Genomic DNA, 72,089 nt, shown 5'->3' with positions numbered 1-72,089 from the left:
GTGGCACCAATGTTTTTGCTGTGTTCTATATGTTTTTCAAGTTGCATTCCATCAATTATATTAATACTGGCTAGTGGTCCTCTGACTTATTTCATTGGACCATTTTGTAAGAGACTTTCACACACTACTTCCTTCCCCAAGCCCACAAACAGCCAGTGGTTACATCTTGAAATGTTTTATCCTACAGCTTGCCAGCAAGGCTCTCCAAATCCTTTGTGATCCACAGATCACAATTTGTGTAGATGAATACCAGTAAATGCATATTCTGGACATATGTTTGCCTTATTCTCTCAGACAGAGGCAGAAAAGATCTATAGGGAGATTTTAAAAAACACCTAAGGAATTAAGGAACACAAGTCCCACTGATTTTCAATAGGAATGTGCTCCTAAATCCTTGAGATACTTTTGAAAATCTCCATTTTAGGTTGTAAATTATAGAGTATAGTGACCCTGATTAATAAATATCAAACTAATATAATTATTTATATTGTCACAGGGTGCACCTTGCACTGCTGGTCTGGTGACTCCTCCTGGTCACTCTGGGGATTAGTTCTGGAGGTCAATGCCCTCTTCCATGGTTTGCAGGCCATCACTCTATCTCTTTCTTGGTCTGCAGCCCCTCTCTCAGGCCCAGGAATCACAGCATCCTTTTCATGACTCAGACATCTGGCTAGGTCACTCAATGTTTCCCCCTTCTGGGGTAGCAAAGTCCCTTCTCCCTAGCAGTGCTTCCCTTCCACTGCCTCAGTGCCATTCCCTCAGCAGCTGGTAGGGGAATCCAGGCCCACTCTCCAGGGACCCTCAGTTCAGTCGTTTTGGGCTTTCCTTTCTCAGCACTCACTGCTCCTTCCTTGGACTGCTTCCTACCACACTTGGTTCCCCTTCTCTCTTTGAGTGTACCTGTTCTGAACCCCTCTTCCCAGGGAGTGACTGCTGCCTGCCTTCCTGCAGCCTTTCCCAGCAGCCCCTCTGTTACCAGCTACCTGGCTTTATGCAAGCCCCCCCTCCCCCCCCCCGTTCCTGCACAGGTGCGTCAGTTAGTTCCCTGACTCCTCCTCCAGGTGCAGCCTGTGGAGTTAATAGACCTACCTGGCCACCTTAACCCCTTTCAGTCCGATGTGGGGTGGTCACCCCATCACACTTACCAATTATATGAGTGAATTAAAGTAAAGCATTTTCATTTAAGATTACAATTTAGGGATTATATATGAAGTTAAAAAGAAATTAAACAATCTGCTTTAATTAAATACCCCAGTCTCATCTATTATCCAAATATGTCTGACTGTTATGACTTAACCTAAGTTCACAGTAATAGGCATCCGAGAAAATCCCCATATTAAACTAAACAATCATAATCACTCTATACTCTTCAAATACAACCAGATTAAAAGCCATCCTTCACTCAGTCTTCGAAATGTTAATATCTTGATGATAACTGCTATTAACAAATTGCTTGAAGTCTACAAAAGCTCACTACGTTCAACTCCATATTCTCTTCCAAGATATCCTCCTCTGTCTTGTTAATTGACAGGCACTTTGATCTGGAGGGTTGGCTCAGGAATAGGAGTTGGAGATCTGGTGGCCCAATTCCATTCTTTCCCTTTACACTGGTGTCAGCCAGGACTAACTCCACTGAAGTCAATACACACCTGTGACATTGTAACATCCCTTGTTGTATCCATTAACCTCTCTCAGCTAAAATCATCCCTTGATGGAACTTGGCCCTTGGTATCCTCATCTCTCACAATGTTGTGACCATTAATTAGTGTTTGTAAAGTACCTTGAATATGCAAATGCTTAATAGTTTTCTATTATTCAAATGAAGAGAGAAAAGTGACAGAGGGTAGGGAGCAGAATTATGAGTTTGTGTATTTTTCCAATTCCCTACTTCTTTCTGGACTTTCTCATTTGCCAATTCCTAATAGCCTGGCATGTCTCACAAGACTAAAATTCCACATGACTGCATCTCAATTTTGCATCTGTTAAATTTGGAGTGTCATATTCAGTCTCTCTCTTTTTCACACAAGATTTAGTTATTGAAAACTAGATTCATTGTTGGTAGTGGAATATTTGGCACAGAACCCAATATCTATAGAGGGTTTCTTCTTGATTAGAACAAAGGGCTTTTGTTCATAACACTTCAAAGGATTAAAGATAGATCCCTTTTGGATCATTGGGAACTCTTTGTATATCCTAAGGGGCATTTGTAAGAAGATACCCAGCTCCTATTTAGACAAAGAAATGGGAATAAGAACATAAGAACATATAAACAATCATACTGGGTCAGACTAATGGTCCATCTAGCCCAATATCCGTCTTCTTATAGTGGCCAATGCCAGGTGCTTGAGAAGGTATGAACAGAACGGATAATCAGGTGATCCATACCCTGTTGCCCATTCCCAGCCTCTGGCAAACAGCTATCCCTACCTATGCTGGCTAATAGCCATTGATGGACCTATCCTACATGAACTCATCCAGTTCTTTTTTGAACCCTGTTCTAGTCTTGGCCTTCACAACATCCTCTGGCAAGGAGTTCCACAGGCTGACTGTGTGATTTCTGAAGAAATATTTCCTTTTGATCATTTTAAACCTGCCGCCAATTAATTTCATTTGGTGATCCCTAGTTTATGTGTTATGAGACAATAAATAACATTTCCTTATTTACTTTCTCCACACCGGTCATGATTTTATAGACCTCTATCATATCCCCCCTTAGTCATCTCTTTTCCAGGCTGAAAAGTCCCAGTCTTATTAATCTCTCCTCATATGAAACTGTTCCATACCCTTAATAATTTTTGTAGCACTTTTCTGTACCTTTTCCAATTCCAAGAGATCTTTGAGATGGGGTGACCAGATCTGCATGCAGTATTCAAGATGTGGGAGTACAATGGATTTATAAAGAGGCAATAAGATATTTTCTGTATTATTATCTATCTTTCCTAATGATTCTCAACATTGTTAGCTTTTTTGACTGCTGCTACATATTGAGTGGACGTTTTCAGAGAACTATCCACAATGACTCCAAGATCTCTTTCTTGAGTGGTAACAGCTAATTTAGACCCCATCATTTTATATGTATAGTTGGAATTATGTTTTCCAATGTGCATTACTTTGCATTTATCAACATTGAATCTCATCTGCTATTTTGTTGCCCAGTCACTTTGTATCATCTGCAAATTTTGCCATCTCACTGTTTACCCTTATTTCCAGATCATTTATGAATATGAATATGCCCCAGTACAGACCCCTTAAAGGACACCACTATTCACCTCCCTTCATTCTGAAAATTGACCATTTATTCCTACTGTTTGTTTCCTATCTTTTAACCAGTTACTGATCCAGGAGAGGACCTTCCATCTTCCCATGACAGCTTCCCATGACAGCTTACTTTACTTAAGAGTCTTTGGTGAGGGACCTTGTCAAAAGCTTTCTGAAAAATCTAAGTACACTATACTACTCTTCTCCACATGCTTGTTGGCCCCACTCAAAGAATTTTAGTAGATTAGTGAGGCATGATTTCCCTTTACAAAAACCATGTAGACTCTTCTCCAACAAATCATATTAATCTATGTGTCTGATAATTCTGTTCTTTACTATAGTTTCAACCAATTTGCCTGATACTGAAGTTAGGCTTACTGGCCTGTAATTGCCAGAATCTCCTCTGGAGCCTTTTTAAAAAATTGGCATCACATTAGCTATCCTCCAGTCATCTGGTACAGAAGCTGATTTAAATGATAGGTTACATACCACAGTTAGTAGTTCTGCAATTTCACATTTGAATTCCTTCAGAACTCTTGGGTGACTACCATCTGGTCCTGGTGATTTATTATTGTTCAATTTATTCCAAAAGCACCCCTAATGACACCTCAGTCTGGGACAGTTCTCATATGTGTCACCAAAAAGAATGACTCAGGTTTGGGAATCTCCCTCCCATCCTCTGCCATGAAGACTGATGCAAAGAATTCATTTAGTTTCTCCGCAATGGTCTTATCTTCCTTGAGTGTTCATTTAGCATCTTGATTGTCCAGTGGCCCCACTGGTTGTTTAGCCGGCTTCCTGATTCTGATGTACTTTAAAAAATTTTGCTGTTATTTTTTGAGTCTTTGGCTAGATCTTCACGACATTTTTGGCCTTTCTAATTGTATTTTTACACTTCACTTGCCAGAGTTTATGCTCCTTTCTATTTTCCTCAATAGGATTTAAATTCCGTTTTTTAAAGGATGCCTTTTGCCTCTAACTGCTTCTTTTACTTTGTTGTTTAGCCATGGTGGCAATTTTTTTTTTTTTTTTTTTTGGGGGGGGGGGGGTGTCCTCTTACTATGTTTTAAAAAATAACATCGGGTTTGATGGTTGAGTTTTAAAATAATAGCTACCACTACTGAATTGTAAAATGTCTTAAGGTAGTGTAAATGGAATGCAGGGACATACATACTAATTCATTCACAGTGTAGGATACACAGGGTAGTTTTTAGCATCTATAGATGAATGTCTTAGATATTAAATGGCAGGTGCCAGTCAAGGAGTGACATATCTGCATAATTCATTCCAGGTAAATAATTTTGCCAGACTGCTCAGAAATGAATGTAGGAAGTATCTGCTCTGTCTCTGAATTCTATCAGCTGAGATAGTGAGACAGCTGAACAAGAACAAGCTCCTCAAGGCCTGCAGAGCAGCTAAAATTAATTAATATTTCAAGTTGTTTTTGATGCATGATAAGGCACCTGAAGTGAAGAGTGAATTAGAGGAGAAAAATGTGTAGAACTAATCATATTTGTGACACTACACTGAAGATCATCTAGGGAAGAGATTATTTTAGGATTCAAAACAGTCAAGAGAGCTAAATTTTACAAGTAAAGTTTGGTTTTCTATTAATAAAAGAGGAATACAAATAAAGTGATTTGTCAAGGATTACAAGTCAGTTGTACAGTTCCTCTCAGCTGCCTTTGTACCATAAAAAATGGGGAGGCAAAGCTTCTGAAAGTTACCGTTCTTTGGACAGTGTATAAAACAGGAGTCAATAATAATGCTTTTGTACTTGTATAGGGCATTTCATCAATAGATCTTCATGTGCGCCACAAAGTTATGTAGATATTATTATTCCCATTTTATTGATCAGAAAGCTAAGGCACAGAAAAGTTAAGTGATTTGCCCAAGGTCACCACCAAATCAGTTGGCAGCATTGGGAATGGAAACTAAGTCTGCCACTCTCACCAGAGAACAAGGTCCATATCCTCACCTCATGTCAATTGCCATAGGTCCATTCAATCATAAGGAGATACATTGATTTACACCAGCTGAGGATCTGGCCCCAAAGTTACAGGTCAGAGGGCTTGATCTGCTACTCTGTGGCACTAGTTTTACATCATTGCAATGTGATCGATTGCAACCGAATTACATCAGCATAAAACTGGGGCAACAGTTCTCTGAATCAGACCCAAAAAGTTCCACCAAAAAGAATAATATGAGAAAGCTTTAAAAAAGAAACCCAACTAAATCCAAAATATCCACTAATTTAAAAAGAATCACTCTCTCTCCCTTAAACAACCGATCATCATTAGCAACAAAGCCGTACAAATACATGGGTCAAACAATTCTGTGTCCATGATCCAAATAGTTCTACTATGGTACATTTTACACTAAATAATTTTAAAATTACTATCATTTTCTCGTCTTTTTAAATGATCTATTGGGTCTAATCTCAAATCAGTCATCACAAGAAGTCATTAAATACTTGATCATTCTTATTTTTGCTCAGTAAAAATCCAACCAACTAGTCAGAAGTGAAACAGCATGTCAGACGTTTTTCATGAGAAAAGCAATTAAAATCTGCATTGATTACAGTCACCTCTGGCACTAGAGATAAAAATAATTTTCTTCTACTCATAGTGCATTTGGTTACATCTGAAAAAACTGAGTAAGACATTCAAGAGCTGTCATGCCAGTTTCAAAACCCAGTTCCTATTTCTAGGGGAAACAACATTAACTATTAAAGTCCTCTTAAATATAGAGGGCTTCTTTTTGTGTTGCAGGAAGAATTGATGAGACTAAGATAGCAATATGAAAAGGGCGATGTTGAGTAACGGAATTGTTTTCAACTGTAAGGAGGACAGGCCCATAAGACCCATCAAGACTTTTACACAAATGTTCAACTTTGCGAGATTCCCTCAAAAGGTATGCAGTTTGAGATTTTAAGAACAATCAGCATGTAATGGGGTTTCCACTTACCGCTCTTGCACCTCCTGCTGGTTCGTCTGGGGAATAGCTCTGCAGGTCCCAGTACCCCACACGGTTGTGTCTTATCAGCCGTTACCTCCATCTTAGGACCCGCATCTCTCCCACGCCCGTGGCGTCCATTTCATGACACAGCCCTCTGGCCATGCTACAATCTGTGCTCTCCCCCCTTTCAGGGGATTCTGCAATCCCAGTAGCCACTTCCTCCAGTGGTAGCTGCAGCCCACTGTCCAGCCCTTATGTCAAGACTCTCAGTTGCTCCTTCTCTGGAGCCAGCCACTGCTCTGTCTGAGGTACTGACTCCCTCGGCCTGCAGTGCAGACAGCCTTCCCTCCCAGAGCTCCTGGGAGCAACTGCCCCTTCTGCTGTCTGCTGGCTGCCTATATAAGGTCTTCTCGGCCCTGTTTGGCTGCTCCCAGTGCAGCCTCCCTAGGGCTTTATTAACCCTTTCCAGGCTAGTGTGGGGCAGCCACCCCACCACACAGCATTACATGCTGTGGCCACTGGACCAGAAGGAGAGGGTAAAATCTGCCCTTTCACCAGAATCTGGGACTAGCCAGGGACTGGACCATTCTCCAGCATAAATCAGAGCACCCTTAAGGTCTCCTCTGTGTGACATTAAAAATCTCTTCTTGTAGATGTAGGAGGTCCGCTCTGATGTACTTGTCTAAAATTCCTCTTCCCTCCACTGCCAAGTGGAGTTCTGTGAACTAGCTGCCACCCTCCACCCCAGACAAGGTGGCACTTCACGGTTGCTGAATGCACATCGGGATAAATTTTCCTCTCAGTTGCGACAATGCAACCCTGAATTTAGCCCATTGGTTGTGAAGTGCATTGTAATTTTTCAAGTTCAGCTTTACCTCTCCTAGGTACTGCTTTGAGGTGGATGATACTCCCTGAACTATGAAAGGAAAAGATGGAGGCTCAACTCAGCTGCTACCTCAAAAAAAGTCACACACTTTTTGCAAGAAATGCATGTGTTGCAAAATTTGTGTGATTTCTTATTTTCATGAAGCAACTATATCTTACCACTTGCTTTGTATTGGTCTGCTAAAGCAACTGAAAACTGTAATGAGGGACAAATGCGTGAACACTGAGGGTTCTAGTGTATGTTACAGAACATACAAGCAGAGACACTACTACTGCTATCCCAAAAGCGCATTGCAGAATAACATGTTACAAAACTATTTACGAAGCTGCAAGCACTTTATTTTGCACCTTCCTTCAGTAAAGCTGGCAATGCAATGTATTGAATATGCACCATCTGCAATTTTGTTTGTTAGACTTTGAAACACTCTTTGCAACAGCTTTTACTGGCATCTTATGTTAAACAAAACTACTGATTCAGGGGAAAAAATTATGAATTCCTTACTCAGGCACTATGCCATGTGAGTAAAGACATGGGGATTTGACTTCAAATTTGCAATGTGCTTTATATAGAAAAGGTAGAAAATGACATCTGCCAATTTGCTTTTCCCAGTCACAAAGAGCAATTGCACGCACAGTTCTGGTGGGTTGGGGTTATGCTCCTTGTTGACTGTTTGGGGAAGTTTGTAACCTATCGTAAAATCAACTGGACTCGCTCCTTTGTAGGTTATCCCATGGTGCTATTGTCTGCCATGGGATTTTCTGCTCACAGATAGCTGGTGAAAAAGATTCTCCAATTACATAGTATATGATCCCCCTGCAGGTCATAATGGTTTTCCCAGACACCAGTGCTTGCCATCTGCAAAACTACCTCTCTTGCTGGCAGCCAGGAGTGTTCATGCTTCAGCCTGGCCCCTGGGCTTCAGGGCAACAGAATGACATTTGTGAGTAGGCACCATGACATCCAAACAAGATAGGAAAAATAAATAATGTAGGCTCTGAAAATCCAGATAATTAAATGTGGTTTGGGATGACAATATGCTTTCTAAAATGGGAATCTATCTTGAGGCTTCCATGGCAATGGTGGTTAAATGGTCCCCACTGATCCAGTACTGAGATGGGCTGGAAGACAAAATGAAAACATCATATGGGCCCCACTGACCAGACACGGCTGCAGAGAGCAGGGAGGGTTGAATATAAACGGGTCTGGACTTCAGCTCTTGTTCAGATGAGCATGCTTATCCAAGCCTTCTAAAACCAAGAACAGGATATCCCATCAGGTCAGCACCAGAAGCTGAATGTGAAACACATGCACAAACTCTTCAGAAACTTTTAAAAAATCGGGTGAAATTTCAGTGTTAGAAACGTAGGATTGTTTTTTTTTTTCTGAATCAATTTGTTGCCTGCCCTGAGAGGGGCTCTGCATAAATCAGTCCCCTCATTCATGTCTCAAGTTAGGCACCCTAAAATTAAGGCATCCCAAAAATCACTCGTCGATTTTGAAAATGTTGGCCTAACAGCCAAACGGATTTCTTTTTTAAAATAATCATTCCCCTTCCTTGAATGGAAATTTCCAGCCCAAAATGAAATTTATGGCTGAGTTCCCCTGAACAGAGGTGATAATAATGGAAACAGTGACACAAACCAAACTACAGCACGAGTAGCAATAAAGCTTAGTGCACGCTTAGTCATTTCATTTTTCTTATCTTGGACCTGCTCCCACAAGACACTGTGACACTTGGTTTGTATGTCTGACAACAGTTAAAATACCTTAGATATTTGTGGTTTTACAAACAGCCAGGGTGATTGCCATTCAAAATATTAGGATAAAGATAAAAATAAAACTTTAGAAACACCTCCCCCACACACATACAGGTAAAGCCAATGTATGGGCCCGTTTCCCTCCAAAATGCATTGTCCCTGCTTTCATTGCTGTCAGTTTAATACAGTGATCTGTCACTATCCCAAAAGAGCTGTCATTTAATTAGCCCTGCAGCATGGAAGGGAAGGCAAAATCCCCTTGCTATGATAATCTGGTGTCCTACCTGGTGTCACCTGCTGTTGACTCATTTATTAGCATATCTGATAGGGGAATTTGTAGAACCACTGCCAGTGGAAGGCTCCTTATATTGCCACGCTGATGTGCCATGCCTCTACAGATGGGGAAGGACAGTCAAGCAAAAAAGGGCACAAACTGATAAACTTGCTTGAATCTGTATTGGTGCTAGCAGCTGAAGTTGTGCTACTCACTTTGTGGCAAATACAGAGCTATGCTGTCCCCAAAGTTTATTATCTACATGGTATCTATTAGGCATGAAAAAATGAGTGAGGGTGAGAAACTGCCAGGAGGGGATGGGAAGGGCAAGGATTATAACAACACAAACCATGCAAGTTACTTGGCACAAAGCAGGTATGTATCCCAAAATGTAATATTGGCCCCATTGAAGTCAATAGGCATTTTGCTATTGATTTCAATCAGGCCAGGATTTCATACTAGGTGTTTTGTTATTGTTATGAGGTTTTTTAATAAAGAAAAATAAAACAGATAGAGATGGTCAGAAAATTAGGGGAGAAGGGTCCCACAGAAGATTTCAATTTTTGGGTGAAAAATCAAAATAGTTCATCCAAAACCCAAAAAATTACACCAAATAGCATTTGACAGCTATTAAATGCTGTGACAGTGCCTCATGGGAGTTGTAGCTTGAGTGCCTCAAGTTCCCTTTTCCATCTATCGGCTGGGCTCTGTGGTTGGCCTACATCTCTTATGATGCGCCATGGTCTCCTCTCTTGGTGAAATGAGATGGCATACTAAGGGAGTCCTATTCACCCTTTTGTCAGCATTTAGAAAGATATGCCTTCAGGAGATACACAAATGAAACAAAGATCCCCCTGAAGATTTGACTAGCACTCCATGGACACAGAGCCTGGACTGGCAACAAAAATCTGGACTGCTCAGCACTGGATCAAGCTTTGAACCCATGTGAGGTCAGCCAGAGGAAGTTCTGGAGGGTTGGTATCCCATCTAAAGGAAACTTTTTTCCCATTAAACTATCATAAAAAACAACATATTTGCTTTTATGGTGAGGCAGCTTAGCCATTTCTCTAAGCACATTTTATTTCCTTTATGATAAACCTCCTCTCTTGACATAAAGTATTCTACAATTTAAAGCCTAAAAATAAACACTCACCCAATTTGATATATAGACCATTTGTGAAACCCTTGGCCTGGGGAAAAAAATCCAGTGTTTACAATGACAGTGACATTTGACATCGGCAATCTTTGCAAAATCCAAAAGTAATAATAAAATAATAATAATAATAATTCTTTAAGACAGATTGCTCAGGCTGCAGACAAAATGATTCCTCCACATCAGCGGAAGGGGGTGTGATGCTGTCTGGATTAGAGGTGGCCATTTATAATGTTATTGCAAAATTACAATAATTTGTACAAGATATGCCATGACAGATACCATTGGAAAGGTTATCATTTGCTAAATACAATAACGTTGTTTATGTGCATATAACATCTGTGTATCTGAAGTTATAGATATGACTGTCCACCTGGATTTCAAATATGTTTGCTCCTGGAGTAATTGTATTCAGTCTAGCTAGTTTGTGAATGAACAATGCCAGTTGACGGCCCACCAAAGGATACTTCACTTTCACAATGGGCCTTAAAAGGAGTTCATTCCCACCTGGTGAGCTTTCCTCTGGACACTTTAGCCAGGTAACATTTGGAAGCCATTCAGAAAAGAATTAAAAATAACATTTTAACGTCATAACGTTGGCCTTTTATTACGCCATTTAAATTATATTAGAACAGCACACAAAACTAAATAAATAAATAAAGATTAAAAAGAGCAGCCATGCAGGCGTTATCTTGATAGAGTGCCATGATGTTTTATTCATCCAATGAGAGGTGATAGCTGCATGCAGCCGTAGAGGGAGAGCTGTCATACATATGCGTGGGAGGACAACGTACAGCCTTGATGATGTCGTTAAGCAATGAGGAAGAAAAATAGGGGGTAGGAGGATTAAGCAATTTCAGATGAGATTCTTCCATGCTGAGAAGCTCAGCTGGCTGCTAATCAGGGTGAGGCATTTATCCCAGTTGAAAGGAAAGCCATGTGTTTCTGCTGATCTGTTAGAGGCAAGATGAAAGAAATCCTCGGGACAGAGCACCATGCTGGTCTCACTGTGTGATGGCTGATGAGTGCCTTGTGTGAAATGAGTTGTTACTGCGTATCAGGCCCATTCTTGAGAGATAGCAGAGATGAACTCAAGCCATAGAACTGGGATCTTGTGTTTTTGCAGTTTATAGGATTTGGGGATTCAGGTTGGCTCAGCCATTATAAATGTAGGGGGTACTGGTGAACTGCGGCTCAGGGTGCAGATTTGGAACATTCCCAAATCTTGGGAATGTTCTATGGATTCAAGATTTTAGTGTGGGCCCGTTTTTAATGGATAGGTGTCTGCATCACAAAAACCACCATCACCACTGACACCATTTGTGACAGCCTCAGTGGAAACCAAAGGCCAATGACTGAATAGGCATGGAAACGGGTGATCTGTCTACCTCTTATATCTCGTTCATCACCATGGTATCTGAGCACGTTCAGGCATAGCAGCTGGCTGCTTGAGGGAAGTTAAACTGCCACTGTCTTTGCTGTGTCCGTTGTGTAGCTGTGGACTAAGAGGCACACTATCTGCATGCACCCTGCTTTGTTAAAATAAAACAATTCCTTTCCACAACTGAATCTGGCTGATTTTTTTAAGCAGTCCTATGTGAGGCTGTGCAGCATCTACTGTGTTCACAAGAAAGCATTTGTACATGGAAGGGTGATCTAACCTTCTCCACATGGAGTTTTCTTCTCACAGAGCCCTTTGAGATACAGGATGCAAAAGTCATCAGCATATACCTTGATACACAGGTGGATTGCATCCTGGCTAAGCAACTAGCAATACATAATGTCTGCCTGGAACAAGTGGCAGAGAACTGTACATGAGATTTGTTTTTCTCTCCCTGGAGCTGATCAGCAGCAGAGTTGATTTTCATTGCACCTCTAGGACAGACGTGAAGGTCAGAGGAATACACAAACCAAAGGCAAAAGAAAGTCAAAGGGAGCTGTGAGTGCTCAGCATCCCCAGGATCATGCCATTCACTTCAATGGAGGCAGAGGCAAGCCCTCAGGGTATGTCTGCACTGCAGCTGGGAGCATGCCTCCTAGCCCAGATAGACAGACACCTACTAGCTCTGCTCATGCTAGCACACTAAAAATAGCCGCGTGGAGGTTGTGGCATGAGTAGTGACACAGACTAGCCACCAGAGCTTGGCCGCAGAGGCTTAGGTGGGTTTGTACTCGGATGGCTACCCCAGGCAGTAATAGCCATGCTGCTATTTTTAGCACACTTGCTCGAGCAATGAGAGCTTGTGTCCATCTCTCTGGGCTGATGGAACACTCGGTGTTTGTTATAGAACGTGGCATGGTTTGTGGGCAACCTCTCTGCACATCCCTTTCAAGGAAAATGTTCTCTAATAACTAGAGCAGAGCAAAGGAGGTGGAAGTCATGACTCCTGAGGTGAAATCCTGGCCCCACGGAAATCAATAGAAAAACTCCCTTTGACTTCAACAGGATCAAGGGCTCTATTTCTAGCTCTGCCCGTGAGTTGTTGTGTATCTTCATGCAAGATCAGTGCAGCATTATGGAATTTTCCCATGACTGGTACAATATGAACGCAAAGTATTCACAACATGATTCCCAAAGGTGCTGAGCACCAGAATCACCCACTGAAGTCGAGGGCAGCTGAGTGCTCAGCCTCTCTGATAAATAGGCCATATTACCTTCACAATAGTGAACCCTGTAAGGCTCAAACATTTTAAATAGTAAGCAGAAAAAATGAAAATGTTAAATAATAATAAAGAAGTAAATAAGCAAGAAACTCATCTCAATGAAGGAGGAGCAGCGGCATGGAACACTGCACTGCTTCTGATTGTAGTAACTAATCCCTTACACATCAGGGGCAATAATATCCATAAGATGCAGAAGACAATTCTGTCTTCATCGACTTTGTGTCCCAGCTCAGTGAATCTCAGTTTCATTTACATTAGCCACAAGGACGTGTGATTGCATGTGGGGGATTCATTAGTAGAGTTTAATAGAAGAGACAGCTTGCAGGAAAATAAAGTGCACAGCTATGCTTCAACCAGACAGTTCTGGTATTCATTTTATGCCGTGTGTGTGTGTGTGTTAGCTGTAGATATATAGACACAGAATGCATGATGGATGTGGTGCAGCATAACAGTCTTGGGATAGATTCACAAAGGCACAAAGAGCAATTAGGAGCTTAACTCTCATTCACATCTTTGAAATCTGTCCCTGTATCAGCATGACTCTAGAAAGGATACTTTACTCACCTAGTTATAGATGGCAGCCCCAAATAAGTGCTGTTGAAATCTTTATACTCATCAGGTATTACCATAGGTCAAGCCTATGCCATCAATATTGCAGAGAAAAATATTTTAGGAATGTTATAGAGCAGAAATATTTAAACTTTTCCCTGGATTTGACCAAATCATGAGTGTCTTATGAACCACCTGGCTTCCCAGTGGCAACTCAGCAAACCACAATGTTGGACCAGCTTCACTTAAACACGGTCATCTGCCTGGGGAATTCAGTGGATCTAATTCCACCCTCAGTTATACCAGTGGAAATCTGGGATGACTCCATCAAAGCAACCCCTGTAAAACTAGTACAAGGAAGAGAAAAATCAAGCTCAGAAGGATGAGTTGACCCTACCACAATCTGAGCCAGCAAGCCTGATTTTTCACAGCTGTGCACCTTGAATGGTCATTTAATCCTATGCAAAATGAGTGAAAAGTGCATATAAAGCAAATTAGAATGAATGGGCTCAATTCAGAGCGCAGGTGCAGGGGAAAGTGGGGGCTGGCAGGAAGCCATTCATAGCTCCCCAATCTTCAGATGCCCAGCCCTACTTTAAGTTAAAACTTCAAGGGGCACAGCTTGAATTTACATTGATGGTGGAAGTCTTTCCATCAGCAGATAATGAGGTGTAATGGAGCCTTATCCACCACATGCCCTCACCTCACCAGACATGCCCACTCCCTGCCCCCACCACAAATCTTCCCTCCTCACACCAGGCAGAGGAGGCAACAGCAGAGCAAGTGTAGGAAGGAGTGTAGCCACCACCATCTGCTCTTCTCCATCTGAAGGTTCCCCCTATATAGTGAGAAGTCTCCAAGGAGAATCCCCAGCTGGTGTGAGCTCACTTTGTGTTTCTGACCCTCCATGTTCCAAACATGATGTTCAGCTCACCAAATCAAGAAGTATTTGGATTAAGGCTCCCAGCCACCTTGACTGTGCCTTCCTGCCTCAGGCAATGCATCTCACACAATTATCTATCAAAAGCAGCAATCCTTCCAAACAGTATCACTGGCAAAGTCCCCATTCCACCAATCAGCTCTAGGTGCATGAAGTACATGGCTGACTACAAATATTTTTTGCACCACTTGTTTGACAGTATTACTATCTATGCCCCAGGAGTCACCTGGGTACGTGACAACATCCAGTCAAGTCAAGACACTATTACTTTAATACACTTATTTTTATAACCTTCCTATCTCAGTTTAGTGAGGATTTAGTTCCCTCAAGCTGAGACATGATAGAGCATGATGAGCAATGAGTGTTGGAATTTGGCAATTCAGAGACAGCCTAATAAAATAGATCAAAGTAGCAACCAACAGAAAAATAGTTATTCACCTGAAGTATTTTTCTGCAGATCATGTACAAACCAAAAGAAAAAGACACCAACAAAGAAAGTTCATAACGCCACTATATAAATCCCTGGTATGCCCACACCTTGAATACTGAATGCAGTTCTGGTCACCCCATCTCGAAAAAGATATATTAGGAAAAAGTACAGAGAAGGGCAACAAAAATGATTAGGGGTATAGAACAGCTTTCATACAAGAAGAGACTTTAAAAACTGGGACTGCTTAGCTTAGAAAAGAGACGACTAAGGGGGGATATCATAGAGATCTATAACATCATGAATAGGGTGGAGAAAGTAAGTGTTATTTCACTTAACACAAGAACCAGAGGTCACCCAATGAAATTAATAGGAAGCAGGTTTAAAACAGACATAAGGAAGTACTTCTTCATACAACGCACAGTCAATCTGTGGAACTCATTGCCAGGGGATGTTGTGAAGGCCAAAAGTATAACTGGGTTAAAAAAAAATTAAACAAGTTCATGGAGGATAGGTCCATCAATGGCTATTATCCAAGATGGTTAGGGCTACAACCCCATGTTCTGAGTGTCCCTAAGCCTCTGGTTGCCAGAAGCTGGGACTGGACAACAGTTGATGGGATCACTTGATGATTGCCCTGTTCTGTACATTCCTTCTGAAGCATCTGGCACTGGCCATTATCAGAAGACAGGATAGTGGGCTAGATGGGCCATTGGTCTGACCCAGCATGGCCATTTTTATGTTCTTATGAAAGGCAGTAGCATGAGAGAATTGAGCATCAGGAGTAGAGCTGGTTGGAAAAATTCCAATATAACATTGGTTCATCAGAATATGCCGATTTGACAAAATTGGAACATTTTCCAGAAGCAGTCCATTTCACCAGAGTACCAGTGAAACCCAGGTCGGGTTCTGATAGAAACCTGGTTTCCTGCCAGCTCACTCCTCTGACTCCTCAGCTGCTCACCTGGTAGGTTGATGGGGAGCCTTGGCTTCCAGCGTCTGCGACACCAAAGTAGCTATGCACATTGGCCTGGGGCCGAGGACTGCAGAGGTTCCAAGATTCACACCTCTGGGGCATCCCCCCTAGATGGACTGCTTCAGGGCTTCATTCCCTTTTGCAGAAAATTTCAAAGTTTTGGGGTTTTGTTTCTAATCAGAACAGAACAAAACATCAAAATCCATCATGAAACAGAATTACATTTGTCTGCACAACCCTAGTCAGGAGATCTAGGTTCTATCCCAGGTTCTGCCATAGACCTTGGTGTCAAATCAATTCCTCTCCCTATGCCTCCACTTCTCCATCTACAAAATGGGGATGATAATAACTGCATCAAAGAGGGATTGTGAACCTTAATGTTGATAGAGTGCTTTAAAATCCTTCACTAGAAGGCTCTAGAGAACAGTACTGATATTTCTGAGAGAACCCACATCCTTCTAGTAGCTGAACAGAATCGAATCTTATCATGACCAGATTCTCATTTACACAAAGGCCCCTCTACACTGCACTGGTAAAGAGGCCAGAAAGTGAAAGTTAATTACATTTATACCCACGTTAAAAAGCCCCTTTACACTACCAGAGTGGTGTAACGGGGACCTAAAGCAAATGAGAGTCTGGCCCATCAAGTCTTTTTAATGCATGTAAGCAGGTGTTGAGTTATGGGGATACTTTGCAGATGTTTGGCAGCATATGCTACCCAGTAAAATCCTGTAAGTAGATCCATTACAGATTCCATTACGTACCATAAATTGTCAGATTTTGCAGTGAATTTGTGTGTACATTCTGATTTGCTTGTTCATAGTGGGATGCATTTATTTACCAAGACGGGTGTAATTAATTGTATCGGCGCTTTTCAGCTGTGCTGTGTTCCTTTCTTGCATACTGCTGCTGTTCTTCCCTATAGGAAGGGACTAATGAACACAGGACTGACTGTCATATCGCCTTAATTGCACAAACAGATCAGAAGGCAAATGCATTGCTAAGGCAAATGTATTCTTTATACAGTTTTAAAACAATATTTAATAAGAAACTCATTATCATTGAATTATTAATTTTATTTCACATTCTGAAAATACATTTTAGCCATAATTTGATCACCAGAGCAGAGGCAACAGAAGCACCATGTGAATGCACATTTGCAGAGTGCTTAGCCACTTTACACTCTACCTCTGCTCCTTCTACCTCCTGCCTCCTGTCTGAATGTGTATCCTGGGACCTGATCAAAGTGGGGTCAGAAGGTTTAAAAATGTCTTCAAGTGGGTGTTCTGGCTCGGAGACTTTTCATAGGGTAGTGCTCTTCTAAACTCCCAAACTAAACAGGGAGAGTCCAGCTCTATACCACACACTTACTTCGATATAACTACGTCACTGAGGGGTGTGAAAAGCTTCTCCTGCCAGTATAGCTACTGCCTCTCGCAGAGGTAGAGTAACTAAGCTGATGGGTAAGGTCTCACCCATCAGCCTAGAGCATCTTCATCAAAGCACCTATGCAGCATTTATAGTGTAGACCTGCACTTAGTCCGCATCTGAACAGGAGATGTCTACAGAAGCCTCCGAGTGCTGCAGGAGGTGCTGTTGATGCTTCAGTTGATGGCTCTCTTCTTTATGAGGCCCTGCTGAACCATGTCTCAGCCTGGTGCTAGAGGATACTATGCTGCCAGGGATTATCTTCCTTAGTCTGGATCAAAAGTATGGGGAGTGTTTACAACAGCCTTAACAAATGTGTTATATATACTTCAGTCAAGCAGCAAGCACACCATAAACACAAAAACACACACTGCAGACAACAAACTCACCCCAAGGGTCACATAGGCCCTCCTCCTTCACCTGGAGAACTCCCTCACAAAACTCCCCTGCTAGCTGCCTCTGTTCGCTATTTCCTCTGGGAGTGGGCTTTTTAAACCCTGGCTCTCCCTGAGTAACCCCGTCCCCTAGTTAAGGGTGGGTGCTGAACCACTTGGTGACTGTGACCATAACATAATAAAATTTAACATCCCTGTAGCGGGGGAACACCAATGCAGCCCACCACAGCTGCATTTAATTTAATTTAATTTTCAGAAAGGGGAACTACACAAAAATGAGGAAATTAGGGTATGTCTAGACTTAATCTGCTGCATCAATCGATCCAAGAAGTGCTCTCCATTCGACACAGTAACTCCACCCCCTGGAAAATAGTAACGCTGCGTCGACTGGAGGGCATTTCCCATCGGTGCAGCGAAGTAAAGATGCCACAGTAAGGGAGCATAAGTTAGTCGACGGGAGATATGCATTCTACAGTATGTAGCTTGCATATCTCCCATCGACCCGGCGCGGCACTGTAGACCGGGCCTCAGTTAAACAGAAATAAAAAGGTACAGTGCCAAAAGTGAAACCCTGCAAGCTGCATGAAAACACACCATAATAGAGACTCAATTTAAACCTATACCCCAAATAAAAAACCACAGTAAGAGGACCAAAAAAATTGCCACCATAGCTAAACAAAATAAAAGAAGCAGTTAAAGGCAAAAGGGCATCCCTGAAAAAGTGGATGTTAAACCTGCTAAACAACCACTTGGGCCACTGGAGGATCAAAATGCTAAAGGAGCACTCAAGGAAGATAAGGATAGTGCAGAGAAACCAAATGAATTCTTTGCATCGGTCCTCAAGGCTGAGGATGTGAGGAGATTCCCAAACCTGAGCCATTAGGTGACAAATCTGAGGAACTGTCCCAGATTGAAGTGCCATTAGAGGAAGTTTTGGAACAAATTGATAAATTAAACAGTAATAAATCACCAAGACCCAAGCTATCCACCCAAGAGTTCTGAAGGAACTCAAATGTGAAATTACAGAACTACTAACTGTGGTATGTAACGTATCATTTAAATCAGCTTCTCTACCAGATGACTGGAGGATAGCGAATGTGACACCAAGTTTTAAAAAAGGCTCCAGAAGAAATCCAGACAACTACAGGCTGGTAAGCCTAACTTCAATACCAGGCAAATTGGTTGAAAGTAAAGAACAGAATTATCCAACACATAAATGAATACAATTTGTTGGGGAAGAGTCACCATGGTTTTTGTAAAGGGAAATCATGCCTCACCAATCTAGGAGAATTCTTTGAGGGGGCCAACAAGCATGTGGACAAGGGTATCCAGTGGATATAGTGTACTTAGATTTTCAGAAAGCCTTTGACAAGGTCCCTCACCAAAGGCTATTATGCAAAGTAAGCTGTCATCGGATAAGAAGGTAGGTCCTCTCCTAGATCAGTAACTAGTTAAAATATAGAAAACAAATGGTAGGAGTAAATGGTCAGCTTTAAGAATGGAGAGAGGAAAATAATGGTGTCCCCCAGGGGTCTGTACTGGACCAGTACTGTTCAACATATTTATAAATGATCTGGAAAAAGAGGTAAACAGTGAGGTGGCAAAATTTGCAGATGATACAAAACTACTCAAGAGAGTTAAGTCCAAAGCATGTTGCGAAGAGTTACAAAGGGATCTCACAAAACTGGGTGACTGGGAAACAAAATGGTAGATGATATTCAATGCTGATAAATGCAAAGTAATGCACATTGGAAAACATAATCCCAACTATACATATAAAATGATGGGGTCTAAATTAGCTGTTAGCACTCAAGAAAGAGAGCTTGAAGTAATGTGGATAGTTCTCTGAAAACATCCACTCAATGTGCAGTGGCAGGTAAAACAGCTGATAGAATGTTGGGAATCATTAGGAAAGAAATAGATAAGAAGACAGAAAATAGCATATTACCTCTTTATAAATCCATGGTACTCCCATATCTTGAATACTGTGTGCAGATCTGGTCATCCCATCTCAAAAAAGATATATTGAAATTGAAAAAGGTACGGAAAAGGGCAATTAAAATGATTAGGGGCATGGAAAAGCTTCCATGTGAGGAGAGAGAAATAAGATTAGGACTTTTCAGCTTGGAAAAGAGATGACTAAGGGGATATGATAGAAGTCTATAAAATCATGACTGCTGTGGAGAAAGTAAACAAAGAAGTGTTATTTATTCCTTCTCATAATACAAAAACTAGGAGTCACCAAGTGAAATTAATAGGCAGCAGGTTTAAAACAAAAAAAAAGGAAGTATTTCGTCACACAACACACAATTAACGTATGGAGCTGCTTGCCAGAGGATGTTTTGAAGGCCGAGACTATAACGGGGTTAAAAAAAACGAGATACGTTCATGGGGCATAGATCCATCAATGGCTATTAGAAAGCATAGGCAGGGATTGCTGGTTGCCAGAGGCTGAGAATGGCCGATGGGATGGATCACTTGATGAGTATTTGTTCTATTCATTCCCTTTGAAGCACTTGGCATTGGCCACTGTTGGAAGACAGGATACTGGGCTAGATGGACCATTGGTCTGATCCAGTGTGGCCGTTCTTATGTTCTTATGTTAACTACCTTAATTTAACTGGGAATCCATTACATTGAACTACAGTAGTCAAGTATAGACATTCCCCTAGGAAGTACCATCATTCCAATGAGATATAAAAAGGAGGTCCTCCTGATCCTTTTTATTTCTTAAAGAGGGGTTAGCCCTGGTGCTCGCACCAAATTTCAGTGCAGGTATATTTTGCCTCTGTTTATTCTCCACATAATTTTGCTGTGGACAGATCGTTTCCTTTACTAACGGCCACAGGCATTGCACATATTGTAACCCTGCAGCTATTGTAAAGAGAAGTGGGTGATTAGTGGCAGAATCCTACCCTTCGAATCAGCCATGGTAAATTTTTGAAATGGCAGGAAATTCATTTCCTGAGCTTAAATTCCCAGTCATGCTTTATGAGAACAAAAGAGCAAAACCCAATAGGCGCTGAGCACCTGGTGAGACTTCAAAACTCCTGTTGATTTCAGTGGCTCCAGAGGATTTGGCTCAAAGTTAATGGTAAAGGGCCAGATAGATTCTGATATCCTTACTTTGTGTATCATTTGACTCCATAATTAATTATTAATTAGTGCCTTGAATAGCACTATATTCCCGGTATGGTTCTCAATCTAAAACATAGTACTAATACCAACAACACTTTATTAACAGCTCTTTCCTTATGTGCTGCTACTGAATCACTACGTCAGTGGGTTCAATATCGTTCATCAAGAAAAAAAATCTCTATATGTTAGCACAGAAAAAAAAAATCTTATTTTGTGATTAATTTGTTTCATTTTATAGTCTGTGGTGCCAAGGAAATAACAATGGATCATCTCTAACAACTGGCCACATAATCCCAGCCGAAACCATTTAGACTAGAATTGTGAGGAATTAGAATCATCCTTTTGGCCAAAAATCTCCTTAATGTTTGCCAAACTGGCTCATATGTGAGGTGTATGTAGCTTGTGTCTGTTATATTTGTATACTGCATCTTTATATAAAGAGAGAAATCCCCCCCTCTCCCTTTACAGAGACAGCAGCAATTTTGTTCACAGCTGCTGCAACATGTATAGAGGACATACATATACACTGTGCTTCCTCACAGACACTTTACTATGGTTGTTTCTTATCAGTTGTTCTTGGGGGGTGGGGAAGGGGAGGTCCCTCAATCTAAAATCAAAGTAATTAGACTGAATATATGTTTTGGTCTTGTTCATGAAACAACTTCTAGGGGAGCAGTGCTGCTCCACCCTAGGTGACCGGCCAGCCGGAGATCTTCCTCCCCGCAGCGGGGATCTCCTGAGCCATTCAGGGGGTCTCAGCGCGGGCTTCCCCTGCGACACACTGGCCCCTTCTCCCTAGGTGGAGGCCGGGGTGGAGGCAAAGCTAACAAGGCTCTTGCCGCCTGAAAGGCCTCCAGTGTGAATGACACCGGCAGGTCCAGAGGGGCTCCTCCACTTCCAGAAGTCAGGGGTGGCTCCAGCGAGTGGGTCTCCATGGTCTGGCCCTGGTGCGATTCAGTGCTCGACCCCACCTACTTGGATCGTGCAGGAGAGTGACCGCGTTCCGGGTGCTGCTTCCGCTTCTTCTTCAATACCAGAGATGATGCGCAGTGCCGAGTCGTGGCTGGTGCTGACGGTGCTCTCTGTACCGACCCCACACTCGGTACTGAAATGGAGCGGGTTGGGTAGGAGGCCGGACGAAGCGCTGCCTCCATGAGCAAGGCTTTCAAATGGATTTCTGTCCTTCTGGGTCCTGGATTTGACAGCCTTGCAGATCTTGCACTTCACCTTGCAATGGGCTTCCCCCAAGCACTTCAGGCAGCTGTCATGAGGGGTCGCTGAGCGGGAAAGCCTTCCCACAGGAGGCACACATTTTGAAGACCGGTGACCGGGGCATATCCCAATCTCGGCTAAGTTCCAGCAGGGACTATCCTAGGTAACTAACTACCACTACTAACAGTTACTTAATCTAACTATCTAATTAACATAAAAAGCAATGCTAACTGTTCAAAAACAATGGGGAATGAAGCACTTGCGATGCAAGCAAAGGCAGTTCCAGCAACCGTCACAGGCAGAAAGAAGGAACTGAGGGGGCATAGGGCTGGCAGCGCCTCATATACCCAGCATGTGCGCGGGGCTCCAGGGGGTGCTGGAGCCGACCCTACAGGATCTGCTAAGGGGAAAAAAGTTCCGGTAACCCTGCACAGAGGCATGCACACACCTATAGTGGAATGGACATGAACAAGCACTCGAAGAAGAACTTAACATTATGTGATGACTGAAATGACTAGACTCTCCAAGGAGAAAGGAAAACAAACTCTGATCATTTCTTCTTACAGTGAAAGGAGAGTGGAGTATGTGGTACAATTTCCTCAATATTATGCAAACAAAATGTATGGTAACAAGGTGTAATATTTTCAAAAGAGCCTTGTAACGGGGTTCCACCCACCTCTCTTGCACCTCCTGCTGGTTAGTCTGGAGAATCAGCTCTCCAGGTCACAGTGCCCCCATGCGGTTGTGTCTCATCCATTGTTACATCCCCACCTTAGGACCCACATCTCTCCAAAGCTCACGACATCCACTTCATGACAAAGCGCTCTGGCTGTGCCACAATCTGTGTTCTCCCCACCTTCCAGGGGATTCTGCAGTCCCATTCTAGCCACTTCCTTCATGGGTAACTGCAGCCCGCTCTCCAGCCCTTACCTCAGAGCTCTCAGCTGCTCGTTCTCTGGAGTTAGCCACTGTTCTGTCCACGGTGCCAACCTTCCTCAGCCTGCAGAGCTGCCAGCCTTCCCTTCCTGAGCTCCTGGGAGTGACTGACTCTTCTGCTCCTTGCTGTCTGTCTATATAAGGCTTCCTCAGCCCTGATTGGCTGCTCCTAGCACAGCCTCCCTAGGGCTTTATTAACCCTTTTCAGGCTAGTATGGGGCAGTCACCCCACCATAGGCCTAAGTCCCATTTTTTAAAGTTACTTTGGCGCACAGGACTCTAAGGGCTTATGTACACTTACCTCCAAGATTCGGCAGCAGTCGACCAGAGTTACGCAAGCTACGCAAAAAAATCGCATAACTCCCGTCGACTTCTCTGCTTGTTTTCTGCACGCCGTCTTCACTGCACTTACACCACTTGAGAAGGTGGTCTTAATACATCGATTTCTGGATCGACTGAGAGGGTCTTCACTGACCACTCAGTCGATCCAGAGAAATTGATCTGACGGTGGCGACTTTGCCGCCATCAGTGTAGCCGTAGCCTCAGTCTCATTGACTTTGGGTGAATTTTGACTTAGGGTCAAATTTTCAAAAGTGTCCACTTTCAGAAATAGACTTTGGAGCCTAAGTGTCACTGAAAAGCAATGGAACTTAGGCTTGTAAGTGCCTAAGACACTTTTGAAAATGGGACTTCAGGTTTCTGTTTCACTTAGGCGCTTTAAAAATTTTTACCCAAGGCCTCCTGTCATGGTAATTAGACTGACCAATTGAAATATTTTGCTCTCTTATTTGACCTATATGATTTTACCAAAGCAGACATATCTTCACCGAGTAATTATCTGTACAGCCTCTCATTATTACATTCTAATTTCTTAAAAACTCATCACTGTCTCTTCTGGCTTAGCCTTGACATTCTGATCTACTAGCGCCATGCGTCACCGCAGCACCATTCCTGAGATGACATATTCCAAACTCGGCAGCAGCAGGAAGGATCCACAAGGAATCAGTTTTCATTTGATTTTGTTATTCTTCTATACTGAAAATGAGTGTTTTTCAAAAACAAAATTAGATTTGTGTGTAGGTGAGGTAGGAGTCCAAGGGGAAAGAGATGGTGTTAAAACTTGGCTCAGATTCTGTCGGTGGTTCATGAACTTGAGCAAGTTCATGATGAAATATAACACCAGTGAAGTTTTAGGTTACATTATGAAATATTTGCCCAGCCCTAACTATGGGCTGTGCACCTGCAACTCCCATTGAGTCCTAATGGTAGCTCAGCATTTCACAGGTTCAGATCTTACATACTTGCTTTAAACCTGCTCTCTTAATAAAAGCATTTTCTTGTTCACCAGCCTGTTGTCAGAGTAAGTTTTTACCAACAACAGAATATTTTGCACTGTCTACAACTGAAAATTCCACTTGTGGTAACATTGCTTTTCATTGCTCTGCATCTGAACCTGTCTTGAACTTTTCTCACAGACTAGAACACATAATTGATGACTGGTTTGATTTAATTTTCTGGGGATCAGCGGACAAAATGAAAAATATCTGGAGTTTTACTTTCAGATTAAACTGTACCATGTATGGCATTATGACTTTAACTGCTCAGCTAAAGTAATGCAGCAGACAGGGCCCTGGTCTACATTACCTGGATATTCGGCGGCAGTCAACGGGAGTTACGCAAACTACACAGAGTAGCTTGCGTAACTCCCGCCGACTGCTGTGCTTCCCTTCTGCGTGCTGTCTTCACTGCACTGCGCCGATGGAAACTGTGTTCCCGTTGACACACCACTACGCTACTTGAGGAGGTGGTTTTACTCAGTCAACTTCCTGATCGATTGAGCGGGTCTACACTGACCGCTCAATCGATCCAGAAAGATCGATCTGGTGGCGGCGACTTTGCCGCTGTCAGTATAGACATACCCTGGGCTATAACAACAACTGTATTAAAATTCACTTCAAAATAAAGTGTGCAATAATGACACATGGGTTATTGATAACAAGATAAAGAAAGCCTTACTTTCCCAAATCCTGAACTGCATGAAATTGATAGTTCCAGTACACATGTTGCGAGAATTTAATTTACTTAATTGGTTGAGATTAAAGGGACCTTTGTCTCACAGGCTTAAATTCTGTGTCTCACAGCTTTTCTATTTAAAATAATGAACTGCACAACTTCACAGGTCTTTGATTTTACTGCAGCTCTGCTTTATATCTCTGAACTGGAAAAAACCTGGTACAGAACAACATGATTTCATCATGAAATCATCTGTAACAGGCTACTTCTCAAGGCTATGCTGCAAGGATGCCCTTGTTGGGGAATAATATATTTCAATGCTTATTAACAAGAAACACCACACACACATAAATAGTTCTTAGTGGGGAGAAATGTGCCTTGGATCAATTTACCACACAGCTGTAAAAATAAAATAGAATCTCAACTGATTGAGCATTTCATACATCACCAGAGTCAAATGAATGACTGTGTTTAATACAGAGACAAGGTGGGTGAGGTAATATCTTTTATTGGACCAACTTCTGTTGGTGAGAGAAACAAGCTTTCAAAGAGCTCTGTGCACCCACCTTGTCTCTCTAATGCTCTGGGACCAATATGTCTACAGCAACACTGCATACAACAATGTTTAATACAGAAGCAGTCACAACTTTGCTATTTATCACCGAACAGCTGGAAATGTGTTGAAACCTACTTAACCAACAGTGAATCACAACTCAGTTTTGAGCGGTGGACCCTCTTCCATTCAAACATCTTACGGTTCTTTAAAAGCACTAATGAAACTAAGACCTTTCAGAAGTAAGGAAGTGTCATCATCCCTATGATACAGATGAGGGCAAAAAGCCACAAGGAGATTAAGTGACTTGTCCCTGGGCACACAGGAAGTTTGTGGTAGAGAACATAAGAACATAAGCTTGGTTTTGCATCCCTGCCCATCCTGGCTAATAGCCACTGATGGAACTATCCTCCATGAACTTATCTAGTACTTTACTGAATCTTGTTATAGAGTTGGCTTTCACAACATCCTCTGGCAAGGAGTTCCACAGGTTGACTGTGTGTTTCGTGAATAAATACCTCCTTTTGTTCATTTTAAACATGCTTCCTATTAATTTCATTTGGTGACCCTTATTACTGAAGTTTTTTTATAACCCTTTCTAATCTCCCTGAGTATTTCACAATCACTATCACCATCCTGGTCAGATGGTCAATAGCATATCCCTACTTCTATATTCTTATTACTCAAGCATGGACTTACTATCCATAGAGACTCTATGGTACAGTTTGGTTCATTTAAGATTTTTACTTCCTTTGACTCTATGCTTTCTTTCACATATAGTGCCACTCCCTCACCAGTACAACTTATTCTGTCCTTCTGATATATTTTGTACCTTGGTATTACTGTGTCCCATTGATTATCCTCATTCCACCAAGTTTCTGTGATGCCTATTATATCAATATCCTCATTTAATATGAGGGATTCAAGTTCACCCAACTCAGTATTTAGACTTCCAGCATTTGTATACAACTTCTTTAAAAAATTGTCACTTTTTAGCTGTCTGCTATTATGTGATGTAATTGAATGAGACTCTTTCATTTGATTGTTTCTCATCAGAGCCTACCCATATTTTATCATCTTCCATCCTTTCTCCCTTACTAGAATATAGAGAATCTCAATTAATAGATCATCCCCAATGGAAGTCTCTGTCTAAACCACATGCTCCTCCACACCTGTTGGCTTTCCCCCAGCCCTTAATTTAAAAAACTGCTCTACAACCTTTTTAATTTTACAAGCTAGATATACAATCCAGGTCTCCGGATTACTACTTCTATATTTTAATTACAAGACCATTCTTTTGTCTCAAAAGCCAGCAGTTTGGTTAGCTGAGCATTGAAGATTTCAGAAGCTTATCTGATCTTCTTTGGCCTGGCAATATCACACAAACAGACCTTCTTGCAAGCTCACCAGTACTTTCTGGTTTCAGTAGGATCAAACATACCAAAAAAGGTAGCCTCTCCCATGGTTTCTTGTCCTTCCTCTTTGCTGATTCATTTTAATGTAGCTATTGTGGGATACACCGGTCGCAAACATGGTGATTATGCTTCAAAACCAGCAGACTAGATTCAGCCCCGTTAACTCATAGAAGTGTAAATCACACCTTCCTGCACCACGAAGGACCACTGCTTCCAGAGGAGAGTCCCAAAGGAGAGCAGGCAGTGTTTCCACGCACTGACCTCTCTTGGGAGCTATGCCAGGGAAAGGCATCTTGAGTTTCCAACAGGGTTGCAAAAGAGATGTTAGTGGAGGCTGGTGGACAGGACGCATTGAATTAAAATATCCCAGACTGTCCTAACAGCATCACTAACCAAACTATGCCACCCACTTTTGGGCTGTACTAGTCTTCTGCCAGCCCCACCCTCACTCCTGGTAGATTGAAGGTTGTTGACAACATTACGACTACACAAGCTCCCCTGGCAGATTTACCACTGATGGGTCCTGCATCCTTCTGTCTGGATGAACAAGAAGTGAATCTAATCTAATCAATTCCAGAGTATTTATGGTTAACTACAGGGCTTGTCAAAATTTTTCCATCAATATTGTTTTCCAGGAAATTGATTTTCAACTAAATTAAATTTTTTGCAAAAAATGTCTACTTTTCAGGGAAAATTTTGACTTTTCATTGAAAAACCAAAACGAAAAACCAGTTTGAAAATGTTGAAACAAAACATTTCAATGTTTTCAATCAAAATGTCTTGTTTTGGCTCAGTTTATCACTAAAGTGTGTCCTCGTGAGTTACTGTAGTGCCTCATTGGAGTTGTGGTTTAGGTGCCTCATAATTTTTTCCTGTATGGCCCAGGTTTTGCAGCTGGACTATAGTTATCATGATGCACCACAACCGCTTAGTTAGAGAGGAAGCAGACACAATTCACTGTTAAAGTGCCCCTAAACAAAATGTTTCACTCCAATAAACCAAAGTAATTCCTGACCAAAACAAAATATTTATTTCAATTTTCCCAACAGAAATTTTTACTTTCACTGAAGGCTTTCAGTTTTTTATTGAAGTCAAAATTTTCTGTGAAAAAATTTTGAAAAAACAAAATCGTTTTACTTTTCATTGAAATATTGCACACACAAACACTCCTCATTTTCTGACCAGCCACAGTTAACCATCATCTTTGATAGCTTACAACATACAGCCCCATCAATTAAGGAGGAGACATTAATTGCACAAGGCCCAGTTATTCACTTTCAGGGTCATCTGTATGGCTACAGGACAATCTTTATTCATGGAAACGTCCAAGAAAGGCCAACAGGCTATCAGCAAAGGATCATTCATGGTGTCACCCTTTTTCAACTCAAGTAGCTAGTCAAAGTTCGGTGCTCTGGAGATGTTCACATTGCTACCAGAAATTAATGGAGTCTGCTATTTCCTTTGATGCAATCTTGTTTATTTACAAGGAATGTACAGAGTTCTGCTTCTCTGAATGCAGAAGAAACCAAAGGCAAAAGGAATAATTTCTTAGTTTACAGGCCCATTTCTTTTTCAGCCAATACTCTCAACCCAGAACTTTCTCTCTAGCTTTCTCTCAGGATCACACCATACTTACAGGCTTCTGCTTGGACTTCTTCAGGCTGTCTCTGTCCCTCCCTGCTTCTGTATTCTACCTTCCCACAGTATTGAGTGAATTTCCACAGTATTCAGCAAATTCATCCATTCCCACAGTCCAAATCTCCTGAACGGGTTCACATAATCCTCTTGTTTTAGGTGGGGTACTGAGATTAATTTATCCGTACAGTATGTTAATTAAAGGGTATGTTCACACCCATCAGTCTGAATGAGATTTGAACTCACCCCATAACAAGGCTTCACCCAGCTCATAACAATAAACAGGTAAAACAGGATTTTGTGATTAAACATCAAGAGCCCTATTCACACACACACAAAAGGAATTATATTTAAGCATTTTTTTCAATTATCTATTTAAATTTTCAATTAAGCAAAATTATGGGTTTTAAACATTTTTTCCCAATTTTTATCGATTTAAATTTTCACAGTTGGGGGGTATTTAAAGGACAGTAGACTCATTCAAAAAGTTAAAAGCTTTATAACCATTAAAACACAAACTGTCAGCACCATATGTCAAAATGTACAAAGTAAATGTCCTTAAGTCAAACTCTAACAAGTTCTCAAGCAGCATTTTTCTTACTTAGCCTATCTGTCAATTTTAACTGTTATTAATGGAAATATTTTTTCGTCAGTTTGTGAGTGGTGAAATTGAAGTTAATTAACATTTACTGACAAAAATCTAATCCTTCCAAGTCTACTTATATTTGAAAAACTAACTGAATGAAAAAAATGCACAGCCAGAAATGGAACCACTAACTCCAGGCCACAAGTTGCAACAGAGAAAAATTAAGATGGTTTTATTTTTACCCACAGCCTTCAGGAACATATTGTTGGATGCTGGGTTGAGCTGCCAGCCCTGGAGATTAAAATCTTCCGATTACCTCACAAGAGACTCAGCTCACGCAGCAGCAGTAGAAGCATCCCTTACACTGCCACCTGCCATCTTTGATCCAGAGGGGTCTCCTATAGGGGAGAGAGCAGGTCAGTCTCTATAACTGATGTCTGATCTTGGCTTTTCTTTTGAAAATGCCAACACAAAGTGCTCAGATAATGCCATCTATGGTGGTTTTTGTGAGATGGACACTTCTGCAGTCCAAGAGGAATTAGAATGAGGCCACCAACTGTTTTCAAAGACTTTGACAGGAATAATTTTGGCTCATGATTATTAACCTTTATTAATGTTGGCCAGTTCTTTTCCTCATTACCCAGAATGCACAGGTTCACAGACACACTCTTCAGCTAAAGAAATATGTCGTTTATTAGCTGCTTCAGGGTACGTCTTCACTGACGGTGGCAAATTCGCCGCTGTCAGATCAATCTATCTGGATCGATTCAGCGGTCAGTGAAGACCCGCTCAATTGATCCGGAAGTCGACTCGTTAAAACCACCCCCTCAAATGGCACAGCACAGTGAAGACACAACGTAGAAGAGGAGTTATGAAGTTGACGGGAGTTATGCAAGCTACTGTGCGTAGCTTGCATAACTCCCATCGACTTCCGCTGAATTTGAAGATAAGTGTAGACCAGACCTCAGTGAGTGATCAGTCCCCTGAAACAGGGCACAGCATAGGGTTAAATGTAAACCCACACTCACATTCAGGTGCTGGTCTTAAATACATCATTACAAAGTTATATATTATATAAACACTTTTCTGCCTAACACTAAGATTAGTTTGCTAACTCAGCTGTTTACTTGATTGTACTGCTCAGCCAGTTGTTCATGTGATTGAACTGCTGACCAAGTTGTTCAATTGATCAGGTTGCTGGCTCAGCTTTTCACCTGGCTGTTCTCTTTCCTTGTCATAGGTCTAAGATGTCCCAACACCTAAAATATACATTTTACATATCACATCCTATAATTATTTATCTAATGTCCAAAAGTGTGCCAGATAACAATCTTGTAGACTAGATAATTTACAGACAAAGGATATAAATAAAGACTCTTATTTTGTTCAGTTTACTAAACTCCAAGCATAGCTGACAGTTTTCTCAACCTTTTGCCTATTGTCTTCCATTTTTTTATTCCAAGCCCTGCCACTGGCTTTCTTAACCCTTTTCTATTTTATCTTTTTTCATTTACTGATTTTCAAAAATGGGCTTCTAAATCTTTACTTAGATGACTACGTCAACAGTCTGATTTTGAAAAGGAGTAGGCATCCTGCAGTGCCCATTGACTTAGAAGCCTAACTTTAGGTACCCAGTTTCGAAAATATTGGCCTTTGGATAGATTTAACTGAAGGGTTAATATGGCATCCACTACTCCTTTAAACCATCAAGCCTTAACTGGGCATCTTCTTGCTGCTTTTAAAACTAATTTATCTGTAATTTGTGCAAATCCATCTAATTATGGAACCAATATAATAAATATAATTACATATCAACTGTGAAATTTTAAATAGCTATATCTCTAATCCTAAAACTATAGAATTCTTATTAACCATCATGAAAGACATGTGCACCTGCTACATTGCTCAGCATTTTTGAGGAGTACAATCTGCTGCCCTTTCTCAGCAGCAGATGAAAGTGGTTAAGGTCACAGAATCCTTTTCCAGTATTTAGAACCAGGAGAACACTAGAAATTGTTGAGAAATAGGACACCTAACTTCTTTCCTGACAATCCATGGGTTCTCTACAGATCATCAGCCTATCATTGGGTATATTAGTTAGAGCACCCAGGAACTCCACTTAAACATCTCTACTGAGTACCAGTTCTCTATGCCTGAAGGAAATTATTCCAAGAACTTTTCTTTATTTGTTATCCTTGTTATCCAAGGACCTTTTTATAGTAATTTTAGGACCCAGTCCAGCTCCTCACTGTATGATGCAATATATGCAATGGAGATTGTGAATACATGTGGCCACGTATTTTGTGTTGAGCCCTGTCTCTTTAAATGGAAGAATTGTGAGCACTGCTTAAGATCCTCCTGGCTCTAATTCAGGACAGCACTTAACTACATATATTGACTTCAATGGGACTTAAGTGTGTGGTTAAATTTAATTATGCCCCTATGTGCTCTCTTAAATAAGACATGCTTTCCTGAACTGAGGCCTCTGTGAAGGAAGAGGAAATGAGACCAGGCAGGTAAATGTTGGGCTTGGGAGAGAACAAGTGACTGATTCACTTACCCATTGGGTCCTGTAAGGGTACATCTTCACTGACAGCAGCAAATTTGCCGCTGTCAGATCGATTTATTCAGATCGATTGAGCGGTCAGTGAAGACCCGCTCAATCGATCTGGAAATCGATCTGGAAGCCTCAAGTGGCATAGTGCTGCGTCCCATTGGCACAGCACAATGAAGATGCTGCATAGAAAAGAAGTTACAAAGTCAACGGGAGCAAGGAGTAGCTTGAGTAACTCCCGTCGGCTGCCGCCAAATTTGAAGGTAAGTGTAGACCAGGCCATAGTTAGGATGTTTGCATCTAGTAACTACAGCAGTAGGTGCATTAGGAACTATTAGACAGAGAGTTTAGGTCCCCTGATTATATTCCTGTTTTGAAGCAACGCGTGTCAAGGAAGAGCAGTGTGTATCTAAATAAAACAATTTTCATTAGTTAAAACTATGCATCTGTGCAAACAATCTGACTTGCATCAAATAAGATGAATCCAAGGAATCAGTTGCATCATGCATTCAGTTTTGAAAAGTTCATCACAGTCTGAGAATATGATTGGAATGTAGGAATTGTCATCCTGAATCAGACCATTGGCCCATCTGTCTAGTGTCCTACAGTGTCCAGCACCAGATGCTTCAGAAAAAGGTGCAAAAAACCCCACACAAGGCAGAGGTGGGCTAATCTGCTTCTCATGAAAGCCTCATACTGACCTCTAGTAGTTAAAGATTAGTTTAAACCCTGAAGCATGATGTTTAATATCCCTTCCAATACTATTATTTCTAGCATTAACTATTATAAACTATTGATCCATGACTGATTATTATGATTTCAGTGGATTATATAAATTAAATGAAGCCTTACACTAAAAGCTCTTCTCAGTAGATTTCGGTAATTGCTCCCATACCCATATTGCCCAGTCACCTCCTTCTTCTTTGAATTGTCTCCTACCCAGTCTATTATCTTCCAGGCCCCCATCTCAACCAGGGACTGAAAAAGCACCATCCACATATGATGAGAAGAAGGCACAGAGCCGAATGGAATCATCAAAGGTATATTACCTCCCACCTGCATTGCTGCACAGAAATCCAGGCACAAAGCAAGAGATACTGCTGTGGAAAAGAAGTTCTTCTGATACTCCACTGCCTTCCTGCCCCCAGGAAGCTATGGGAACCCATACCTCAAAGAGTCAGGGATGGGGACAGTGTCACTGAAGCAGCAAAACATACACAAGAAAAATAGAAGATTCAAGCACAGATGATCCCTTCTACACACACATTTCCAAGACAGGCTGAGCCTATCTTAAATTCAGCATCATGAGTGAAATTACACCATTGGTTTCTTAGGTGTTGACAGCAGAACAGAACTACAGATAACGCTGTCCTGAATGAAAAAAAAAAACATAAATTCTTGCACTAATAACGCTGCCAGGATCACTGGATAAAAGTAACTTGACATAACAATTGCAGTACAAGACTGGGGTAGGGTTATCCCATTGTGACAGGTGGACTAGGCCCAGAGGCCCCTTGCTGGAGGCCTCAGAGTCCTGCCACACTCATCCCAGGAAAAGGAGCAGTGGAGAGGTCCTCTAAGCAGCCCAGAGTGGCTGCAGGGGAAGCAGCCAGTCAGAGAGGCTGCAGGGAAGCAGCCAATCAGGGCCCAGGAGGTCCCTATAAAAAGGAGCTGCAGAGCCAAAGACCAGCCTTTGCTGGAGCTTGCAGATCCTTGCTGGAGCTAGAAGACTGTAGAGGTGCTCCTGGCTGGCCAAAGAGAACTGCAGCACAAAAGATAATTCAGTGCTAGTAGGAACCGGCGGAGCAAGGAAGAGCTCCTGGCTGGCTGCTGGGATTCATAGTAAGATAAGTGCTGTGGGGAAATGGCCCAGGGAAATGCAGTTAGTTAGAGGGATATGGCTGCTACTTAGAGGGTCCCTGGGTTGGGACCTGGAGTAGTGAGTGGGCCTAGGTCTTCCCCAATTGCCACTGGGGAAGTGGCTAAGCCCTAAGAAAGGGTGTTGAAACAGGACTGGGAAAAAGGATGTCAGCTGGACTCTGATACAACACTGGAAGGGGGCTGAACTGAGAATGACTCAGCTGCAGAGCTGGTGAGAGGACTAAAGGGCAGGCAAAGAGCTTCTAGGCAGCAGGACCCCAACTGAGGGTATCATGATGGCCCTGTTGAACTGTTAAGGGACTGAGCCCGAGGAGGGCTGCAGGGCAATACCAATTGAGATAGGCCAGACTGGACCATATACCCTGGAAGGGTTTTTTCCTGTTTCACACATGGCCTGTACGACTCGCTCAGAGAGCTGAGTCACCGAAAACTTGCCTGACAAGCATAGCAGCCAACAGGGGGCACTGTGAGCAGAGGAAACAGAGTGCAGATGCAGACACTCCTGACCAGAAGGGGGCACCTGTGAGATATGGGTGCCTCCCCATTACATTTGGTATCACATGTGGGGATCCTGTGAATCAACCCCTGATCGACAAGAGGTATGACCTGTTGGTGGCAGGTCAGCAGCAGCAGGGGGCCACTATGCAGCAGAAGCACCAGCAGTGGACCCAGGCCCTGCTGATGCAGTTAGTGGAGAATCTGCACAGGCAACAGGAGGCCCAGTTTGTGGCATAGCAACGGTGGCAGAAGACCCACCCCAACCAGCAGGTGCAGATACTAAGGCAGCTGGGTCACACCGCACCCGAGAAACCAGTTGGTGACAGAACTGGTGGTTGTTTGGCTCTGGGCCCAGTGAAGCTCGGATTGGATGATGACTCCAAGGCCTTCCTCCAGATCTTTCAGCGGGTAGCAAAGGCAGCAGACTAGAAAGAGTCAACTTGGGCGACCCACATAGCACCCTTCTTGACAGGTGAGGCATAGGCGGCCTACCAGGCAGTAAGTGACAAGCGAGTGAGTTTCTACCCTGTGGTAAAAGCAGCCCTTTTGGATCATCTAGGGCTGACATTGGAGGCCTACAGACACAAGTTCCAGACAGAATAGTTCCTCCAAGGGGCACGACCACGGGTCGTGGCCCAGAAGTTACGAGACCTGGTGACACGCTGGCTTTGCCCAGAGACCAGCTTTGTGGAGAAGCTCCTGATCCTGTGGTCCTAGAGCAATTCCTGAAGGTCCTACCTGGAGGAGCACAGAGCTGGGTAAGACATTTCCAGCTGGCTTCAGTGGGAGAAGCAGTTGAGTGAGGCCTATCTGAGGCCAAAGGAGAGCAACGGCCCAAGCTGTATGGCAAACTGAGAGGGGTTTACCAAGGGGCAACCCAGGGAAGCTTGCAAGGGGGAAAAACCCCCAAGGCTTCTAGACTCAGGGGGTGCACTGCAACAGCAAGGAGTCCAGAGCACCCTGTAGCCTATGCGAGGCCCTACTGGGAAGAAATGAGGAGACCCAGTAGTCTTCTACAGGTATGGCCAGCCTGGGCATATTAAAAGGCACTACCCAGCAATGGAATGTGACTACTTAAACTGTTACAGTGGGACCAACAGTGGGGTCTACTCCACAGATCAGAGTGTCACTCCCACTATGGGAGTGACAATCAGGCTGGAAGGAACTTTTATTAAGAGTCTGGTAGACTAAGGTTTGGGAGGACCAGGTAAGGGTAATTGGCCTGGACCGACATCTCCCAGTAAATGTCTCCTGTGTATATGGGGCGACCCAAGTCTACCCCATGGCAGAAGCTAAGCTGTTTTAAAAAGCTGCAGGGTATCTTAGCCCCAACATTTAGATACTGGTTAGATTAGATATTTGGCTATTAAGCTTAACAGTATTAGAAATATTTTCATTTTATCTAATTTAAAATAGATGGAGGTTGGTCTGTATTTAATATTCGCTTGCACTGTTTGAACCCCAAACACTGTCGGACTGTACTAGGGCATGGAAAACCAGAACAGTGACTAGAAACACAAGAGAGTCTAACCTATTTTCAAGGTGGGATCCATAGTCATGGCTTCACTCTGTGCCTGTTGAAGATACTGGTAAAACTCCCATTGAGCTCAGTGAAAAAGACAGTTAGTCCAATACTGAGTGCTTTGGAAAATTCCAGCCTCCTCATCCTAGATCAGAAAAATGAAAAAGATGAAAAGTAAACTTGATTTGAAAAATTATATCAGTTCTAATAAACTAATATAATGTTAGTAACACAGAAAAGGATACTTTTTAAAAAAAAACATATTGCTTTTTACTAGATATTACCCCTTTATCTTTTCATGCTTCTAACAGTGACCAGGCCTATTTAAATTCTGAGATGGTGGGTGAAGCCCGTCAAACACAACAAAAGGCCCACTCCCTCAGATAAAGGGGGAGCCACAGGAACCAGAACATAACCAAGTACCAGAATGACAGCCCTGGAGAATCTGTTCTTTATCCACAACCAGTACAGCACAAGCAGTGGTGATACCAGTTCCAGGTGTCCGTGCCCTACTCTGGACAGACCAGCCTCTGAGGTTAAGATGATTCTTCAGTCTCAGTGGCTCATTTAGTTTTTGGCCCCTCTGCTGAGAGTCACAATTAGTGCCAGTTCTTCTTTCCAATTGATGCTGGCATTTGTCCATTAGGAACTGAATTGGGAACCACTAACTCATTTAACACCAGGCTACCAAGCAATCATCAGGTGATAAAACTAATTACAACCGATCTGGGCTGGATTTGAACTGCTAATGTATAAATAATAACTTCTGTATCTACTGCCAACCCTTTGCATCATCCAATCTCCCTACCTGATTATTTTTGAGGGACAGCTTGGAGTCACCTGAGATTCAGCCTTAGAGGAAACTAATGGATAAATAGAAAGCTTTAAAACTCCCTGAAGGAATATGCACTGTATTTCCAAGTCCTGGCAACTCCGGTGTGAAACAACATAGAATTATTTTAATAAGAGCAGTGATGAGTTATGAATGTCAATTAAGCTATCAAATTTGTAATTTCTTTACCTCTTTTTTCTTAGACTGTCCAACATATTTAACAAGAGCTGCTACTGAAAGGATATTATTAGGTCAGAGAAAACAAACACTCTTCATCTCCTTTAGTTAAAGCTGATATTCTCCAAATGGCTCTCACTTCTATGATCCTTGAACTTTGGTGATGAAAGTAATCATTCTTGTCCGTGTTACCTGATAAAAGAAAATATCAGTTGTAAGTAAACAACGCACCTTTGATAAAGAGTGGTGGAGAACTCTAAACTTGTAATACTGTATACCTGCCGAGCAGCAGCGTGAGCAAGGGGCCAGCTGAATCATTCTGCCTGTGGTGTGAAAAATTCAGACATGCATCTCATATGATAGACATAAGAGTTAGGATGCAACTCTGTCTCTCTGTATGTAAGATGATGATGAGAGATTTGCACCATTTATGCTTCATAACATTAAATCCCAACATACCGAGCCAGTTTATTCTATCTCCCTGCTCTCCAATGGGTATCAATTGACCATCTTTCAGATGAAATTTTTAAAAAAAAGTCCTAGTTAGTCATGAAATGACTCACAGAAATTTAGTGAGAGCAAGAGTCTTATGTATTCCTGCTGGTGTATGCAAATAAATCTGTGGGTAGTTACTAGAGATGGACTCAAACCACAGCATTTGGATCCATATTGCAAAAGTTCACAGATATTCAAAGTTAGGGTCTATATCTATATCTGCATCCAAAATTTAGCCCCACTCCAGGACTTTGGGAGACCCACTGTTCCGGTTTAGGTCCAGTGATTACATTTAGGCTGATTATATATTGCATCAAAACATCTTCTATCTGCTTTAATGTGTTGCCTCTTAATTGCATGTGTGTCCCTTTATTGTTAAGGAAGAGAGTGCCTATCAGTATCCAGCTGGCTTTCCTTCTAAGTCATTCACTATTTTATATAGCCCTACCATATCAACTCTTACTATTTTTTCCCCACTAGCTCAGCTCTGCAGGCAGAAAGTGTTGTACCTATTTGCAATGTGCATTTACCCATTAATGAAGTTGGTGAAACCCGTGGATAATAAATTGAGACATGGACATCTAGGTTCTAGATTTCCAACACTCACTTGGAGAGATTTCAGACAGACATTCTTACTGTGTATTATTTTGATTCCAATATCTTCAGCTGAGGCAAGGGCCCTATTGTGCTAGACACTTTATATACACATACAGAGAGAAAATCCCCATCCTCAGGAGCTCACAGTCTAAACAGAGAAGTCAGGCAAATGGTGGGAGAAATGACATATTATCATTCCCCCATATACAGATAGGGAATGGAGGCCCAAGGAGATGAAGTGATATGTAGCAGAACCAGGAACTGAACAGGTCTCCTGAGTCCAGCACCTTAACAACTGTCCTCTCTATGTCATCTATTTAGATTTTTTAAAAATCCTGTTGATTTGTTTCATCTCCTAATTGATATTTCAAACTTTTGCTTGCATTTTGTTATTTGGAATATTTCAACTTTGCTATCACTTCCAAGGCACGTTCAAGGAATGATGCAATAAGCAGCACTGATCTCCCTGCTATGATGGAGGCTGCACTTTAAAACACCATTAAAGACCAAAGGAAAAAATGTTTGAATGTGATCTTATGTCTAATTCACTCTTTTGAGCCAAAGCTGGTACAGTATGTACGCCACAATCCCAACTGCTCAGAGTCCTCTGACATTATATGGGCTTATAAATTGGTGTGGAAAACCACATACACATACATAAACCATCAGCAAAAACTAAAAGCAAACCCAAACTGATACTTTTTTTAAATGTTTTTTTTTTTAATTGTTTTCTTCCCCGATTGTTTTCTGTTGAACTTTCACATCATAACCGAGTCCGGAGCCCAAATCCTGCTCCCAGGAAAGTCAGCAGCGAGACTTCCATTGACCTCAGTAGGGTAGGGCAGTATCCAGAAGCACAAGGGCTAAGATACCATAAAAATGGGGTTTTTTGCAGTATAACCAGCTGGCTGAGAATGGACCAGAAAAGTTCAGCACCAATATGGACACAAGAACTAATGGATATAAACTGGCCACCAGGAAGTTTACACTTGAAATTAGATGAAGGTTTCTAACCATCAGAGGAGTGACGTTCAGGAACAGCCTTCCAAGAGGAGCAGTAGAGGGGCAAGAAACTTAGGTGGCTTCAAGACTAAGCTTGATAAGTTTATGGAGGGGATGGTATGATGGGACAGCCTGATTTGGCAATTAACTAATCTTTGACTACTAGCAGTAAATATGCCTAATGGCATGTGATGGAATGGTTCTGAGTTACTACAGAGAATTTTTTCCGAGTGTTGGGCTGATGAGTCTTGCCCACATGCTCAGGGTTTAGCTGATCGCCATATTTGGGGTCAGGAAGGAATTTTCCCCCAGGGCAGATTAGTAGAGGTCCTGGGGTTTTTTGCCTTCCTCTGCAGCATGGGTCACTTACTGGTGGATTCTCTGTACCTTGAAATCTTTAAACCATTATTTGAGGACTTCAATAATTCAGTCTTAGGTTAGGGGTCTATTACAGGAGTGTGTGTGTGAGGTTCTGTGGCATGTGTTGTGCAGGAGGTCAGACTAGATGATCATAATGGTCCCTTCTGACCTTAAAGTCTATGAGTCTAAAGTGTCATCCAAAAAATAAGCTAGTATAATATTATACACATAATACAGATTACAATTGTAAGTAGTAAGTATATATCACATCTGTCCACATCTTCCTTACAAAAGTCCTTAGACAGAACCTGGATCAGAATCTAATTTTGATTCAGATATTTATAAATCATAATAGCACTTAGTGGATCACTTTAGGTTATTCTGCATTATTCCAAAAGGGTCACTGCATTTATACATTTGAAATGTCTCTAAGATATCCATGAGACGGCCCTGTTTTCAGGGCACTTTAAAACAGTTGTAAAGTTTAAGTTTGGCACACCAGACTGGGCAGGATTCCTAACATAATTTAAAATTAAAACAAAATAGAATAAAAACTATGAGTTGAAATAACATAATTTTTCACTTAGCAGAATTTTTTTCTCCCAGGAGTCTATAATTCTCCTCATTGGGGCCATCAGCAAGGGGTGAACATAGGCCTTTCAGTACTGAAAGAATAAGCCATTAACCCTTCTGCTAAAGGACCAGGTCCCACTCCTTGCAGCTACTGCAGACTCTCTAATCTTTTATGTGGACCAGCCCCTACAGGGGAACAAAGATCCATATTTTTTTACTATGTGTTACCTTCCCTACTTTGATGGTCAAGAGGGGGGGTTTTTGGGGTTTTTTTTAAGAACAAACTTAGAAGCTGCTTCATCCATGTTGTTTTTCAAAGATATTGTAGTGAGCTTCTTAGCACATGTGTGCACCATTGCCTTATGTGCCAGTCTACTTTCATGAGTATCCTCCTGTCACCTTAATACCCTGAGGCTTGATACTGTCCTACTGAAGTCAACAACAAAGCTCCCATTGTAGGATCAGCAGCCCCTAAACGCCTCCAGTGGATGAAATCAAGCATCCATAGCTATGTTCCACCTGTCTGTGGTGCAAGAGTCCCAAGGCTATGATCATTATGTGCTAAGTTTTTTATTTTCTAGAAAAGATGTGCCAAAATCCATACAAAAATAGAATATGCCTAAAAAACACAAAAAAATATTATGCCATGAATAAGTTCCTTTAGTAGTGGGGGCAGAAGACCCTAAGGAATGCCTCTCTAGATAACTACTCCTGGGGAAATCATCTGGATAATGAACATCTAGACCAAACCTCTGCGAAGTAGAGTACCTCTTTAGAAAACACTGGAGGTGGGGGAGAAATATGTCTAGGCCATACCGCTCCAGACAGACTCTTTACCACCTGTTTCTCCCTGAGAACCTAAAGGGAGACGTTTATAAGGCAGAGCCTGAACAGCTCACAGGTGAACTAAACCCTCCATTCCAATTAGACCCAACAAGATCTTTTATAAGACAGGACCCAGCTGCTTTCTCCGTTTTTCCTGGCTTTTGGGTAGCTATGTTTCTGTTAGTCCCTTAAGGACAGATAATAACTAGCAGCTAATAACTAATTACAGAATTGTTGCTATTGTAGTTATTAGAGGTGTTCCTTCATCTCAAGTGATTGTCATTTGTGTTTTCATATGCTCTTGAGCCAAGATGATCTGAGTTCACTGTTGTTGTGAAGCAAGGAAAACCACAGTACCCAGCATATAGTGTTAACCATGAAGTCCTACTAGCCACGGATTTGTCACAATATGTATGAAAAATGAACCAAAAAAGTTTTTACCTGCCAAGACCTGATTCTATTGTGCTATATGTTCCCTGCAATAGCTGATGATTTAACAGACTCTCACTACAGAGCAGGGAAATGTTTTGGTTTAGGTGTTTAGTGATATCAGAAGCAAGGGGAAATACTGAACCCTGAGTTCAGGTCTAGCTAAAGACATAAAAGATATATTTACTTGTGCTTTTTACCTCTATTCATACAGTTTCCTATGAATGATTTGGAATCTTAAATTATTGTTGTAAGTGAGATTGGAAGATTTTTCTAATCATCAGTCTTTGTTTCCATTTTTTCTGCTGAAAACTTAAAGGACTTAAATGTAAGGCTTTTAAAGTCTCACTTCTATCCATATGATTTAGTCAATCAACACAGCAATGGCAAGAGAGTACTAGAGATGGGCTAGGTAAATGGGCAGGGATGGCTACTAACTTTTTAATTTTGAAAGGAAAAAACACATGCTTTAGAACTCTGAAGTTCAGAGTTTTAGTAGTTATGTAATTACATTCTTAATGCTGTTAGTATTGCCTCTCCTCTCCCTCGTCCTTTAGTTTGTCACAAGCTTTGTGTCTTGTCTAAGGCCTGGTCTACACTGGTAACGAAGATTGACGTAACGTCGTTTACATCGAACTCCTAAACCCTGCATCTACACTGGCATGGTAGTTCCGTCGACTTAAAGCGCGGTAAAAGTCAACCTAATAAAACCACCTACACAAGTGGTGTAGTGCATAATTCAAATTTCATGGGTTGAATTTGTGTCAGTGTATACAGAGCGTAACATAATTTGATGTTAATGGCCTCCCATAATGCCCCATTGTGACCACTCTGGACATTCACGCTCTGCTGTTACGTCGCCACGCAAACACAAAATAGCCCCTCCCCTCAAGCCCCAAGAAATTTTGAATTTTCATTTCCTGTGTAGCCAGCGTGGAGAGAGTTTTGTAGCTGAACTCGTCATGGCGACTGCAAGGTCCAAACACACTCTGGCATGGAGTCGACCAGAGGTCCTAGATCTCATCGGTCTGTGGGGAGAAGAATCCATTATGGCTCAGCTCAGAGCCAGCAAAAGAAACTTTGACATATACAGGAAGATATCCCAGGGCATGTTGGAGAAGGGGCACAACAGGGACGTGCAGCAGTGCCGCGTGAAGATCAAAGAACTACAGCAGGCATATCAGAAAGCTAGGGAAGCTAACAGCCATTCTGGTTCCTCGCCCAAAACATGCCACTTCTATGAGGAGCTGCATGCAATTCTTGGCGACAACCCCACCACAGTGCCACCATGCAGCATTGATACCTCCACTGGATTACAGTCCAGGGAGAACAATGAGGACTCTGTGGACGAGGAGGAGGATGAGGAGAGCAGGGTGCAGGAAAGCAGGGTGTCCATTCTCCCAGGCAACCAGGACCTATTCCTGACCCAAGAGCAATCCAGCAACACACAGGCCAGCATTAATGATCGTGATCCTGGGGAAGGCACATCTGGTGAGTTGTTTTTTTCCTTCTTAGTGGTTATGTCCCTGATCCAATCTCTGAAATGGCCTTTTTATTCGGAGGGAAGGTGATGTCTAGGTGTAAGCGGACTTGACTGGAGGGTTACTCCTGGAACAGATTATTTATGTGCAGAGGTATGCTCCAAAAATCATCCGTTGATATCTCCAGGAAACCCTCATGTAGATATTCCGTTACCCTTTGCACAAGTTTTCTGGGGAGGGCAACCTTGTTTCTTCTGCCACGATAGGATACTTTTCCATGCCACGCTGCAATTAAATGAGACGGTATCATGGCAGAACATAGCAGCATAGGAGCCAGGCCTGTATCCCGATGCGTGCAACAAATCTTCCCTTTCCTCCTGCGTGACTCTCAGGAGATTGATATCGCTCGTGGTCACCTAGAGAAGACGGGGCATGTTTACAGTACCAAAGCTATACAGTTGATACCCTATACTCCTCTAGTCCCCTTTCTATGGGCATAGTTGCTTTTAGTATAACTTTAAACTGTAAATTAATACTCACCTCTCATTAATAAATAAAACTTTGCAGTGTTATTATAAATTCATAGCTTAGTTTGGGAGGGAATTGGAGGGTGCTGATATCGATGGTAGGGGGGATGGGAAATAAAGGTACAAAACATACAGAAACCATTACTGCAGGTCATTACAGAACCAGTTTTTCAGTGCTTCCCGAAGGCGAAGTGCTCCACGGTTGGCTCTGAGCGTATTGCTTCCATCTGGCTGCTCAAAATTTGCAACGAGCCTTTCAGCCTCCAGAGCACAACCATGGGGGAAACTTTTCTCCCTTCGCTTCACACACATTATGAAGAACACAGCATGCAAATATATCTGATGGGATGTTTTTTTCACTCATGTCTAGCATAGTAGGGAGACATCTCCATCTGGCCTTTAAACACCCAAATGCACATTTCACCACCATTCTGCAAGTGTTGAGCCTGTTATTAAAACTTGTCATTGTCAAGGTCCCTGGTATAGGGCTTCATTAGCCAAGGGAGCAAGGGGTAGGCAAGATCCCCCAGGATCACTATTGCATTTCCACATCCTGATGTTAATTTTTCGGTCTGAGAAGAAAGTGCCCACCTGCATGTTCGTGAACAGACCCGAGTTCCTAAATATGCATGCGGCATGCACCTTTCCAGACCACCCCACACTGATGTCAGTGAAACGATCCCTGTGATCCACAAGGGCCTGCTACACCATTGAAAAGTACCGCTTGTGGTTTATGTACTATTGCAAGGTGGACAGGCGCTAAGATAGGGATGTACTGCCATCAATAGCCCCCCCACAGTTTGGGAAGCCCATCACAGCAAACCCGTCTAGTATGTCCTGCATTAGTACCCAAAGTCAGTCCCTTCAGAATAGAAGTCTATTGATGGCCCTGCATACTTGCATTACAGCAGCCCCCACTGTAGATTAACCAACTCTGAATTGATTCCCAACTGACCGGTAACAGTCAGGGATTGCCAGCTTCCACAGAGCGATGGCCACTCACTTCCCCACCATTAGAGCTGGTCTCAATCGAGTATTCACGTGCTTCAGGGCCGGGGACAGCTCCATGCAAAGTTCAAGGAAAGTGGCCTTTCCCATATGAAAATTCTGCAGCCATTGATCATCCCACAGCTTCATAACGATTCGGTCCCACCAGTCTGTGCTTGTTTCACAGGACCAGAACTGGCGCTCCACGGACTGCAGATGATGCGTAACAGCCTGCAGCAATCGGGAATTGTTCCACTCTCTGGCTTATAGCAGAGCAGCCTTGGTGACATCGCTGTTGTCTGTGCTTCGGGTTCTCTCTCGGCTTTGAAAATACTTCAGAATAAGCCGTGAGGTATTTATGATGCTCACAATAATAGTGTAGAGTTGAGCAGGCTCCATGTCTCTGCAGCAATGGTGAGCGCGCAGCATAAACAAATGGTGCGAAAATCCATTTCCTGTTTGTTTGGGGCAAGAAGGGAGAGGGAAGGAACATAGCATCATGGGATGATAATCTTTCCAACAGCCTCCATGGCTAGTTGCACTGTGGGATAGCCACCCACAATGCATTGCTTTGAATGTCGACCCAAGCGTGGTAAGTGTGGATGCACGAGCCTGGCGCAAGCAGCGTGGTGTGAACATGCTCCTGTGACTTCTAAAAATCGGTGGGTGAAAGTCGATTTAAAGTACATCGACTTCACTCTGCAGTGTAGACATACCCTAAATAAGATGTTATGCTCTTTGGGGCAGGGACTATGCCGTATGTGCTTGTACGGTGTGAAGGACAAGATAAACTGATCCTTCCTGGGATCTGTGGGCACTACAACAGTTATAACCCCTCATGTACACACACCCCTTGCAGATAGAGAGGCTGTTTCTGCGAGTGCTGAATTCCTCCTGTGGTGTTTGTGGTCCCGTGGTTGAGAAAACCTCTCTCTGACTACCTCAGAGGAGACATGTGAAGGATCAGGGGGTAAACAGGCTAGATTTTCAGAGGCCTGCCTCCTAGATTACATTCCCAAAATGCATGCAGTCATCTGTGCCTCCAGTACCTGCATTTTCATACTTAAGACCACAAATGCAAATTTTCTAGACTCAGTTTAGAAAGTTCCTGTGAAAATATAGCCTCACATGTTCAACAGTGATTCCCTACTAGGCAGAACTCCCAGCCCCCAAATTTCTACCCATAGGAAATTTTATTTCTAAGAATGACGCTTTTGAAAAACTAAGACTGAGAATGGAAATGCTGATGGACTGAAACATAGCAGCATAGATGCTGTGGCAATGTTGATCTAACCCAAACCCTTCATGTTCTTTCCACACTGCCTGGGAGGTTACAGTTAGCTTTTTCCTTTCCCTGAGGAAAGGAGTGTAATAAGAGTTAACCACTGGCGTTCCTGGCAGTAAATCATGGGATTAACAGTATTTCAGGATTGTAGGTTAAGAGGTCATGCAGCATTTGCTATAGACCAGTAAACTTGAAAAGATTTCTGGTGGAGAAAAAAGTAATTTTATAAGCCATCAGCACTCACTCTCACAATGGCTAGTGATTTTATAACTGAAAGAGATTCATATGCCAAAACTCCTTAATTATGTTGTTTCTCCTGTTAAGAACTTGATTTACAAAAATGAAACAAACCACAGTTTGTTGGGGTTATTTCCTGCACAATCTGTTTCTATTTCCCTACATTTCAGTTACAGGACAATGTTCTCTTTCGTTGACTGGAAAAGGAAGGTTGCATCCTTTAAAATAAAATAGTACATTTTTCCAGCATACACCCTGACAGTTATCCCTGTGATTTCATATGCCTCAATTGAAGAGGAGTGTGAATAATTGCCAGACAACTCATGAATACAGTCCTGGGGGCAGATATGAACTATTCGGATCAAACACGAATGCAACTCCCATTGATGTCTGCAGGACAATATCAGGTTTTACACCAATAAACTGACATCTGTTTACTTGGAGGGGAGAGGTAATGCACACAATATGCTGGCAAATCATGAGCCGTTATGGTCATGTATGGTACACTGTCTTACCTGTTGTGTCTTTGCTTGTTACAGAACAAAAACAAATAGAGAAACCACATGGCACAGCTCAAACTATTTAAAGAGATACTATCCTATCTCTGTTTACTACAAATGTGCCTTCCTGTAAAGCCCTAGATTGTGGGATGAGGGAGTCTGTCACAAGTCCTGCAGGGACTCCAGAGGTTTCCTCCTCCATTAGGCAATTGTTTGATTCAGTCTCAGTCCAGACTGGGTATAAAGAGCTGTAGCTTTTCACCTGCACCTACCTGCCTCTCCAGGTGACATTGCTCTGCTACCCTAACACATCTTGTGCCAAAGATCTATAAAGTAATTCCCCAAAGATTTGTTGGTTTTTTTTGCCACTTGGCCCTTATTTTAGATTTGCCCCTGTTCAACTGGTACAGCAAAGATATCCTAGAAATATCACATCATCACAGTTCTTAGAAATTGAAAAGACCTACCGAGCCCTTGAGTCTATCCCTGAGATACAGTCATCTGACAGATGATCCATTTAGCAATACTATCCTGGATCCAAAAGGTCATTACTCTGATACTGTGAGAATAATTGTTTTATTATTGGAGGGGCTCATAATTCTCTCCCTTTGAAAAAGCTCACAGGGAAAGTGGATGTTTGTCAAAGCAGCAGGACAAGTGGCCTTTCAAAATGACTGCGTGAAATCTTTAGTCATTTCAGTCTGCCAGAACAACTTGTGAGAGACAACAGACCACAGTTCGTCTCTCAGGAGTTTGAAAATTTTATGAAAGCAAATGGGATATATCATATCACCTCAGCACCATACCACCCATCCACCAATGGATTAGCGGAAAGGTTTGTGCAGACAATTAAACAAGCTTTTGAATGGGCAAATGTCCCCATGCATATTTTAAAGTGTCAGGACACCTTCTTACTATCCTATGGAAGCACCCCTCATGCTACAACCAAAGCGTCTCCGACCTTTCTAATGATGGGATGACAGCTGCGCACTTGCTTTGATCTGCTGAAACCCGCCAAAGCACAAGTTGTGCAACATCAACAGCACAGGCAAGTCATCAGACGTGTGCATAAAACAAAAGACCGAACCTTTAGTCCTGAACAGCCTGTTCTAGCTCGAAACTATGTTTCTGGAGCTAAATGGGTCCCTGCTACAGTCATCACCCAGACAGGACCTGTTTCCTACACTGTCCAGATTGCAAATGATCTCCCCTGGTGGCGGCATGTAGATCAGTTGTTGCCAGGTCATACAAGTCCCAAGGACACATCTCCAATTGAACTGCCTGACCTCACCATTGCAGGTGAGATATCCTTGAGCCAAGAGTCACCTGTTCCTGACTCGCCTCCTCCATCCACCCTTGCAGCAGATACAGCACCCTCACCTGTTCAAGCTATGAGCCCTGAGTCCATTGTTAGACCCACACCAATAACACCTTCCTGTGCGAGAACACCAGAAGTCCACCATAATCCACCTAGAGAGAAGGCCTCCTCAACGGTTGAATCTTTAGCTAGGGCAAACCCACATTTACAGGGCAGAATAATCCCCGGAGTTTAGCCAGAAAATGAGGCAGTCTACCTTCATTCCCTTGTTTATTTATTGTTCTGTTAAATGGACATTTCCATTAAGGGGGGGGGAGGAATATATTATATTTTTTTGTATCCTGCCTACTTTGCCATAGCTAACAGAGGTAGAATATTATGGGATAGCTCAGCCAGTTCTGTCTGGTCTTGAGTTGAAGAATAAAAACTCAGTCTGTATGTGTTTACATGTCTCTCTGTCCCTGTCTGCTGGTTTCTCTTTGAGTGCAAGTAACTTCCAAATATCCAAACATAGCAATGACTAACAAAACTGATTGCCTTCCATGATGAGATGACTTTCTCTGTGGATGTGGGGAAAGTGGTGGACATGATATACCTTGACGTTAGCAAAGTTTTTGATATGATCTCCCTCAGTATTCTTGCCAGCAAGTTAAAGAAGTATGGGTTAGATTAATGGACTATTAGGTGGATAGAAAGTGGTTGGATCATCAGGCTCAACAGGTAGTGATCAACAGCTCAATGTCTAGTTGGCAGCCAGTACCAAGTGAAGTTCCCCAGGGGTCAGTCCTGTGGCCTGTTTTGTTCAACATCTTCTGGATGATGGGGTGGATTGCACCCTCAGCAAGTTCACAGATGACACTATGCTGAGGGGAGTGATACATAGGCTGGAGAGTAGGGATAGGATACAGATTGACCTAGACAAATTGGAGGGTTGGGCCAAAAGAAATCTGATGAGGTTCAATAAGGACAAGTGCAGAGTCCTGTACTTAGGACGGAAGAATCCCATGCACTGCTACAGAGTAGAGACTGACTGGCTAAGCAGCAGTTCTACAGAAAAGGACTTGGGGTTACAGTGGACAAGAAGCTGGATATGAGTCAACAGTGTGTCCTTGTTGCCAAGAAGACTAATGGTATATTGGGCTGCATTAGTAGGAGTATTGCCAGCAGATTGAAGGAAGTGATTATTCCCCTCTATTTGGCACTGGTAAGTCCATATCTGGAGTTTTGTGTCCAGTTTTGGGCCCCCCACTACAAAAAGGATGTGGACAAGTCGGAGAGAGTCCAGCGGAGGGCAACAAAAATGATTAGGGGGCTGGAACACATGACTTATGAGGAGAGGTTGAGGGAACTAGGCTTGTTTAGTCTGCAGAAGAGAAGAGTGAGAGGGGATTTGATAGCAGCCTTCAACTACTTGGAGGGGGGTTCCAAAGAGGATGGAGCTAGGCTGTTCTCAGTGGTGGCAGATGACAGAACAAGGAGCAATGGTCTCAAGTTGCAATGGGGGAGGTCTAGGTTGGATATTAGAAAAAAAAATTTCACTAGGAGGGTGGTGAAGCACTGGAATGGGTTACCTAGGGAGATGGTGGAATCTCCATCCTTAGAGGTTTTTAAAGCCTGGCTTGAGAAAGCCCTGGCTGAAATGATTTAGTTGGGGTAGGTCCTGCTTTGAGCAGGGGGTTGGACTAGATGACCTCCCTGAGATCCCTTCCAACACTAATCTTCTATGATTTTATGATTCTTCTATGATTCTAGATGATCTAGATATTCTGAGTACCTGTCATTCAATCTGAAGTAAATGCAAGCTGGATGTGCTAAGCTTCACTGAAAAAAATCAGGCTCTGAAAACTACAAAGTTGACAAAGACCACCAGCCTATTTCACATAAGCCTCCAAAATACCTTTAGTCACCAACCCCCTGAGTTACTCATTCTTCTTGTCTGGCTGTGATACCTTTTAAAATTACACAAAAATAATCTTGTAGAGATCAATAAAATTAATGATAGGTAGGTGAAACTGTGAGCTAAAGAGCATGTTTAGAAAAAAAGCTGTTATCACTGACTGCTTTTCAGTCTGAATCCATATTCACCGTATATGTACTCAGTCACTCAGAACAGTGTTAGACTGAGGCCAGTGTTCACTACAGAGAAAAAGCAACAGGGCATCAAGCTGGAAAGTCTAATAGGAAGATATTACATTTGTGCCTTTACTGAAAATGGTTGCATTATTAAGTGCCCAAGTGTAACAGAAACATTGGCCTCAACCTAACAAATAGTCATTATAAATATTCCTCCTGTTGTTTTTTTTTATGGTTTTATGGTTTTTCATCAAAATCTGATGTGTCCTTCGGCTCCTCCTCCAATCCTTGGATGATAATATGTTTATAGACCTACAAGTTTTTAAAACAGTAAAAGGTGTAATAGTTAGATAATGTCCTTCCTTCCTGGAGTGAGTTATTTTCAAGTTGCTTTTCTCTCTATAATATTTTCCATTTTATTGCCTCAGAGAAGGAACTTACCAGATAGCCAGGACTGGAGGATTGAGGCCCAATTCTAGAATACAGGAATGACTCGGTATGTTTCTTTCCAAGTGGTAATCTTATCTTCTAAACAATCTGTGGGGAAAGAAGAAAAAAATCATGTTCTAACTCTGTGGCTGGCTCCTCTTTACCAAATGATGTATTTAGTCTCATCACTGCAGGTGGGAGGCATTATTTTGTTAGCTGCATCTAGAGATTGCACATTGATTTTGCAACCATCACATTGATTTTGGCCCCAAATTTAAGTTTTCTAGAAAATATGTTTTACAAAGATCAATAGAAACATTTTTTTAAAATCCACTACAAACAGATCTTTTGTTTGGTTTTAAATGTTCCACTGCACTGTTTGCAATTCAGACACTGCAGCACTGTGATGCTACATGTAAGCCAGAGAGTGAAACAGACTAAAAACAAGAGGGCAACTGACTTTTAGCATTATCTAGCCTCCTAAAAGAAAAAAAAATACCAACAGCATAAACACTGAAAAGTGAATTTGATATTTAACTGTGTGTCTGTTTCAATATTTTAAATGGTAGCCCAGGCTAAGAATATGAATCTGAACCTTGAAGTGTCCCCTTACTGTATTGTAGTGCTGTTAAAAATACACACACACTAAATATTTACTTATGGTTTGTTTGGCCTGTAGGACAACAGAGGGAGTCCGGATAGAGCAGCTGGACAAATCTGTTCCAATAAAATAATAACTGACCTAAATCTTCACCCCATCTCAGGAAAAAACAAACATTTTTGAGCTTTGAAGTCCGTCCGTGTGTGTCTCCCCCCCCCAATCATCCTGCATTTTCAGACACCCATAGAACATCTAGCAGGGAGGATTAGAAGCAAAAGTGCCAAAATATTACAAGACAGACTGTTGTCATGACATTTCCTCCTCAAAGAGGTCTGGATAATAAAGATAAGTGCTTGGCTCTCCGCTGCCTTGCACCTTGAAATAATTTACCTCTGTTTAGTCTTGGTGCAAAATGCTACCAAATCAGAACTGTAGTGGTTTGCACTCACTTTGCTCAGGTGTAAATTGATGTCATGAGGCACTAGGCTGTGCTTTTGTAGAGTATGTGCATCTGCATGAAGGAGAACTGGTAATATACAAGGGCTAACGGCAAAGTAAGGAGATTAATGGATTCCTAAAGACAACTACTTAAAATGGCTCATATTCTGAACCAGTGCTGAGGGCTGTTAGTCTGTTACTTGCTTTCACCAGCTGCATTGGATTATTTGCAATACAAAACATTAAAATCCTTTGTTTGTTTCCTGAGATGACACAGTTCAGGAAAACCTTGCCTTTACAGTGCTATTTTTCAGTTATTTCCCTTAGTCATGCTATGCCTGTAAGAATGTCTGATTACCCAGAGAACACCTTCTGACAGCTCAGATTCATTACTAAGTCACCACATTTAAGTTTTTCATGTGCACAGGGCAATTATTTTTATGAATGACCGCCAGTAATATTTCAGTAAATTAGAATGCATTTTGAGACTATTTTAACTGGTACTTAGATACCACCACACCTCTCAAACGTGCCTCATTCTGAGGGGCTTCATTCATTTTAGTGACAGACTTCCTATGTTCCACACCAATTTGCTGTTCCCTCCCACACCTTTTAATGCTGAAAATTATTTACATAAGAAAGAAAGAATTCTGAGACTGAGGGTTCTACAAACAGCTAGAATGAATAGAACGAATCCCATAGCATTTAAAATCTCCAGCCTGAATAATTATTTGTATCCCTGATTTGGGGTCTGTGTCGCACATTACAGTCTATATTTGGGCTTTGACAAGTTAAGTGGCATGGATACCATGCCTTAAAAAATACCATAGAGCTATTGGATAGCCAGAACTGCTGCACATCTCTACATTATCCTAATAGTTGGGCCATACTGAGCACCTGAAGTATCTGATGAATACGAGTTCAAGGGATGTCTCTATTTTTTAAAGAAAAAGACATGACATAAAGAAAATATTTAAATATATGATCAGTATTTAGGGAGGAAAGATTAATTTTTGGCTAAAATACTGGAGAACGGGATCAAATTCCTGACTTGGCCACAGATTTCGTGTCTGAACTTGGGCAAGTTCTTTTCAACTCTCTGTGCATCAGTTCCCCACCACAGAATGGGGATAATAATGCCTTCTTTCTCCGGCTCTCTGTCTGTCTTTCCTAATTACATAGAAAGATCAGGGCAGGAATTGTCTTGTACAGCACCTTGAGTCAAAATTGGAGGACTTCAGTAACTCAACCATGGGTTCTGCGTCTGTTACAGGAGTAGGTGGGTGAGGTTCTGTAGCCTGCAATGCACAGGAGGTCAAACTAGATCAGGGGTGGGGAACGTCCGGCCTGCGGGCCGTATAAGGCCCGCGAAATCATTTGGTCCGGCCCGCGGGCTGTATAATAAGGCCCATGAAATCATTTGGTCTGGTGGCGGGGGGGAATTCAGTGGCGATGGCGGGGAATTCGGCGGCGGGAGGAGGAGGAGGCGGCGGTGGCGCGGTTTCACGGCAGCAGGGAGGGGGGCAGTGCCCGCTGCCGAAACCCTGCCACCATTTGCCCCTTTTCGGCGGCAGGGGGAATTCGGCAGCGGCGCGGTTTCACGGTGGCGGTGGGTAATTCGGCGGGAAGTCGGCGGCGGGGGGGAAGTTGGCAGCGGAATCGGCAGCATGGCCCGCGAATTAAGTTATAAATATAAAAATGGCCCTTGGAAGGAAAAAGGTTCCCCACCCCTGAACTAGATGATCATGAGGGTCCCTTCTGACCTTAACGTCTATGGGTCATGGGGCACCATTCTTGGCTGGGGCCTCCACATGCTACCATAATCCAAATAATAAAGAACAATAAAATCCAAAATATATGAGCAGACCATAGCTTTCAAATCTGGGGAGGAGCAAATGGAGAAGGAATTAGAAAATCAGATTATATGATCAGAGAGGGAGCATGTGCCAGAGATCAGAAGTAAAATTTTCAAGAGCAACTATACCCCATTTTTATCAGTGACTTAGGGTCATATTTTTAGAAGTATTTAAGTGCATATACATGCAGATAGGTACCTGGCGGGATTTTCAAAAGCACCTAGATATCTAACTCTCATTGACTTAATGAAGAAAGCAATGGGATTTAAGCTCCTAAATCATTTAGATAACTTTGAAAATTTTATACCAGGACACTAGGCAGACAGTCTAGAAATCCAAGCTCTGTTCCAGCTTTGCCACTCACTGCGAAAGTCACTTCTCTCTAAGCCTCATTATCCACTTATGAATCAATAACCCAATAAATAGTATCTCAGCTCATTTATATATAAAAAAGGATGCTATGGCATTACGTTCTCCAATCGCAAAAGACTGACTGTTTTGAAGGCTCAATAACTATTAACAATTTGTGGCATCATGTATGTATAATTTTGATATGTATACCTCTTATGAAAGTTAAGCTGTCTCACAGAGGAACTGAAAGGCTTAACTCATTAGTAGCTGTAAAACACTTTGAGATGCTTCATGGAAGGTTTTAGAAACAGTGTAAAGTATAATTACCTATCACTCAAATGCAGCATCTCTGGGGGGGAACACAAGACCTGTTTAACAGCACAAACCAACACTACATTTTTAGTTTGCCATTGAACCTCTTGGGTAGTTTAGTGATTGAACCTAAAAAGTGTAGAGCATGCTCGGTGATTTTGGTACTTTGCAGACCAAGGCACTTTGACTGGCAAGATGTAGCTGCTCACCTGGAATTTGAACAGAACCAAAACATGGGATCTTCTATGTCAAAATGTCAAAAGATCTGTTTTACACGTGCAGTTCCAACAACACAATGTGCCCAACCACCACCCCGGGGCAATGGGTTAGTGGTGAGTGCCACTTACTGATTCCCCACATCACTTCGAATAGTGTTGTCACCCCTTTTTTGACCTGAGCAGCCCATCAAAGTTCAAGGCCCTGAGAATGTTCCAGCTGTGGGGTAGAAATTGATGATGGAGTGTGGTATTTTCTTTGATGGAATCTTGGTAAGAAGCCACCTAAAACCTTCATAGTTAAAATTTGTTTCCTTTTAATCTTAAAATGCTTGCCCATTTGCTTCTCAGAAACTGTGGTCAGCCAAGACTTCCTCCTCCCACACCTCCTCAAGCAGCTCCAATTGTTTGGGCCTCAGCTGAATTACAGTGAGGAAGATTAGATTGATCAAAGTATCTCAGAAGCCCTGGCCAGGCCTCCTTTTCCCTGGACATGCCCTTGTCCAAATCTTGCTACTGCTTCTTTCATAATATTTCTAAGATCCAGACTTTTCTATCTGTTCACTCTATTTTTCCAGGCCCTCATCTTCTTTTATAACTACTGCAACTTCCATTTCTCTAGTTTTCTTGACAATAATCTCACTCACCTCATGTCCATTCAACACGCAGCTGCTAAGATTACGTTCCACTAATTTACACCCTTGCTAGCATATTCTTTGTCCATCATTCTGACCATGGCTCTCCCTCCCCTTTGAGACCATCCAAAAGATTCATGAGGTGCAACATGGCAAAAGGCATACTGTGAGTGTTGAACAAGAGTTAGCTTGGAGACATTTTTATTCGCACACTATAGGCATTGGGTCTGTTATATGCTAACGGTGATCCGAAGACCACAACAGCAAAGACTGTGAACTAACACAATAATATTACTACTTTTAGCCCAGGGATATTGTCTAAAATTTCAAAATACAACCTTCAAGCTACTTTGCTTTGGAATTTATTTTTCTTAGCATGCATTTTAGTTGGCTGTGTCTCACTTCCTTCTGCCTGGGTTTGATTCTGTATTGCTAAGTGTTTAGTCTGATCCTGTTGCAAAGTTCTCTGGTATCTTTTTCTTGTTGATTGCAGTGTCTTGTTGATGCTGCTCAGCCAACCATAGGCTAGCCACAGGCACAGTTAAAGCCTGCCTAGATATTTTTCTAATGTATATCTATAGGCAGTTTGGAGGACTTAGAAACATTATTGTCTATAGCAAGCTTGTAGCTGGCTGATCAGCAGCAGCAAGTCATAGACACAACACCATATAGATTGGCTCTCATTTTTTACTCACATATATATTGATCTTCTTCAAGAATCCTTCCAGGTAATGACAGCACCTATTGTGCATTCCTATTATACCTTAAATGCATGCCACCACCCTCCAATCTTTCTCCCTTCCTACCTCATCAGATACAAGCTTCTGGTCCTTCCCTTTAAGGCCCTTCACTACTTATCTCCTACTTTGTTATCCACTCTGAATTCTATCATACTATTTCCCCCCTCCACACTCCATCAGTGATACACCATCTATTTGTCCACTTCTGCAAACACCTTCATTTTCTTCCATAGAATGCAGAAAGGGGACCAGTGGGAACAGTTTGAGATAGAAGATAAGGAGTTCAGTTTTAACTATGTGAGGTTTTTGTTCATGGCAAGATACCTAAGAGGTATAATCTGTCAATAAGACAGATTGAGATGCAGAATTAGATGGAAGTAGGCAGGTCAGGAGATTTCTGAGTCACTAGTGTAGAGAAGGTAGTGAAAGCCATGGAAGAGGCTGAGATCACGCAAGATAGGATGTAAATGTAGAAGAGTAGTGGGCTTAGAAGAGAGGCCACTGGGGCTTCCTTGGAGAATGGCAGAAGGAAAACATGCTGAAGAAGTGACCAGAGAGATAGGAGATGGACCAGAAAAAGACAGAGTCACAAATGCAAAGGGAGGACAAGCTTTCAAGAAGGAAGGTATGATCAACAATGTCAAAGGCAACTGAGTGGCCAAGAAGGATGGAGATGGAATAGAGGCCTTTTATTGTGTTAACGCTGATGTAATATTCAAATTTGCTTCCCTTAAATTTCTCCCCTAAAGTTTTAATTGATGATGTTCTTCTGATTCACTTCCTCTCCTAAACTGATGTTTGGAGTTGCTGTGTACTGTTCAACAGTTGTCACATAACACCCCAGATATGGCCCCTATTCAGTGGTTGCTGAACTGATCCCTGTAAATCACTGACCTACCCCCAGAGAGGTGTTATGAGGCTTAATTTTCACAGAACACCATTGTAAAATGCTTTGAGAGCCTTAGATAAAAGGTAGCATTAAAGTGCAAATGAGATAGCATGATTTCAGTGGACAGGGCACAATAGACTTGAGTTCTACCACTAGCTGGCTATATGAACTTGGGCAAGTCTCTGTACCTCCATTTCTTTAAAAATGGAGAAAACCTACTGCCTTTCCACCTTCGTAAAGTGTTTTCAAATCTGCACAAGAATGTGCTACAAGTCATTATTTTAAGACTGTTTTTAAGCAATATTAATCATATATTACAGCAACCCATTTCACCGTGACCTTCAACAATGGCCAAAAACTCAAAGACATTTGATTGCTATCAATATTCTATACTTCAGTTTTACATTTTGCACAAGGTACAGTGGAGGTTTTTCATGTAAATTCTAATTAGTAGCTCTAATAAAATTGGTCTCAGAAACTTTATTCCAGCATTAAATATCAGTCCTTGGCACCTTCCTCAGCCTGTTACTGTCCAAAATATACATAAGCTGTATTCCTAAGGATTGCTAGGAAAAGGTGATTCAAAGCGAAATTGCCCTGCATGGAAAGCTCTTCATGATAGTATACCAAATGCAGAGGCAATGAAAGGTCAAACCTGGATGAGTCTAAGCCAAAGAAGCAATACACCATTAAGAATATTCTGATATTCCTTGTTTCCCAGTGGCCTTGTATATAATGATTTTATGTATTTTTGGTTTTGGTCAGCTTCAATACCCTTCAGCTTGGCTCAGTCTTCAGACATCCTGGCTTGCTTAGGTACAGAGAGAATGTATCTAATCATATTTACAAATCAGACTTATGCAGACAGGTTTGACTGTATTTTGCGTTTGTTTTGGTTTGATTTTAAAAAATAACAGCTTGTTAAGAAAACCGCATGTGTACAGGGTAAGATATATAATTACTTTGCTTATGCTTTAGGACAATGAGCCTGCATCACGGAAGACACAACACTTTTGGGACCAGGTCCTAACTTTGAGACTAAACAATATGATGTAGTTCCTTCAAATCTTCCATGGTTTCTTTTACCAACTCCAGGATACCAGTTCAAACCTAGCCCAAATTAGTAGTGACTAATGGTTGTTGCCATCTGATAGTTGTTCAGTGCTCTATGTATTAGTCTCATTCCAGTTCTCAAAAGACAGTTCACATCACAAGAACTAAGACCACCTTTGGCACTAATTGACACCCTTATTAGCAGTCTCAACAGACAGGCCAAGGATGGAATGGCCATGGAGACTGAACTTCCAGGTCATGCTTGAGGCATACTGGTATGGTGGAGACATTTGCCTTGCTGTCACTCTATGCTATACCTGTTTGATTGATGAACAGAAGATGTAAGCCTACAGAGCTGTCAGTCCATTAATTTCCCACGTATTTAAAATAACTACAAGTATTTTTTTAAAAAAGCACCTATGACAAAGGAAGAACGCAGCATTAGAATCACACCTCTGAAGTTCATTAAGCAGAGTTGCTTATCCACATGCCATCCTCCGCACCACGTGTGCAATGTAGCACACAAATAGGCCTGCCATGTCATGTTAACTTGGAGTAAAAATAAGAAGCCACTATTTCTACGCAAAAGCCACATGCTAAAGAGATGATGCTGAGAAATGCTGGTAGGTAATGGTCCATATTCTGCTCTTAGTTACACCTGAACACTTTCACTGGCACCAGTGGATTAGCCCTGGGTTCAAATGAAAACAAACTCTGGCTTTTTAAGGGCCTGATCCAAAGCCCACTGAAGTCAGTGGGACTCTTTCCATGGAGTATAATGGGCTTTGAATCAGGCCCTAGTCTTGGATTGTTACATAATTTGTGCTCCCTCTTCTGGCCATCTGAATCTGCAGCAGTAGCAAAGGATTTGGAGAGTAGCACAAAAACAGCAGCCCATTGTTCATTTTGTCTTTTTTAAATTCTTGACAACATATTTATATCAAGGAATACTCCCTACTGAATTCTAACAGTTTTAAGCAGGCTGAATCTGAGGTCAAAACTATTTGACAGGGACTCTTAATAATTCAGCGTGGCCCACAACTGTCTTGAGATGTCAAAAAACAAACTTAATGGACATGTAAATGTATATGCTTTTAAAGAGAATAAATAAATAGAGGGGGTGCAGTCCTGGAATCTTCAACTCCAATTTGTCAACCAGGAAAGGAATTGCTTTTCCATAAGAACTCAGTGCTACCCAATTGAGTTTAGCCTGTGAGATAAGTAAAATATTTTGGCTCTTTAATTGTATATTTGCTTTTATTTATTTGTCATTTCTTTTATAGATTAAGAGAACTGAACTATTGCTTGAGTTTACCAGTAATGAAAACCTGCATTCCCTCCTCATGCTGCACTTACAGATAGAAATCTGTCTTAGGTACATATATGGCCCTTATTACCACAATACATGAGCAACTCACAACATTTTTCATGTCTGTCTCTTCCCAACACCACTGTGAGATAGGGAATGATGATTCTTACCATATTACAAATGGGGAATTGAGGCAGAGAGAGATTAGTTAACTAATTTGCACAAGATCCCCCTGGAAGTCTGTAGCAGAGAAGTGAATTTAACTCCAGTCTTCCAAGTCCCAGACTAACATCTGGACCCTAACATCACCATTCAAGAGATGATGCATTGCCTTTGCCCCAGATACTACCTTTTCCCAAGCCCTGTTCTTACTTTATTGTCAGAATTATTTCCCATTATCCCTTCATAACCAAGAACTGGATAAGGGCTTCTCAGATAAACAAGTACAACATGTAGCTGCATATGTAATGGGCCAGATTCTGCCCTCAGTTATATTCAGCAGCACTACACCATTACAAACAAGAGAAGAATTTGGCCCAGTAATTCATTTATAATACTAATTTTAAAAAAGAGAAAAAATTACCTTCAATCCATCAATGTCCCAGTTTTCCAGGTTTGTTATTGCATGTCCCTGTCTCTTTAATTACAATAAGTAGGATGTGAACAGATGCTTATTGCACCCACCTGCCCATTGAGTTAGGAGAACCTTTAGTTATAAGTAAGTATGCTGGACAGCTGACTCATGCTTATCAGATGTGCAGTTCACCTACTGATTATCCATTGGGTTCACATAGGCTTGGCTCATTGACCACAGCTGTCTGCAATATGAATGTCCTGAACTGACAGATGGGTTCACAGTTTTATCATCAGTTCAATTTTGAAAAAAAAACATTCCATAGTGGAAGAGTTCACTGAAATCTTGTCTGTAGTTTGAGCCACAAGAGATGAATCCCTGTAAAAATAAATCACAGGTTGAGTGTATCACTTAAGTCATGATAAGGAGAGCACAGAATAGGACATGGGTGTGATGGGATTGTCTCTTCCCCCGGGTTGCAGCCTGGAAACTGTGGAACCACTGTGCCCCTTTGCCTTTCCAGTCTGGACTGGCTCCTAACAGTTCCTCCTGGAACTGTTATCACCCAACACAACAGCAGGTGGAGCCCCACATCCAGCTAGATAGCAGGAATGTTTAAACTGTGATACATGAATGCTTTCCCTCAGCAACTCATGAACCAAAAATAGAGAATGGCATCAGCCAATTCCCCCCAGTTTTTATGCACTGCACCCCAGAATTGTTCTATCTTGCTCTGGCCAGAAATCTGGTCAGAGGAAGCTCATTAATGAGTCTGCCCCTCCCTCAGTGTGAAGAGACTATACACCAGTCTTTGTTAACTATGCTGAGATTTCCCAAACACTTCAATCCAAGACACACTGTTTTACATAAAATTATAAAACAGATTTGTTAACTACAAATAGATAGATTTTAAGTGATTGTAAGTGGTAGGCGTAAAGGATCAGAGATAGTTACCAAAGAAATAAATATAACTTTGCAATCTAAGTTCTGATACATTAAACAGGATTTGACTCAGCAATATCTCACCCTAACTGATGCTACAAGCAGGCTACAGATTCTTGATACACAGGCTATGTCTGCTTTGCAGCCTGGGTTCCCCTCTCCCATTCAAAGTCCTTTGTCTTCCAGACATTCCTTCAGGTGTTGAGTTGTGGGGAAGTGAAGACAAGTGATGATGTCACTCCCCCTTTTTTATACCTTCTTCCAGCTTGGGAAAGATTTAGACATGTGACATGGGGGGCTGCCCCCCATTGGTCAAGCAGGATCTAAGGTGTATGTGCTTCATCTGTGAAGTCCCCAGGGATGGAGGTTGGGAGAGTGGATTCCCCTTAATGGGCCACCAGCACATCTAGCCACTCCATTGTTCTACCTGAAAGGCTGGTTTGTGGGTGTTTCCCCACCTCACAACATGTTCTAGTAACATGTACAGCAATATTTCATAACATCACATACAGAGATAGTACATAAAATCCAACAGGATATTAATGTTTAGCAAATCAAGTCTTTTAAAATGACACTTCACAAGGCATACTTTATACAAAACATATCAATTATATGACAATGGTGAATATGGGGGACCTGGGATGTTGCTTTCAGTCACAGAGTATCACAATGGGCCAAAATGATATACAAAATGCAGGTCTCTCAATAAAACAATGAGCATAGATATTCATCGGGAATCTCTACCAAAGATCTAGAAGGCCTAGAAATGTGATCCTTCTCTGTAATTGCAGGACAAAGAAATAAAGTTTATCTAATGCAGATTTTCACTACTGGTGAAACAATGTGCAAATGTAATTAATTTAACAACCAAATCTAGCTCCACGGCAGTGCTTGTTGCCCTTTTGAGTTCCCTTACTTCTGGAAGTACTGTCTATCCTTTCAAAGGCAATATCACACAGCATGGCTTTTGATTGTTGCCAAGAGAGCATTTCCAGATTTTACACCATCTGGAGGGAGAGATCTCTGAGTAGTCCGACTGGCTCATTCCCGTCCTGCGTTACCCAATGCATTTGTCAGCCCATCCAGCACCAATGTGGGCCAAAAATGTTCTAGAACAATAGAAATGACCTTACAATTTTGAAAAGGGGCATGTCAGTAAAATGGCAGCTGTTGTTGATAGGCACTTGCATCATTCACAGTTCCCATTTATGGAGGCACTAAAAGAAGGAAAGACATTTCTAAAAAAAAATTTTCAAAAATTAATTTGTGCTCAATAAATAGCTCTCTGGGGGTGAAATTCACCCCTATGCAGAAGGCAAACGCAAGGCCCATCCACCACTGAAGTCTGCATGCTGACCTTCTGCACAGGGATGAATTTCATCCTAGGGTATTAGAACTAATTGCTGCAGATTTTTATTAAAGGCTAATTGAATTAATCAAACTAGGACTGTGATAGGATAATCTGCTCCTTAAGGGTACTGGGGCCTAATGGTCATCCCACTGCATCTCTGCCCCAATTAATACTTAATTATTCAATTGTTTAATTAAACAGTGGAACAACTTCAACAGAAGAGATTGAGGAATATTCCATAGCCTAGGGGTTAGGACACTCATCTGCGAGTGGCAGGTTCCTGTTCCCTTCTCCCACTCAGGCTTGAACTGGGGGCCTCCCACATATTGGGTGAGTACCCTAACCATTGGGCTAATAGCTAAAAGGGAGGAGGGCCTCCTATCCCTGACCCGCCCCCCAGTCATTTTGGTTCAGGTCCCAAACATGACTTAGACATTCAGCCACGTGTCTTCCCCTGGTTTGTGGGCCACAAGCTAGGCACCTCCTGGCAGCCCACAGTTAGGTGCCTATCTTTGCAAGAGGGGAGTGGCTTAGTGTTTTGGCTTTCTGATCCTATCATGTTTAAGGTACTTATATCTCCCCCATTCATTGGATAAGGAACCTCAGTGCATAACTCAGGTTTTATGGATGACAGTGTTGTTCCTGTGATTTTCTAGGTGCCTAAAATTTAGGTGCTGTGACTCTCAGGATTGCAATGCCAAATCCCTTTGTGGATCGCACCCTAAAAGCTCAATCCTGCAAAGTGCTCAACATCTCCACAAATATTACAGAGAGCTGAGGGCACTCAGCACCTGAGGTAGATGCTCAACACAAATTGCAGGATTAGGCCCTAAAATTGGAAACATGTATGTCAGGAGGCCAGATCCAAAACTTACTGAAGACAGTAGGAGTCTTTCCATTGACTCTAATGGGCTTTGGATCAGACCCAGAGTGCAGAAAGCAAAAAAAAAAATCTCCTTCCCAGCCTTAAAAAATACACTAACTGTCCAGCTTCATCCCAATCCTAGAAAACGTCAAATTGGTTTAGAATCCTGCTCTTCAGGTCAACTGGGGGGGTGGGTCCCTAAGCTTTTATCTGAAGAATAATGTGCTATAAAAGCACAGCACAGTAGGTGAAGTTAAGTTAAACTGGAACGTCCACATAATTTTTTACATTGTCTGCTTAGAGGTCAAAAAACTACTTTTTGTTGATGGAAAAAACCATTCTCCCTAGCAATAAACTAGTGGGTCTATTGAACCTTCTAGCTTAGTCATCAGAGAAAAGGAGAGAGAACAACGCATTGCTCATCACATTTTCTCCAGAAAAAAATCTATATTTTTGTCCTGCATGTGCAAATACTGAGCCTGGCTGTGACTTTTTGGATTAGCAGATTGCAGCATCACCATAAACAGTTATCAACAAGCCTGCAAATGAGTTTATAAATCCCAAAGAACCATAGCACAGAGTTATCATCACTGCCTGGTGCTAATACTCTAAGCATCTCAGCACTCATTGCATATTTAACAGTAGAAATTCCATTAATTATAATAATAATAACCCTACAGCTTCCTCAAGTGGAAGAAGCGGAAGCATTATACTCAGATACAGCACAAAGGCTTTGATGTCTCCGTATCTTTTTGTGGGGTATTTTCTCTTCATGTGATGCAGAAAGAATTGGCAAGATTTAGAAGTAGCCTGGATATAAGGATCTAGAAAAAGGTTTGAGTCAAAGCTGACACCCAGACTGCAGGTCTGAGTAACACAGGGATCAAGAAAGGAGATAGTGAGGAGGTCTTGAGTGGTGGAGCGATTAGGAGAGCTGTTTTAGCCATGCTGAGCTTGAGCTGACTGCTAAACATGCATCAGGGGATGTCAAAAAGACAGGCCAAGTGTTTAGTTTAGAAAGGAGACAGCTCTGGAATAGACAGGTAGGTCTGAGTCATCAGCATCGAGATGGTAATTGAATTTGTGTTTGCGAATTAGATTACCCAGAGCTAATGAGTAGAGGGAGAAGAGAAGGGGACTGTGATGAGTATGCAAACCCCACTCTGGGACATAAGGGCTTAAAGGACAGTTCTGGGCCCAGCTAGCCCCTCCCCTCAAACCAGGCAGAGCATGTTCCAGCTGGAGACCAGGTTGAAAAGGGAGCAACCCAGCTCAGAAGTCTGGAGAGGAGCAGAGGCAATGTGGGGGGAACATATGGGGTTACGTGCCCCCCCCCACGATTGCTCAGTCACATGATGTGGCTGTGTCCACTCCTGGGGGGCAGCTGAGCCAGTGAGTTGCAAGCTATGCCAGGCAGGGAGAGGCAGGAGGAACAGCTGGGAGCTGCAAAGAGGTGCCACTGCCTTCCAGGAGGAAGGGGCTGCCGAGAGAATGGGGGGGCATGACTCAGCTGTTCTGGGGTTATGCCCCCCCACTATCAGGAGGCACAGGTCATCTCTGGAAACGAGTACAGCCCTACCCTGCAGGCTTCTGCCAAAAGGGGCTAGAGGCACCTCCTTGAAGTACCAGGGCTATATGCTGAGCCCGAGTGGGGCTGACAGTTTGGTTTCCTCTTTATTTTTTATTTTTCCTTATACAGGACAAGAAGCAGAGGGAACAGTGGTAGGAAGTGACCCAGGGAGGGTAACTCAGAGAGTCCTCCCTTCACTCTTCTTCAGGGGTCAATGCTGCTGACTCTCCTAGGGCCCTGTCTCTTCTGGAAATACATCACCTGATGCATCCTAGGACTTCATTACCTTTTTTCACAGCCACATCACATTGGAGGCTCATAGTCATCCTGTGATCAACCAATACGCCCAAGTCCTTCTCTTCCTCTGTCACTTTCAACTGATGCGTCCATAGCTTATAGCAAAAGTTCTTTTTATTAGTCCCTAAGTGCATGACCTTGCACTTTCCACTATTAAATTTCATTCTATTTCTATTACTCCAGTTTACAAGGCCCTCCAGATCTTGTGTGATATCCCAGTCTTTCTCTGTATTAGCAATACCTCTCATCTTTGTGTCATCCACATACTTTGATACTTTGAATGAGATATATTTTTCTTCATGTTATTAGCTATTGAACTGTATATTGTTAAATACATGCAACACCAGCCTCAAAGGTAGGCTGCATTTCATTAGCTTGTGAAATGATTCTTGTATATAGTTTCTAAAATGGTTAAAATTCAATATTGACGAAATACATTATCTATAGAGCAGGTGAAAAACAGACAATAACACCTGATCTGCAAAAGATAATAGGGGTTGTAAGGTTCTGACTATGTATGAGTAAAATTCTCTCCTATGCAAAGGGCCTGTCCACCAACTAAGTCCTACTTAAGCTCTCAAAGAGGTCTCTGTGTCAGTAATCACAGTTTGCTTATTTTGCTTTTTGGGAGGTCGATTTTCAATTTAGAACAAAATTATTAGAACAAAGAAACAATCTGATCTATTCTGTAACTGGATATAATCTGCAGAGCTTCCTCACCAACAGAATCAAGTATACAGTTGATTGAGAATTCACTAAGTAGTCAGTTCATAAAGGCATAGTTCAGCAGAACACCAGCTGATGTGTGTAGGTATTATCTGGTATAACCACATACATTGTGTATTAATAATTTACATGTATTTCATCCCTGTAGAAAGGCACTGTGGCCTTCCTTGGAGCCTGGGCCCGAGGAAGGGTTGCGATGCCCCTGCTGGGCAGAACAGGGCCCTACACCCCAAACTGCCCAGCAACCGAGGGGCGGAGCCAAAGCAGGAAGGGGAAGGATAAAAGGCCGGCCTAGGAGCTCAGTAGGGAGGAAGCTGCTGCTGCTGGAGATAGATGTATCTTCCCGGAGGCCTAGGCCCGACCCCGACCAAGCAGCTGTTTGGAGCAACCGCCCCACCGAGCAGAGCGTCCAAGACCTGCCTGGATTGCTGGGCCCTAGTGATTGGACCGGGCCACCGATCCCTGGTAGCTGGGACTGAACCATCTGAGACTCCTGGATGGGAAATACCCCCTGAGGCCGGCCCTGACCTGGAGGAGCTGCCTGATGTTGGGGAATCCTGGGAGCGGACGGAACCCTATGGACCGGAGGAACCCCTGGGACCTAGAGGAGCTGTCCTCTGCTAATGACACAGAGGAGTTCCTGGACCTGTCACAGGTCGACGGGGAAGGACTTGTGGGCCTGCCACTCGCAGTGCACCTTAGCGACTTGGAGGGAAACTGAGACCTGCAGGTACCTGGAGACAGGGTGGGAGGAAGTGGCCCAGGGACAGCCAACTAGCAAGTGGCTGAGTCAGGGGCTAAACCCCATCAGTGTGTTGCAGCTGGAGCTCTGCTGATTCCATGGCAAACTACTTTGCCACTGCTAGGGCCCTGGGCTGGGGCGCAGTGGAGTCGGGTGGGCCTGCGTCCCCCTCCCCGCCTTCCCTAACCACCCTGGGAGGGAGTGCTATCCTCTGTGTTTGCAAACAGAGGATCCCGAGCTCTACTGGCCCCGCCTGCCTGCAAGGCCGGAGGCCCCAGACTATTTTACAAGCCCAACATGTGGGAAGGCTGGGGGCTGCTGACTGCCCAACCAGGCTAAAGACATGTGAATGGGCACTGCTTATTCCCCTAAAGGGAGATGCTGTGGCCTTCCTCAGAGCCTGGGCCCGAGGAATCGTTGCGACGCCCCAGCCAAACCGTGCCAACAGTTTACAATCCCAAACGATTTTATAGCTATGTTCATAGAGTACCACTGAAATGCATGCAGCCTTCGCTGGGAGAAAAGGTTGCCAACAGACAGTATATTGTTCAGCAGTGTGGAGAGGAGATGTTTTGGACAAGATTAATAAGCAAACCCCTAATATTACAAAATACACAGTGGAATCTTTAATGTCCATTGAGAATCTTGGCTGTTTAAGGTCACATCTAAAAGATCCATCCAAAGGAAACTGAATAGACATGCATGTTCCTACTTCAAAAAGAGGAAGGGCTCTATTAGCCCAGCCAGGATTTGAAGCCTTGGACAACTGAGCCATTATTTTATAATACAGATTTGTGGTATTATCCAAAATGGATATATCAGAATACTTTCCAGTTTAGAACTCAAGTTTCTCATTTCATGATAAATGTTCTTTTGGGAGTGTGAATGTAGAGTGGTAGTGACATCCAGCAGTTACGAAACTGACTGATGAAAGGTGTGTTTTCCCTTTGTCAAAGATTTTATTATTTCCTAGGTCCTCCTCCTTAAAAACAAAAGTCAAACATTTTCTTTGAGAAGGGAACTCACCTATCAAAAGAAACAAACATGAGGAGTTTGAAGCAGAGTTGCCTTTTAATGAATTCACAGAAAAAGAAATCTCTGCAGTAGCCAGTCCCATAAACCTTTACTCTTTATCTATTAGGAAAGAAAGTGATACTAGTATATGCTGTACAAATATTATCTTCACACCGTTCCTGTGTGAATAGTAAATACTATTATCCCTCCTTTTAGCTGGGGAAAAGGCACAGTGTAATTAAGAAATTTGACCAGACATTCTGAGTCCATAGAAAACACCAGAATTATAACTGAAGAGATCCTTACTCCCAGGCTTGTGTTCAAACTACTAGACCACAGTGGCTTCCTAATTATTTCAAAATAGTTGTACAAACTATGATGATTGATATCTCTGTAAAACAGTTCACTATATTCTCAGCATGACTTCTAATTATTATATATATATTTATCTTTTCTCTCTTCCATATACAACCTGAAATGAAACATAAATATTCAATTGAAATAGTTTCTGTATGGAATGGTACAGAGCAGAGCTCAAATCTGTCATATTTCTCATGGTTATTATACACAGAAGTTATATATTAAAATCAAATATATATTGAAATATTTTCATTGCTGTATCAATGGCACCTCACAGTGAGTTAAAAATAAACTCATACAAAACATCAAATCTAGATAGAAGCCCAAATTCTTCACACAAACCACAGATGCATTCACAATTAGCTCCCTATCTATATAAGTCAAACCAAAACTCTGTATCAGAAAGTTTGCATCTGGATGCAAACTCCAACATAGAATCGTAGAAGATGAGGGTTGGAAGGAACCTCAGGAAGTCATCTAGTCCAACCCCCCTACTCAAAGAAGGACCAATCCCAACTAAATCAACCATCAAATGGTGGTTGCCCTACAGTGAGCAAATAAATGGTCACATTCAGAAAGTTCATCTCATGAGCTGTTTATGAAACGAAGAAATGTAACAAACTACGCTTTAAATTTACTAATCTTAAACAAATCTTCTTATTGGTCCATTAAGACTAATTCTTAGCCCTCATTGATTTCCACAGCATTCCAAGAAGCCTCCACTACATAGAGCTATATCCAAACTGCCTCTACCATTCAAACCTTGGAGACTGATTTTTTGACACACCATGTTTTCCCCAAATAACAATGTAGCATATGTGGTTCCTATAACACTGAACTAAACAGGGTGGCCTATCTGATTAAGAGAACATTATATCATAAGACAAATCCATCAGAATTGAGCAACAGCATGAAAACCAGGGAAACACAGCACTTGATTTATAGTACTAAGTGAAGGTCTACCATGTTTTTGCACACTTTGCTATTTTGGCTGACCTCTCTCAGACTTATTTTCTGCACACCAACAGATTTCATATGTTTTCAAATATGGTGGCAACTGGGAATTCATAAATAATGAAACTCCACTGAAATTTAACTACCATGAAATATCATCTGAGCAGTTCCAGCTCCAGGTTTGATCTGTGGCAGCTTAAGTTTACAACAGCAGCTCTCTACAAACTGTAGTTGTATTATAAAGGTTTCTATCCTGCACTCACTGCCCAGATGTAGAACACAATTAAACTCAAGCTAATAATGCCTAAATATTAAAATGAATTACTGCCCTTTGTCAAGGAAAGCTACACTCGTGGAGGATGAATTGAGTTAGATAAAGCCACAGAAACACATCAGACCAAATCTTTCAAAAACCAAAAGACAATGAAATTATTTAAGTTATTCATAGGCTATTTTATGGCACTCATCACCAGAGCATCTGAACTTCTCAGAAATATTAATGAATTTAAACTCATGAAAGTCCTGTGAGCTAAGGAATCAAACACCCTATTTTGCACACAGGGAATCTCAAGCACAGAAAGAGAATTTTTCGAAGTGACCATTGAATTTTGCATACTTCAGATTTTTGAGTGGTGAACACCTACAGCCTGGATTTCTGTGTGATATAAAGGGCAATCAGAAAATGAAAGTCATCATCTATCTAATGCCATATGGTAAACCATCTACATTACTTTCCTATCTTCAGAACGGTCTGAAGCAAAACCCTGGATCAGAAAAGCTGGGAAAATGAGGATCCACTTCTGGATCCAAAACTTGCAGCTTGGGCCCTCATAGTAGGAAAAGAGGAGTCTGCTATAATGAATATAAAGAGGATTCTTTACTGAGGCCACTAGACTCAGAAAGACCCTGTGGTCCCTTCGTTGTCAGCCCTAGCTTTTTTTTTTTTTTTTTATTCAGGTTCTTATACCTATCCCCTCATCTGAGTACTTACATTAAATACTCCCTGTGATATCAAGTGTCTCCACACAGTGTCTCTTCCTATGTCCTCATCTGAACTCGGCAGTCACAGAATGGACTGATTCAACAAACCCAAAAACTCAACTGAAACCACACTGCTCTGCTGGATTGCTGACTGAAACCATGAAAAATCAGCTGAGACAATAAGTCAGTCCTGGTGCCCTTGTTACTTTGCCCAGATTCAACAAAAGTTTTGCAAACCTCAACAATTCCATCTCCCTCCTCTGTGTGATATGTTACATGGCTCAAGGAAAGCTGCTCAAAACAATAAATCATCCCACTTCAAATAGCCGCTTGAGATAAGGCTTTTCCATGTGCATGTAAATCTCTTCATCTTTAATGTCTCATACCCAGAACAATTTGTAAACATATTTTAAATGCACTGTATATTTGATTACACATAAAGCACTGCAGATAATGTATAGCTGTCCATAAAAGTTCAGAGGGCTCTTAGAAAAGTTAGCAGCAGCCAGCAGGGTACACCTTAGAGTACAAGAGTCAAATACCATGTGGGTGTGGGAACCACAAAGCAGAAATGAGAGGTTTTGGCATTTATACTGAGAATTCTATTACTCTCTTGTACATTAACATAGAATCACAGGAATTAGAGATGGGAAAATCCTACTCCATCTCCTGAGTTTATATTCACTAGTTCAGTTTTAAATTACTAAGTGATGAAGGCTTCCATCTCGTGTCTTGGGAAAGTATCGTACAGTTTACCAGATCACACAGCAAGGAAAATTCTCCATTTATTCACCCTAAGCTTTCCTTTGCTATGTTTCATTCCATTCCTCCTAGCTACTAGACTACTCGAGAAACATCCTCTACCTCACTGGTGTTGACACCCTCTCACAGTTTAGGGCAACTGCTCCTGTATTCCACCTCCATGCTCCAGCAATGGCATCCAATTTTAGGCTCCCAGTCATCTCCTCTCTTGGGTGGAGACCCATGTCTCTCTCCTTCCTGATCAGGTTTTTCCAGGTTACACGGTTCCCTGCCTCCATTGTTATTCCCAGCAAACCAGACTGCCTAAACAGGCCAACATCTGCACTTTGCTTTCTTTCTTCAGAGGCTCTAAGCAGCATAATCACCCACAGTTACGAGAACCAGCCAGCCCTTTTTAAGCAATCACATTTATTCCTAAAGTAAAAGCATTACAAAGAAAACATTAAAATTATAAAAGAAGCTACTCACATATTAATAAGATTAGCAGAGATCACCCTCTTCCCAACTCCAGCAGGGACTCTGATAGAGATCAGTCCTTCAAATCCCACCAAGAGGTTTTTCTGTGGTTATGCGTTCAGACTGCCTCAGCTCAGAACGAGCACCCACGCATAGTTTAGTCTTTCCTTCATACAGCCTGGGCCTTTGATCTTGAGGCTCCCGGATCAGGTAATCCTTAGACAATCATCTCTTCCTCATGGCATAGCTTCAAAAGGCTGGGGTTTGCATAATAAGGAATTAGTGGGGGAGAGGGAAGTAGAATTTGCATTCCCTTCCCCCTAGATATTTCCCTAGAAATCCACTTCACACACACTGTCCCAAAAGATCATTCTAGTTTGCCACATTACTCAGTATATTCCTTTGATCATCCAGCCCCACAATAATACATAACCTTTGCATTTAATACAAGGGACTCCAGAGAAACTTAAATTTAATTTAATAAGGTTTTTGAAGGATATTGCAGGGAATGACCACATGTCACACACCCTTTATATATCCTCTTAATGGTAGGTATTCATTTCGTATAAATCACACAATTCTTTTTGAGCTTCAAAGTTGTGCTTCATCAGTTCGAATAGCTGCTTCTTATTACCAGTGAACTTTTCCCCACATCCTGCTATGGTGGAACTTTTCTGAGGGAACTTTTTTATCAAGGAGAAAAAATATGATCACACTGCATCTATCCAGCCAGTCTGGATTCCTCAGCTTTCTGCAAGCTTTGCAACGAAAAGAAAAATAGTGTCCTGGACACTAGAACAATTCTAACAGTCAGTTGTTGATGGACATAATCAGTGATAGCCTTAAGGCTGATGCTCATCCAGGGCCCACATTCCAAACTGCCAGACACCTGACAACTCCAATAAAAGAACCAAAAAGGAACAGCCTGCCTTCTCAGCCTCTTGGTTCCTTCCCAGCCCACCCATAAACCAACCTAGTGCATACTGGCGAGCAATGTGAGATGCCTTTTCCATAGGTTCACCTACATACTTTGCTTGTTGCAGTCTTGATGTGCCAGTCTACTGGTACATGCCACAGCAGCCTTTGTGCTAGGTAATGATCCAGCTCTACTTAGTTACTCAGTCCAGCGTAACTGAGAGAAGACTTTGGCCCTTGATGAATAGGCTCATGGAAGTGTATTCTCTATAAGTGTATTCTGCCCTCATCACCATAGTATCTGAGGACCTTCTAGCAGTAAATTACACTACATGAATAACATCAATCACAAGTGGTTTGTTCTCTCAGCCTTTCCCCAGAGGAAGAATTGTATGTGCAGTGTGATGTTTTGTGTCAGTAGTTTGTTTTTAAGATGCATACTGCTATGTGTTTATGTTGGAGCAGGCTGCAACAGAAGATGATGAGGTTGTAATGGTTATATGGAAGGTGAGGGGCCCAGTCACAGAGTAGCTGCACAATATACTTTATCTAGAATAGACCCATGCAAATTCTAAATAATTTATAACAATTACAAGAATCTCCTCATACATTCTCAAGGTACCAGAACCCAGTCAGCTTCACTTGGTGGCTCTTTTGCCCAGGGATGATGGGACAACTTGTGGAAATACATGAGCTTCCAAGTGCACATGCAGACACGCGCTAAGGATAGATCAGCCAGTACAGCAGTGTGATTGGCTGAATGGGGTTAAGTGTATTCTCATACCAGATACAGGGATTTGTTGCTGTAATTATTTTTCCTAAGACATTTTCCAGACACCACCTGCCTCCGCTGCAGTGTTGGCAGATTTAATTTACAATTTCATGGGCGTGTTATTAAACTCAACCAATAAGGACATATATGTATTGCTCCAGAGGCCCCAAACCTTAAGTACAGCATGAAACTGAAAGAGGGAGGAAGATGACAAAGAAGAGCATATGACTGTGGCAAACACATCTCCGAAGGTCCCACTGATACATAAACCCCCTTCCTTCCTAAGCAGGGACTGTACTTTTACATTCATTTTCAAGCCCATGTTCCCCCTCCTCAGAAATCCCACAGAAAAGCCCCAGATGTGGGGTTGCAATTCTATGATACGTTCCTGCTTCACATGGTCACCTACTCAGCTGCCACAAATTAGCTGTACAAGAAAAGGAGGTACAGCCAGACTGTGGTGGATCAGGGGCTCTGGAGAGCAGCTGTTCTGCACAGCATGTCCCCCTTCCTAATTGGCCTCCAAACCATCCAGCCATTGGAGGGGCACAAAGCACAAGCGGTTCAGGAGGGTCCAAAAGACAACGGGGTAGGGAGACATAGGGAGGGATGTGTAACCAATAACTTGGCCCTAACCAAGTTTTCCTGAGATTCCCTGGTCTATGGAAGAAAAG

The 72,089-nt window shown here is 42.1% G+C and overlaps 2 long non-coding RNA genes across 2 annotated transcripts; one reads left to right on the top strand and one right to left on the bottom strand.

The window, feature by feature from the left end:
- Nucleotides 1-29,374: 29,374 nt before the first annotated feature.
- Nucleotides 29,375-49,843, bottom strand: LOC137164502 (uncharacterized). Its single transcript, XR_010923058.1, has 4 exons — nt 49,748-49,843; nt 36,630-36,809; nt 35,618-35,753; nt 29,375-29,551 (listed from the first exon to the last, which is right to left on the bottom strand). It is a non-coding gene; the product is annotated as an uncharacterized lncRNA (long non-coding RNA).
- On the top strand, nt 34,791-50,442 carry LOC137164503 (uncharacterized). Its single transcript, XR_010923059.1, has 3 exons — nt 34,791-34,844; nt 49,735-49,802; nt 50,415-50,442. It is a non-coding gene; the product is annotated as an uncharacterized lncRNA (long non-coding RNA).
- Nucleotides 50,443-72,089: the final 21,647 nt, after the last annotated feature.

Source organism: Emydura macquarii, unplaced genomic scaffold, assembly GCF_026122565.2.
Source record: "Emydura macquarii macquarii isolate MOO-44397 ecotype Brisbane River unplaced genomic scaffold, CSIRO-AGI_Emac_v2 contig_2676, whole genome shotgun sequence".
In the NCBI taxonomy this organism is placed as follows: Eukaryota; Metazoa; Chordata; order Testudines; family Chelidae; genus Emydura; species Emydura macquarii.
This window is presented reverse-complemented; position numbering and strand designations above follow the sequence as displayed.